Source organism: Typopeltis vanoorti, chromosome 12 (assembly GCF_054136105.1).
Source record: "Typopeltis vanoorti isolate ZY-2024b chromosome 12, IOZ_Tvanoo_1.0, whole genome shotgun sequence".
NCBI classification, from domain to species: Eukaryota; Metazoa; Arthropoda; class Arachnida; order Uropygi; family Thelyphonidae; genus Typopeltis; species Typopeltis vanoorti.
This window is the reverse complement of record NC_143560.1, coordinates 97922941-97995029: the sequence shown is the minus strand read 5'-3', so window position 1 is coordinate 97995029 and position 72089 is coordinate 97922941. Positions and strand designations below refer to the sequence as shown.

The 72089-nt window shown below is 35.9% G+C and overlaps 1 protein-coding gene across 1 annotated transcript; it reads left to right on the top strand.

The window, feature by feature from the left end:
* Positions 1-31695: 31695 nt before the first annotated feature.
* LOC150101044 (metabotropic glutamate receptor 7-like) lies at positions 31696-71209 on the top strand. The gene is made up of 7 exons (XM_090401437.1): positions 31696-31885; positions 41836-42116; positions 44688-44804; positions 48261-48373; positions 50136-50278; positions 64146-64776; positions 68103-71209. The coding sequence occupies exons 2-7, from the start codon at positions 41849-41851 to the stop codon at positions 69213-69215; spliced, it is 2385 nt and encodes a 794-aa protein (XP_090257563.1). The 5' UTR covers positions 31696-31885; positions 41836-41848; the 3' UTR covers positions 69216-71209.
* Positions 71210-72089: the final 880 nt, after the last annotated feature.

Genomic DNA, 72089 nt, shown 5'->3' with positions numbered 1-72089 from the left:
GCTAACTGCTGCTCATACCGCACTTTCGCTACCCTTACCTTACCACCTTTCTTGCTTGCTCTTTGTACTCCTCATGTAACTGATTATCTCCACTCATCACAATGCCTTTTTCTTTCAGATTGCACGCTTCACCTCTTCAGTCATCCATTTTACACCTACCTTATTTAACCCATTTTATATATATATATATTCTGGGCACATCTGAAAAAAATTAACCACGATGAATTTCAGCCAATAAGTCCAGATCAGTTTTATGGAAAGCGTTACAGAACACTTGGGTTAGCTGCGGACGACGTAGCATATTCCAATCACCAAGATATATCCGTAGTTATCATTCCTCCCCATGTTGATTATCAAACGGATAATGAGGATATTGATGACGATGATCTTCAGCCTGACCACCTTCCCAATGATGTTCCAGGGGAAATAGAGCTTCATTATGCGAGTGACGAATCGGACAGCGATGATGATGATCTTCCTCTAGCCACGATACGGCAACGTTGCTTGGCTGCACAAGGTAAAGTAATTATCAACGAGCCCATATGGACAGAAGATATCTTAGACATCAGTATGGCAGTAACTACAAGGTATATAGCCCGTCTGAGTAATGTGAAGGACCAAATCCAAAATAAAACTCCAGTTGAAATATTTGAAAGATTTATTGATAAAGAAATTATTACCATTATTATTGAACAGACCAATTTGTACACTATGCAGAACAATAATCATGTATTTCTAGTAACTGAAGAAGACATCAAGGCATTTATCGCAATTCTAACTTTTGAGTGGATACCACAGGTTGCCAAGAGAGCGTCACTATTGGTGTTCAGATGAGGATCTCCTGTTCCCCCCCCCCCAGTGGCCAACAGTATGTCAAGGAACAGTTTTCAAGAAATCAAGAAATATCTACATTTGGCCGATAATTCACAAATAGATAAAAAACGATAAAATGTATAAAATAAGACCTCTAATGGATAAACTAAATAAAAAATTTCAACAGTTTGGCATATTCAACAAACGTCTCTAAATCGATGAAGCCATTATCAAGTATTTTGGACATTACTCTGCAAAGCAGTTCGTTAATTTTGATACTTGATCTGCCCATTGTACTCATACGAGTACACATATTTTTTTAAAATTATGCTTCTTTTTTTTAACTATCAGTATAGTGTAGAGACCAAGCAGAACTTCGTCTTGACTCAGGAAGTATGCAGTTCAAATGCAATTCCTTATTCTATGATATCGCTGCACGCTGACTCCTGAGTTTGCCATAATCACCTGCCTTATAGTTCCACATATAACTCTTTCTCACGAAAGTCCTAATATGGCTGACCACCACCCATGTGATCACTTCATGGTGGCTTTCACCATTTGGAGGAAGATGTAACACTTCATTTGCAACAGTATCTTCTGATGAGATAATCACATCCAAGACCCTCGATCCGCGTGTGGTCTTCACCCCTGGATAGTCACAATTCCTCTGCCATCATCAATTACACTCCCCCTCCTTTTTTTTTTTTTAACTTTGTCTTCACGAAAGACTACATATCTCTCTATCTCTATTCCTGTCAGAATGTCATCCTCATTCAACCATACCAACAAACCAAGGGCAAAAATGAACTTTATCAAAAGAATGCTTATTGATCTATGTGGTATTGTCTTTATCTGCCAATAATTTCTGTGCCCTCTGGCAAGAGAAAAACAAAGGAAGAATGTGAATAAAGACCAAGTGAAGAAAAGGCCAAGGAAATCTCATTCTTTAGAGGTGAACATAGCATTGACATTTCAAGTTCTACGGGACTGAATGATTCTACAGTGAGAACCATTTGTGATAAATAATGCTGATACAATTCGCAAGAGTGCTCAATCGCCTGCGAATGTCAGCATGACCAGAATAATGAAACCTCGATCTCATGTAGTTCAGAAAAGGGAAAGGATGTTGGCTATAAGGATCAAGAATCAGAACCAGCGGAATATGCCTTTGTCTGGGGCGGTCATACGAGAGAGGCGAAAATTTTTCGTGAAGATCTGACAAAAGATGAAAAGCAACCGACACCTTTTCCTGCTCATTGACCACAATTTCAACATGACTAGTGAGGCTGCAGTTGCAGATCACGTTGCCAGTGAGTAATTTCATGAATTTCTCTTCAAAGCAAAGCTAGCAGAAGAAGGTACACGCAGAGGATCAAGACGTTACAATCAGAATTTGAAAACTGCAAGTCAGGTTTCCATTGAGAGATTCTTCAGAATGTCAGCTAAAGAAGATGTGATTACGATGTATTAATCGCAGCCTTGCTTTATACGCATGCGGTATTGTTTTATACGCACTGAATATTTTATTTACTACTCTTATGCTTTAATATGTATGAAAAAATAGGTGAATTTTTGATTAAATTAATCTTGAAAGATCGAAATTTCGCCCGTTTGGGAATGCAACCTCTATTATCCCATGTTGTAAGCCTCTATTTTTACCCATGTTCGATTTATGCGGTGATTCTCGAGAAAGCAACCCCTGCGTATAACGAGAGTTATCTGTAATGAAAAACAGAAACTATAGTTCTATAATCGTCAACATTCAGATGAATATTAAGTTAGCCTGTTAATAAAAGACGAACAACTTCCAGTTTACTATACTTTTAAGTTAGTCACCGGAAGTTGTACCCAGAGTATTGGAACTTAATTCCTGAGCATTCAGCCATTTGCAAAGGCTTAAGAGCTTACACAAGAATGGAGGAACGAGGATAATTATTTATAACAGGCCGCTTCAGCTAAAACTTTTAGAGCAACACTTTATATCTATTATAAGTTTAAGGTTGTCTCATTAGCTAATGCGGATGCTGGAAAAGTGTTCAGCGAACCCTTGTTATTTTAAGATTTGCAGTTCTTAAACATATCATGCATCTTTATTTAAAAAAAAAATCGCATACATCTACAAAACCCGATTAGCTAAATTACTAGGGGGATCTTACCAATTCCCCTGAACCAATATAGAAACAAGATGAAAAGCAACAGAGTACTAATGATGACTGCTACTACTCACTGTTCTTCAGAAGTTTGTCTCCGATTCTGCTTGCATATGTTACTTGGTATCGCGGAAGCATAATATCACCTTTGTCTCAGTCAAACAAGCAAAAACATTTTATTATATATAGATAAATCATTTCAGCGAAATATATACCTGTATAGTTTTTCTGGTCAATAATGATCAATAATTCAATTGGAGACTTAAAGTGTGACACCTTTCAAAGTATTGTGAACCGTTTCGCCAAAGGCTGAGTCTCAGACATTTGAAACATGTGTGATCAATCCGCATGACCCTAAGACAAGTGAGTGTCAAGAGCATGCGCAGTAGAAAGAAGTGGCATACTATTAAAACATTCATGTGCAACTTCTTTCTACTGCGCATGCCCTGGACACTCACTTGTCTTAGGGTCATGCGGATCCCTGTCAAGAATATGGCTATTTTACCACCAATTGGTGACAGTGATCATGCTGTTTCTTCTTGGGAAGTATCTACTTGTATTGAAGCCCCGATTAAAACAGGCTACATGCTGAACTACAAAGCTGGAAATTATGATCAACTTAGAAGAATACTATCTTTGGTTCCATGGTACCAGTTACTGAATTGAAAAAAAAAAAAAAATGTCAACAATGCATGAGAATCTTTGAAAAAGTGCATGAATGAGGCAGTATCTCAATGTATCCCTAGAGTTCGAAGAATAAATAGGCTGGGAGTGAAATGGAACCTTATTAAACAAGAGATCCACAAGAAGTTGCTGTGGAAAGAATATCGTGAGAATAAGAGTGAGAGGAGTTATGAAATATATAAAACTCAGGCCAGAAAAGTAACGAGTATTGTCAGGAAAGCTAAAACGGAGTATGAAAAGAAATTGGCCATGCAAGCTAAAGGCAATCCAAAAGAATTTTATCGTTATGCCGCAAACAAAAGAAAGAATGAATGTGGAAGAATAACTTTATTGAATGAAGATGGCACACGTGTCGGAAGCTAAGGAGATTGTTCAGTTAATGAGTGCTCACTTTGCTAAGATATATCAACCAGGTGTATGTAGTATGGTGCACAGTGCCACTGTTACATTGGATGAAGAGTTAGAGGTTCATGAAAATGAGGTTGAAGATCTCTTGCATAACCTGGATAAGAATTTGTCAATAGGGACAGATGGAATATAAGCCTGTTTGCTAAAGGAATGTTCAGCTGAATTGGCTGAATATACACACATTTGTATAACTTGAGTCTCAGCTCAGAAATTATATCACAGGAATGAAAGGAATGTATGATTGCACAAGGGTGGTGCAAAAACGGATGTGTCTAACTACCGACCTATTAGTATCTCTGGTGTGGTAGTGAAGATTTTAGAGAAGTTGGTAGGAACTCGCATACAGAAATGGGTAGACAAGCATTCTATGCTCTGCAGGGAACAGCATGGGTTTACTAAAGGAAGGTCATGTTTTAGCAATTTCCTCATATTTTATAACAATATTACTGCCGAGTTGGATAAAGGGAATGGATACACTATGATAATGTTGGATTTTTCTAAGGCATTTGATAGGATACCACACGATAGGCTGTTGTGTAAACTGGAGAATATGGGATTCGAATATAATCTATTGACGTGGATCAGGGGATGGTTGAGAGACAGATATCAAAAAGTGGTATACGGTGGGTGTGAATCGACCAGATTTAAGGTAACCAGTGGTGTACCTCAGGGTTCAGTCCTTGGGCCATTATTGTTCAATCTAAACATTAATGACATCAAGCAGGGTCTAGCATCAGATGTGCAATTGTTTGCCGATGATACGAAGATAGGCAGGGCAATCAGGGATGCTACTCATATTAAGCAATTACAAAATGATTTAAATAGACTGAAAATCTGGGCAAACGAAAATGGCTATCAGTTTAATATTAGCAAGTGTAAAGTTATGCACTTTGGCGTGATTAGAGTTCCAACGGCATATTATATTGGCGTGGTTATGGTACAACATAGCGAAAGTTGCAAACACAGCTCAGAAGATAATTGCTATGTTGAAGCGAACCTTGACATGTAAGGATAAGGAAGTAATTATGCGCGCAGATTTACAAAGATTATATCCGGATTATGGGATATAATCTTTAGATTAGGAAGACAGATTACGAGTATGTGGATTGCAGACTCTGGTTAATAGGAGAAAAAGTGGTGATATGATAGAAGTCTATAAACCTTTGAATGGGTATTATAGCAGCGCTTCCCAAACTGTGGGTCGCGATCCCCTTGGGGGTCGCAAGTTTTGTTGAGGAGGCCGTGAAATAATGAAAACAAATTTAAAATGTTTTAAGAATAAGTAGATTTTTTTTAATCTTAAAAGAAGCGTATTTAATTTTTATTATTTCTTTTTTGTTCTTTTTTTATATTTTAATGGTAAAATCACACATTGCTGTTGGTTCACAAATTTTGCTATTTCGGCGATTAATGAATATTAGTAAATATATGCTTATTCATATAAGTTTCATTTCAAAGGTATTGATAAGAAACACAAAAAAGATTACAAACGCAAAATCTTGAATATAAATTGTATCGAATATAAATAAAATAAATATTATAATAATATATGTCTATGATTTTTTTCGATGGGGGGGCGTGAAATATTTTAATTTTTCCAAAGGGGGCCTTGGCATCCATAAGTTTGGGAAGCACTGTGTTATAGCATTTTAACTGATGAAATTTTTCGTTATATGGAAGGCGGGGAGAGAGCACGGGGGCATCCATGGAAGTTAACATTGTTCACAGTCAAGAAAGAGGTAAGAGCTAGGTTTTATTGCAGAGAGCAATGGGTGAGTAGAATAATTTACCCTTAGGGGTAGTGAGTGCATCTAGTGTAAATGAATTTAAGGGAAGGTATGATAGCTGGTTTGGATGATTTATAGCCTCCCTCCCTGGAGGTCTCAGATTTTATTATTATTTATTAATAATAATAATAATAATAATAATAAAATATAATTCAGATAGAATATTGAATAACTGCACATAACGAGGATAACTAATCTGCGGTATGCATCCACGTACATTAGCTAACATACTTTCAAGGCTAGCTGTTCCTAAATACGTATTTTCTATTATTTTTCGTTGTTGAATATTAGTGAAGGATAGATTTTGACCGGTATGAAAAGAAAATCTGAAGAGTTGCAGACGTTAAGTAGTGGAACAAATTAAAGCAAAAAAATCGTACGATAAATCACACTTGACGTTCGGTTTCACAAGTTAAGGATACAGTGAGTATCTTTACTCAAAGTGTGTCGCATCCAGTAGAAAATTACCCTGGAAGCTGGATTTTAACTTTTCAGAATACTAATCATGTCAAGTGAACTTAACCTAGCATTTAAATTCTTTACTAATCTTAGCAGTGATCACCAGCAACTTCAGTGTGTTTGATATGAATTACTGTGTAATTCATATCAAACATTTCGAATTAAATATGAATCTTGATATTTTCGAGAAAATACTCAAAGAAAGTCGATTTCGGCAAAAATACTTAAAAAAAAATCCATTAACAGCTAATCTAGCATCGTATAAAGTAGCTGATTCTAATTGGAATTTTAATTATAATCGGCTACTTTATACGATATTAGATAAGCTGATAATGAATTTTTTAATTTTTGTCGGAATCAACTTTCCTATTGATCTGGCAACTGCTATTAATTCTGAGCCCCCCCCCCCTGTATATTTCATAATTCCTCAAAAAAACAAACAAAAAAAACTCTGTACTTTCAGATCTGCTCGCTGTACTATAAAAATGCTTTTATTTAATTTTTTTTCTTTTTCTGATGCTATATTCACTTCTTTGAATGAGAGAAGAAAATGAAAAGCTCCGAGAACGGAGGCAGCAAAACATTTTTGAGGGGGCGGGGACGCAATATTGAAACTATGACTGATGAGCAAGTAGGACATAGAAGGTAATATGTACAGTATATATAACTGAGAAAACGCCATATTTTAAGTATTTAAATGATACAAATATTCAGATTAATGTTGTGCAATATACTGTAGAAAATAATACTGTATATTGTTAATAAATTATCTTACAAAATAGGTAATATATTAGCACACTATATATGCCGATGTCATTTTATCAAAATAGAAATTTCATACCTTAAAAAAAAATAAACTTAACAATTTCATGTCTATTACATGATGGAAGCAAATACCATCATTGGCTCGACATAACCTTGCAGAGTAAATGAACTTTATTCTAAAAGAAAAAATCCTTGACAGGTTAAGTGTACCCAAGAATAACAAGTTTTCTGAAGCCACCAACTATGGCTAATATCAAAAAACTTCTCATAAACTTCTAAGCTCCATTTTTGTTCATAAGATTTCTTCGATCATGAAATCTGAATGCATTCTCAAGATTTAATCTCATCTACGACAGAAAATATCTGGACGGAGATGAACTATTCTCGTATGAAATTAAATATCTGAATACAAAACCAGAATGTTTATTTAGAAGGAACTATCTGTATCAGTCATACTTAGTTTAATTTATTTTAAACTGAAGTGAAAAATAATAGTAATAAATATTAATATAATATTTTATAACATAATTTAATCTTAATATTTTCACATATAGAGAAATAAAAGACAACAAAAGAAATTTAGTAAAACATCTGATCAGCCTAGCCGATCATAAAAGCAGATATCCATCTTACATCTTCGGAATACCTTGGGGAGGGGTTTTCGATTTTCTAATTAACTGGGGGGGGGGAATCTCTTTTTGTTCATCCGATCTTCCCTTCCCATTGAAATCAATGGCCTGTCACGGAGAAGCAAATTAACATCACAGAAACTTAATTAAAGCTATAATAGGACACTTAATGCTATCAAATCCTATATAAAGTTTTTTGCATTCTAGACGGGATTCAATCAAATCTTTCCAACCAAAGGTCCGTTTATTGATAGAAAGATAGACCCTGCGTTGTTCAATCTAATAAAATAGTTTAGAGCGGTCTTCAAACAAATATGACATAATAATTCCATTCCATGAAAGAGATTTCATTTTTAGTACTTCCGAGCATTCTGAAAGCGAATTCATAATATGTCAAATTTTTAGAAATAAAAAACTCATAATACGATATCTAAAGAAAAGTTAGAGATCTTACAAGGCAAAATATGGTACTTTTTCAAACTACCAATAAGCTCGAAGGTGAGTTCATACTGAGAATGAAAAAAAAAATAGCTACCGGTGGAGATTGAACTGTTCACTCAGTCTCCAAAAGTTAGATATGGCTAAAAACGGCACAGCCGCTTCTGATAAAATATAAATAAATAAATTCGCCTGACGTCCTTTATTTCCCAAAGGGAGTAGCCGAAGCCATTTAGCCCTAACTAATGTAGAGCACATCAGTGTAGTGTAGTGTGTGGTGTGCAAGTAAGAGAATCTGTTGACATTTTTCTTGAAGAGTTTAAGGTCGATGTTTTTGGGAAACACTTCATGAGGAAGGATGTTCCAGAGAACAGAGGTAGATGAAATAAAAGCGAAAGAGGAGAAGCAGATTCGGCGTGTTTGCAGTTGGACTGAAAAGGAATATTCTGCAGCTATTGCTCTTCTTTTTAACAAGTCCAACAGAAAGCAGAGGGATGTTGCCAATTCAGTGGAGCTGTGACCATGGAAGTATTTATAGAAAACACAAAGAGCTGAAACTGTGCGTCTGTGAGATGGCTAAAGTGAGTCAGTGAGATAGGAATCATTTATCAGCCGAATCCTCGTCTCTGGACAGTACCGGGAATTTTTAGGTACATTTTAGATGAATAGCCCTAACATGTGAGCAGTATTCTAAGGAATAGAGGAACGGCGGATCTGAGATTTGTACAGAGTTAGTCTGGATGGGACAAAAATGCGTTTTGAGCGGATAATAATTCCTAATCGGTACATAATAAATAACGGAAAAAACTCACGTAGAAAGATTATTTATTAGTATAATTTTTGCCTGTGTGTCACAGGCATCCTCAGTACATTAAGCTCAAAATTAAACACTAACTGACAATTCCAAAAAGCGCCACCTAAGTAGCTGGTGTAAGATAACTAAAAAGGTCAATAACTTTCCTAAAAAAAAAAAAAATTAATATAATAAAAAGTTAGGAAAGATTAGCTGATTTGTAAAGCACTATCTCCCATAAAGGGGACAGACGTAAGCCGTCGGATCTGTTTAAGTTAGGAGAATGAAGTAGAGTTTCACATATTCTTTATAAAGGCGTTCCATGAGAAACTGACTTTTGTGAAGAACTCTTGTCTTTCTCCAATGAACTCTGTGTCTAGTGAAGATGGCATGTTCAGAAAGTCCAGACTTTTCAGGTTTAAAGTATTCAGTATAAGATTGGTGTTCTTCTAGCCGAATAGAGGCAGATCTTCCCGTTTGTCCGAAATAAGATAATCCACAAGAGCACGGAATCTGGTAGACACCTGGATGATTAAGATGTGGAAGCTTGTCCTTAGGAGAAGTGAGAAAGGTGGAGATTTTTCGAAAGGCAACAAAAATATTCTGTGGTTTTAAAACTTTTGCTATACGTTCACTGATGCCTTGTACATAAGGGATAGTAATGCGCGTTATTTCCTCTGTGTTTGAAGAGGAAGACATATTAAAACTACTCAAAGAAACATGTGAAACTCTACTTCATTCTCCTAACTTAAACAGATCCGACGGCTTACGTCTGTCCCCTTTATGGGAGATAGTACTTTACAAATCAGCTAATCTTTCCTAACTTTTTATTATATTAATTTTTTTTTTTTTTTTAGGAAAGTTATTGACCTTTTTAGTTACCTTACACCAGCTACTTAGGTGGCGCTTTTTGGAATTGTCAGTTAGTGTTTAATTTTGAGCTTAATGTACTGAGGATGCCTGTGACACACAGGCGAAAATTATACTAATAAATAATCTTTCTACGTGAGTTTTTTCCGTTATTTATTGTGTACCGATATGTCTACTCACGGTTTACCTCTTTTAAAACTTAATAATTCCTAATATTTTAGAGGCGAATGAAGCTACTGATGTAGTGTTTACGCCATGAGAGGCGGGAGATGAATATCAGTGCAAGGAGCATGAGCTCTTTTCCTCGATCCACTGACAGCATGGAGATCAGTGTTTAAGGCACTGTTTGCACTATTTGTCGAACGAACAGGACGAATGATACGTATTATCATCAGAAAAGCTGTGAATAAGATAAGTGGTGATAAAGAGTAGGTCATTTACGTATAAGACAAAGAGGATAAGTGATAGAACAGAGTCCTAAATAACTCCTGAACTGGTGGCGATGCTGGAAGGGAGGAGCTACCTATCATGATATCAGTGAACGACCAAAGAGAAAACTTGCTACCCAATTACAGAAAATGACCGGTAGACCAAAGAATGGCAATTTACTGCCTATGCCTCGATGCTAGATAAAGTTAGATACTCTGGAAATGTCAAGAACCAGAGCATGTGCTTCTCCAAACCTTTCCTGGACTCGTCCATAGATAGGTGAATCTGTAGGTTGGAAGAGCAGAAACCACTTGGCTAAGCTTTTTATTTTTCTTGTTCGAAGGCGATTCTCATAGATTCTTTGCACCCCCCCCCAATCCCATTAATTATCACAATAAGTTTTTGTACAGAGCCTATGTTTGTGCATATATCCTCAGATCGGTTGGCTGTTTAAAGCAGAAAATCTGCATGAAAACACTCTGTCATGATCGTATGAGACTGGTTAATTTAACTTTGCTTGGAAAGACCCAGAAAGTTCGGGGGGGGGGGTCATAAGCGGCTAAGATACCTTCAAGAACGATATGGAATTCTGTTTTCTTAGCCAATAGCTTCATAATTAAATAAAAGCAGCCAATATTAATACTAAAATTTAAAATGAAAATTACAAAATAGGAAATCAGTTTATATTATTTCCTCGAAATCTTTGACCAGATGGTTGAATTTTAACTACACAAATAGCTTAGTCACATGATTATTAGAACTATCATCTATTATACTATATATTTTAGAAAATATGTCTATCTGTCTGTTTGATCAAGAATTTTAAACTTCTAAGAGCTAGGGCCATCAAATTCGTGTGTGTGTATATAGAGCTTCCTTTTATTATAACTTAAAGTAAAATAAAGATTTTGCTATGGCACTGAGTTTGAAGGCAATTTGTCTAGGTATATAAGTAAAGGATGGCATAGACCCCCCCCCCTCGATTTAAGCACACTTTAGCACATTTCCAATTAAAAAAAAAAAAAAAAAAACAGTTGTTTGATGTTTATCAGAGAAAACGTGACTTATCTCCCGGCGATAGCATACTTCCTACATCTTCTACAATATAAGTATTAGTGGACCTTATGAAAATTTTGGGTGGGCTTCCCTGTAGTTTTCATAAGGGCATTAAGCGTTTTAGTGTGCCCGCTATGCTGTTATATTGCTATATTTTGCAGGATGATATTCTACGCCACTGCTTTCTAGTTTATGGATCGCTCCGTCCACCGAAAAGCTCTCCCGGAAATTCTTAATCCCCTTCGGTTAGCTAGGTCTGGATTTAGTGCTGTGCAGTTGTTATCATCATGTCTCCAACTACCAACACACAAACAATCTTATAATTCTACAAGTACGCAAAAGACATTAGGGATGCTATCGTGATTACGAGACAATAGGTTTAGGAGAACGTGGCCTACATCAGAGTTTAGCGCACCACACCCGCGAAGAGTGAAATAACTGACTGAACTGCTCGATCACACCCAGAATGAAAGTCTATCGAAAGCTCTGCCATTCGGGAGAGGCGTCACTGCTTTGACGTCACTGACATTTGGTAAAGAGCAACTTGGGACTAATTATGGAAGAGATCCAGAAAAGTGGGAAGATTACAAAAGCGATTGAGATCGATTCATGAAATATTGATAATAATGTGTTCCTTAAAAATAACGTTTACTACAAAACATGTGGTTCCGCAAAATATCCACTTCTACTCTTCATTCTTTCCTTTTCTTCAAAAGGCAACTTTAGGTCTTGATCAATTCCAAATAGACACGAGTTGATCGTATCAATTTGGGCATAAGCTATTTATTATTAAAATATAACTAAATTCCAAATTTTGGACCAGGGAAGAATCTACACATTCAAAAATCTTATTCCAGCTAGAGTTTCTGAATGGATAACAAAGGAATGCAAGAAATATTCAGTTGGATATTCTTCGGACAATTTCTTCAGTCGCGGCATGTGCCAAAAAAAAAAAATGCTAATATTATTTATGAATCAAGAATAGTTAAACATAGCACATGCAGTAATTTCTCTTGCAATCCTGAACAAGATACACGGGAAGCAAAACATGTAGGTGTTATTTTATTCATATAAACTCTACAAACTTTAAAGATACGTTAAAAAAAAGTACTTATTGTATTTGTTTTAAGTGCAATATATTAACCTGTATTTTTTAAAAAAATTCATTTAATAACATTATCTGCTTATGACTTTTGGATCTTACTGTTTAAAAAAAAAAAAAGGTGGGCTTCAATGCGAGCTTTCCTCGCTCTGAGGCTGCATTAAATTTTGAAATAAAAACATTACAAATATGAAAATGTAAAATGTTTAGGTTGTTAATAAACATTTGAAGTTAACTCTATATTTTCATTACAGTGTGATTAACTGCCAGTAAACAGATGTTTGATGCACTTCTTTGTGAAGATTCCTGGAAGATTCCTGATAACTGTTTATAGAACGGATACACTGAAATCTCAAAATCCAAGGAATAAATGGATTTAGAAGAAATAGATCCGCTATTGAACTGGGGAAAAAAAAGACAGTGACCTTTATTACTGTTTTGCCGATTTCAAAATCATTTAAGCTCTGTTAACATAGAAATCGCTTCAAATTCTATATAATAAAGACTGTCTATATTCACATTCACTTGAAAAGTCCTGCAAATGTTCTTCGCCTCTCAGGCGGGATTGGAACTCACGTTTTTTCCAACTTAAAAAAGGCTTCGTTGAAATCGTCTGAGCTACGGAGGCTAAAACAAACTTAAAATACTAACTGTATACTATCTGTATACAGTATACTGATAGATAACTGTTACTATCATCCATATACGTTGGTTACTATACTAATGGTTACTATACGTTGATCAACCAACCCTTGTGTATGGGCTCAACATAAAAAAAAAAAAAAAAAAAAAAAAAAAAAAAAAAATTTGATACTGTATAGTGTTAGATAGCAAAATTAGAATAAACAACACAGAATGGGATGGTGGAGTGTTGCTGATGATAGATGACAAGTTGTGCCATCTTGGGAGAGAGAACCAGTGCAGACGAAGGTGGGCAGGATCAGATATTTAGTAGGATACAGCTATTGGTAAAAGAACATAGAGGGTAATAAGCAAGAAATGCTCAAGCAAATTAGCTTGGAAAAAGAAAAATAGGTAATCATTATGGTCACCCATTTTCTCAATTTCAATTTTGTAACTGAAATTGAAAAATATTTCACTTATATAATTTGATAATATTGACTGGATGGAGAAGAAGTACATGGTAATAAGGGAATTCAATTTTTGGGATTGATGAGGGACAGATGTCTTAGAGTATGCGGTTGAGGAAAAGTGAGATGAAGGTGGATTTGGTCTGAGCGTTAGAGGATTTGATTGTCACTCTGATATGTCTTTCTTACTTCCAGTTGGTGAGAGTGATTATGTAGTGCTGGCTTGGGGATTGTATAGGCATGCGAAAGTCTTCGTAGAATTACAAGGCATGTGACTAGAATAGGATTCGAAACCAGCTTGAAGCAGTACTACAGACGGATGAACTTGAAGGTAAAGAAGTAAACACATGAACGCTAGAAATATGAAAAGAAACGAACACTACAGTCTAAGGATTATCAAGGAATTCTTTCATATGTGGCCAGCAGGAGGTGAATGCTTGTATGCGAATGACCTTGCTATACGGCCGTGCAAGGATGTCTAGTGGTAGAATGACTAATGTAGATAACGTAGTAGAGGAGTTTTTTTTATTAAGTTATTTCATTCCGAAAAAAAAAAAAAAAAGAAAAAAAAACGGTTTTATTCATGGATGGAAGGAATTGAAGGACTCGAAGTGAATGTATTTAGAATACTAAGTACTCCTGGATGTCAGAGATTTTGCCACGCGTTTTAACGGAGCGTGGAATTAATTTAAAGGAATTATCATATACACTGATCTCAGCGCCGGCGCCTAGTCTTTTTCTTGTGTGTGCGATTAATGTTCAGCGCCTTTCCAAAAAAGTTTTTTTGAATAAAGTGTGAATAAAACGAACAGGAAATGAAAAACAAATGAAAACCGCTATACGGTATAATGTTACCTACGGATTACTCCTGCTTATACAATTTTTTTTTTTACACGGAACTCAACAATTAATCATAAGTTGATTTATGATACATCAAAAAATAAAGAACTATTTTAGGTATATTTTCGAAAATTCTAATAAAAAATTACAGTGATATAATCGGGTCCAGGATACAATTTTTGAATTTATTTGTTCGTTTCCGGGAAGATCTGAAGGGGCCCGAACGGAAGACGACGTACATTCATAATTATATGTACCATTCTGTACTAATCGTTGTTCGTTTAAACTCTTATCTCATATTTTTTGACATCTTTTAGGCGCCTTTTCTTCTGCAGCGCCTGTGTATATTGCACACTTCGCACACGCCACCAGCCGGAGCTGACGGATCTGTTTAAGATGCATTAGAAAATATGCTGGAAAAAAATTTCAGCCTTTGAAATGAAACACTTCTGGAAAATTAATAAAACACGTCGGAAAGAATTCAACACGAAGGAACAAATTAGATAATGACACACACACACACACACACACACATTATTACTGACAGCACTTTATTCAGTGACTTTTCGTCCGCGCGGTTAGCCTAATGGCTGTGCGCTTCGCAACCATATGACTGGGGAAGGAATGTTCCAGGTTCGATTCCCGTCGAAGACGTAAAGAATTTGAGGATCTTCTTCAACCATAGCCAAGTTAGCAGCTCTTGGGCACGGGCAGTAGGATTTTTTCCGTCAGTTTATCTGGCGTTTTTCACCCCGCAAGCAGGCAAATCGGCCCCGTGAACACACACGGATCTATAGCCACAAATACTTAACCCTAAATGAGGGGGCTCAACTCGTCCCAATAGGGACGGGGGAGAAAAAGGGAGGAAACTCCATTCGAATAAATAAATAAATTGACTTTTCAGACCTTTCGCACCTCTTGTCGTGTGACAAACATGAAATTAGTCTAGAGTCAATATCATTCACAAGCATTCTCCTGCCTTTTTATTTATTCATTTTATTTTTGTTTTCATGCCAGCTCATTGCAATTTGTACCAATACGATTTTCTGGGTAGAATAATAAATATCATCCGTAGTACTTTCCGGATCTTGTTAATACGACGTGCCACTTAGCTTACGTAACCATAATTTTAGGATAAGATGGTTAGCTTTAATTCGCTTCCTAATCCATGAATTATATACCCAAAATTATAAATTGAAACATGAATACCGAAATGCAATATCATTATTCTGTATGGCACAATAAACCTAATGGTGGCCAATTTATGTCAAATCACCCCCCCACACACACACAATTATGGATATCAATTAAATGGTTCAGTCACGTACTCTGTATCACGTACTAGTACAGCAGATACGAAATGGACAGATGAAAAGATAACGACCCAGAATTAGACGATTAACCTGGTTACGAATAATGCAAATGCAAGCTTTTTAAGCCATAAGATGATGGGAGAAAATGGAGAATTACTGTTCATGAAAGAGAGAGAGAGAGAGACGTGAAAAAAGAAATGGAAAGAAAAAGCAGAAATAAAAATTATCGTTATAACTGAGGTATCTCCTTGGCAGGTCGGGCATTCTAACATTAATTATATTAGCCACGAAGAAAACTATCAGAATAAAAGGATGACTTTAGCTAATTGAAATATTTAGACCTGAGGCCTGCTTAGGCATTCGTCACAAGTTTCTCTACTTTATTGAAATATCGCTACTTTTACCATTTTGTCTTTTTCTTTAATTTAGAAGAAACACACGTATAAACCACAGTGAAAATTATTTAATTGTAAATATTTCATCCTAAGTATCTTAGGACATCATCAGTACAGTATTTAAACAAAATTAGGAATAACATACAGTTAGGGCGCAAGATTACAATAGAATCTCATGAAAACGTGCATAACGTGTTAAAGTAGTACAAAAAAAAAAAAAAAAGAAAGAAAGAAAAAAAAAACGTTAATTATTTAACACAATTTTGTATGATAATTTCCCATACTTTAGGAATAGTAAGAACGTCGTTGCGGTTTAGGTTTGGTCTGTGTAGTAGGGCTTCAGAACTTTCTTTGTATAAACGTTCATGTTTAAATAAAGATCTATGTAAAAGTTTAGCCTTTTCCCAATGGATCCTATGGTTTGGATTTTCAATTCCGTGTTGAGAGAGGCCAAACCTAAACCGCAACGACGTTCTTACCATTCCTAAAGTATGCGAAATTATCATACAAAGTTGTGTTAAATAATTAACGTTTTTTTTTTGTTTTTTTTTATTACTTTAACACGTTATGCACGTTTTCATGAGATTCTATTGTAATCATGCGTCCTAACTGTATGTTTATTCCTAATTTTGTTTAAATACTGTACTGATGATGTCCTAAGATACTTAGGATGAAATATATACAATTTACAATAAAAAAAAATGTCTTTTTCTTTATCTTCTTCTTCTTCGGAATGTGTCATTTTCTTCTCATTTAGATAACAAATGTGGCTAATTTTTCTCGAGTCCTCTTGGAAGGTTTAAATAACATTTAATAAATGCTAACAGCCTCTCTCAATCAATAATTTCCTCAGCCAATAAGGTCCATTCCGTTGTAAATAAGATATTTTCTTAACATGCATTTTTAAATTTTTTAAATTTCAGTATTTATATAGAAGATATAAACTTTGAAATAGCAGTCGCGATTTGTCAATCCCTTTTATAAATGGAATACTTGAAATCTGATGTTGTGTATTTTAAATGCAAGGCGGTACTTGAACGTATAGGATAGAAATCCATGCTTGAATGAACATTTAGAGAAAACAATGATGTCAACATTTTTAACGTAGAACATTTATAAAGCAAATCAGTTTGACAATAATAATAATAAAAAAAAAGTTGGATTAATGTTTTACTGTTGTTCAATTAATTTGTTATAAATGTTCATCTCAACCAATACTCGCAATGTAACAATAAAGAAAAAATACATCACTCAGAAAATAATAAAACAAGTGCGAAATATAACTGACGTTACATTTTTAAGAAAGAGTTTTTTTTTTTTTTTTTTTTTTTAATGACCAGTCTGATTTATGAATGGTAACTATAGCACATCAATACTGTGGGCGGGTTAATATACATACATACATACGCGGTTAAGAAATCCTATTCTAGAGACTAACACATGGCACTGCATCGAGTCATTCTAGATCTCTAATAAGGAGGGTGATAACGTTAAACATTGCGATGAGAATAATCTCTCACATACCTGAACATCTGTACTACAGTTTTATTATTAATACTAAGGTAATTAAAAGACATAATGAGCTAACTATACATGTAAATAACGTATTTAATAAAGAGGAACTCTTATTTCGTAATGTTTTCAGTCAGAAACAGAGTTGACAAACAACAAATGGGTTACATGAAGCGAGAATATATATATATATATATATGTGTGTGTGTGTGTGTGTGTGTGTGTGTGTGTGTGTGTGTAGAAAGTATTTTAGCTTGGGTATAATAAATGTTAAAGATACCAAGCTATTTTAAACCTGGTTTTACTCCATTTCCCAAGTAAGCAAACAATTAAGTTTGCGCCTGCAAGTATTGCAAGTCAAGGTGATCCCACACGTAGTGCAAGACCAAGGCAACTCATGGTAAAAGGTGCATAAGCTCTGATCACTATTCTTAATATTTACCCTTAATGCAAAGCACATTTCCTGAAGGAGATGTATGATGCTATGCATTAAAAGCAAGGGGTCACTACCCAGACCGGTTTCGACCTTATCAGAGCTTATCCACCTTTTACCATGAGTTGCCTTGGTCTTGCACTACGTGTGGGATCACCTTGACTTGCAATACTTGCAGGCGCAAACTTAATTGTTTGCTTACTTGGGAAATGGAGTAAAACCAGGTTTAAAATAGCTTAGTATCTTTAACATATTTTTTTTAACTTTAACATAATATGTAGGAAGTATTTTTACCTTGGGTATAAATATGTTAAAGATACCAAGTAATTTTAAACCTGGTTTTACTCCATTTCCCAAGTAAGCAAACAGACTAAAAGTCAAGTTTGCGCCTGCAATTGATGCAAGTCTAACTGATCCCACCGGTAGTGCAGGACCAGGGCAACTCGTGGCAAAGGTGGAACAAGCTCCGATCACTAATCTTAATATTTACCCTTAATGCCAAAACACATCTCCAAGCAGGGGATGTATGATGTTTTGTATTAAAGGCAAGGGGCCACTACCCAGACCGGTTTCGACCTTTATTGAGGTCTCGTCAGTGGGAGCTAGGCTATACATTAATTGTATGCATTAACAAAATCGTAGAGACTCAAGGAATGATTATCACGTAACAAGGCTGGGAAACACTATACATGAAGAGAAGAAATTAAGAGGAACAGAGTTGAGTGCGGAGTGGAAAGTAGACAAGAAGTATGAAAATTAACCGCCTAATGTAAATCCAAAAATACAAGAATACAAGCTGCCTGCCATTTTATGAGCCAACTAATGAAGTATCATTTTTTTGCTTGAGTAATTGAAGAATAAAAAAACGAAATCATATGATGAAAAACAAAATCATAAGAATGACTGAAGGTTCGCCTGGTGGTTCCACAGTAAAATCACACACACACACACACACACACACACACACACACACACACACACACACACACACACACACACACACACACACACACACACACACACACACACACACACACACAAATTACATACTTCCTCTATATAGACCATATAGAGAAAGAATAAATCCAAATTTCTTTTTTCCCAAACAAATACAGTAGTATGCCTTATAACCCCAAGTAGCAGTTTTATTGAAATCAATGGCATAACTGTTCAACCCCGAAACCTTGCAGTGAACTGGGAGCAAAGAGTTCAGCATTCCCAGTGAAAGGCTTAATTAAGAGGTCATTAAAATCTTCTTTCGTGGCGAGCGTCCAAAAATCACAACTACGCCATAGGGCTGGTGATTAGTTATAATTTCTCAGTGAAGTGCAGACCATATGAGATGCACTGCAGCAAACATGCTGTTATTCCACTCTAATGGGTGCGGCGTAAGTAGATATCCTTGTGCTCTAACAGTTTTAGAAATCCCACACATGCACTCACTATAAACATCTTGTACATCTTTTTACATTTATGCAGTACTTACGCTCAAGGACACAAGTTGAGGCCAAACAAACAACAGCTTAATTATACTGAAATGAAATTAAATAAATAAAAGTTATCTATCACAGAAATTTACTAGGAGGAACAACTGAAGTAGTTGGGGTAATTGTAGAATAGACTTCTTTTTTTTTTTCCCCGGATTGTTCGACTGGTGTTTTTACTTGTTGGTGGTCTCTCTTGCTAGTAATGATGTCATTACAAATAATAAATTCGACCGCTTATGTAGATTAATATTAAGTGTTTTACTATCTGTTTTCAAAATCAATGACATAATTACAATACTACTCTATAAACGCATGTATTTAGTATGTGCGTGTATAGATTTCTGATCATCTCGGATTTTGTGAGCTTCCGGTTCCTGTATTATAAGCTGCGATTCCTTCGAAAACGTAATTGGCGATGTTCGTATTGGAAAACACTTTTTTTTAAGTAGAGGTAAGTTCCTTCTGGCAAGCGTCTAGAGGTTTTCCGCTCCTTTCTCAAAGTTTTCGTCCTTGGGGATTGTACATCGGATAAGATGGGACGTTCCGCTGCTTGGGCGTACTACTACCACTACTCTTCCGGGTAGTACGCCCATGTAGAGAAGTGCGGAGACAGTGTGACTCGGATTGACTGCGCAGGCATTTATTGGATGGTGTACTTTCGGGCAGTGCCATCCTCGAGAATTTTGAAAACCCCGGACCTATTATTATTTGTGAGTCTTCTACAATTTGGCTATACTCTAGCCAGACAGAAGCGAAAAGATGACCATATAGTCAAGTGTTTGTTTATTTATTTTATTATTATTAAATTTTTTTGTGGCAAAGTTGAAAGGGAATACACGATTCAGATGAAAATTTTTGTTTCAAAGCTAAAGATATGAAGTTCATGTTACGGAAGTATCGTCTTTTATATTGTTAAAAACGTCCCCATCGTACTTGCGATTAATTTAAAATTATTATGATAAAACAACATCCTCAGAACGGATCTGGATGATACCTTGTTTGGATAAGAAAGAAGTTTTGAGAAGAATAATAGGTGAGTGTTACTAAAAGAGGGAAAACAAAGATGTTACTAAAACGGGTACTGTATGAATGTCAACGAAACATAATGGGCATACTCTCTATTCTTAAACACCTTGAACACGAAAATATTCCTCCCTAACTAACAGGTTTGATAGCAGTAATTATATAGTAGTCGTGTGGAAAAATTAAATATTATTTTAATATTTTCAGAAAACTGGGAACTGTTTTGTTATTGTACACTACATAGAAGCGAAAGAAAATGGCAACATGGGAACCGCTTAACCCATCTAATAGGAACTTGTCTGAAATGTACCTGACAAGAATTGGCTAGGGGGAGAGTATGTCAGTAACAAATTACCAATATTTTTATGGTTACAGGAAACTTCTTTTTTTTTTTTATATGTCGTCACTACGTAACAATTAATTAAACATTAACTACCGGTCAGCGCATACATTGCACTGATAACCTGATTTCTCAATGATTATATATTGATTTGGGGGGGGGGGGTGAGTTATCATACCGATTTTATTTTATCGAACCGAAAACTTCCTGAAGAATTCATCATTGTTTTGGTAACAAAATGGAGAAAATTACCGCAATAGCACAGTTTACACTTAAATGTATCAGCACCAGAACAGTTAAGTACATCCTTAGTATACAAACGCATAAGTAGTCTATTGTGAATCCAAAAGCATTAGTGTATGTGAATACAAATATATACGTAGCACTGGTACTATTGAATACCAGCACTACTTATATTTTTGTATTCACACACACGCGTACCTCTGAAATTTTGTTCCGTTACCTAAATGTTGGGCAACATCCTAGCCAGATAAGTTGTACTGTGTCGCCTGGAGTACAACCCAGGAAACTAAGGCTATAATGCCCGTGGATTATGTTTGTAAATGCCATGTTCTCCGCCTAGTTCGCCTGTTTCGTGAGGTGAAGCTCGAGTTTCCTGGAGGGAAGACCCTGCTTTATCCAGATGCCGGGAGGAGACGAAATGACCACCAAAATGCATCATCTTTGTCTTTCCCAAGTAATGCCTTGAGACAACCGCCACTTCATTTTATCTCTCACACTGACCAGGATTTGGAAGGAGACGGGGGGGGGATGAATGCAATAAAATTAATCTTGTTCACGTGCTTGCTTTCTTAACATTTTTTTTTAACATGTAAGCAGGAAATGCATATTTATAGGCGTATAATTTATATATATTTGAATTTTGGTATACAATAAATGGTTTGGCTATATTTTGTGCAAATCATGCTGTTACATCTTACGAAACTCTACAAAACCAGTGAGTCACGCGATATCATTTCTTCAGTATATGAAAGATGCTTTCGCAGACTTTACAATCGATATTGTGTTGTTGAAAACAGCGGGATAAAGATAGGTTAGTAATAAATAATTACTGAAGCTATAATTAATTTTTGGATTATGGCTTCAATAACTATTAATTAATTATTAAATGGAAGGAAATGAATATTTCATATTTGGAGGTAAGATCAAGAAAAAACAATAATCACTAAAAATTTACGCAGTGGGATCTTACACTTCCAATGCATTTAAAATAACGTATGATGTATTATTATATGTTGTCATCTTCTTCAACAGTTCTTAAATGGGTCCTTTCAGCTCCCATAACCGTTTCCAAGATATCCTTGGATTTCGTAACAATGTAAGATAGGTTAGCTCTATGCTTATAAGTATACTTTACATGTAATTGCGTGTGTTACTCCTGGCCTGTTTGTGGGAAGAAAACTCCAAATTTCTTCCACCTCCGTATGAGACCGGCTAACTTCACCTTCACCTGAAAAGCTCTGATAAAGGTTCTTCGAGTCCTAGACTGTATTCGAACGCAGGTCTTTTCAACTGATAGGCAACGTCGAAACCTACGAAGCTACGAAGGCTCCTTATATGTTGTTATAGTAAGTATTATTATTCATGTAAGCTAAGAATTCTAAATTTAAGGTAACTTACTCTAATGCTTAACACTATCTAAAACGAACAACTATCTGCATTTCTGTATACGTTTTAATCGCTAGAAGACTTATTCATTTTGAAAAACAGGCCGAAATACATCCTTGTACTTCCATTTAATTGAAATTAATGAGAAACCGTGGTTTTTTTGGGGGTTGTGTTAATTGTGGGGTTGAGTTCTCTTAAGAGAACTCAACCCCACAATTGAATAAATACCCAATGGAGGGAACATGAATTCTTTGAAGAAAGTCTTTATAAACTTTACTAAATTTTACCAAAGCATATGACAGTGACGAAAGAGAATTATTGCTAACGATATCAGAAATACTTATACGTAATTAAGCGATATGTGTTATTCCAAAATTGTTCATGACTGACTTTTAAATAAGTAAAATTTCAGAATGAAAATGAATGAATTAAAAACTCGAAATATTCTACAACTTCTTTGGAAAAAGTCACTAGTAAAGTTCGGCAGTCTAAATAAAGGATACATCTACACGGATTGTGTCAAGTCGTCACGTACGATATGTCAAGTAAAAATCTAATAGAACTTAAAACCACCAACACTTATTCTTGAAGAGGTGCCCTAATAGAACTTATAACATGATAGAAAATCTAATAGAACTTAGAACTTACTCTTGAAGAGGGGGGGGGGCGCCCCGTGGTAGTCGGATGGATAACACACGTGCCATGGTTGAAATAGACCCAGGTTCAATAATAAAGCGACTTGTCAAAGTTAGCTGATCTCCTATGACGGTGTCAGGATTTTCCCTCCCGAGTAACCAGGGCCGACTGGGGGTTTTGCGGGACCTCGGGAAAAATTTATTAGTGGGGTCCCAAAATATTTGCAAAAAATACTTTTTTTTACAGAAAAATCATATAATTTTATTAAACATAATTTACAAACATTAAATACATATAGTTATATACTAAAATATTTTCCCTATCAACACATCTCTGAAACATCACAAATTCTATTATCAAATTTTCTTAGGAATTTGAAAGTGCGGGGTCCATCTGGGAGCGTGGCCTCGGTTTGAGGCCCGAAAAACCGACGTCTGAGCCGACCCTGCGAGGAACTCTGGTGTTTCATCTAGCAAATCAGGCAAACCGACTTAAGAATTCACGATGAATCAGACAGGAGATAGGAGGCCCGAATGTAGGGTCTTGGTAAAAGTGGTCTAAGGAACATCGACCGCAATCTGTGTTGACAGTTGCCAAGAAAGGATCTGAATTAAAGGCAAGGATATTAGAAACATGATCTTGAGGAGATGAAAGAGGACTACTTCAATTCTATCATCCCCCAACAATAACCAAAATAAAAAACTAACCGAAAACGGACCTAATATGCAGAAAAAGAAGACAGACAAATAAACTAATTATAATGGAATTTCAGATTCCTCAGCAATACCTCAAAGTTTCCTCAGCATATTTTTTCTTTTCTTTGAATTTTATTTTTATTTATTTATTTATTTTTCATACGTCCCTTACTTGAGTAGTGAGCAGAGCAAAGGAGAAATCAGTTACTATGGATATTAACAGTAACACGGCGCAAAAAATCATGGAATAAGTAGTAAGTCTCTTGGGTAAGTACTATAAGTGATGACGAACAGAATATCAGATGCTCGTGTGCATCTGATATTCTGTTCGCTCTCATCTTCAAAGCTGAGATTTTACTGAGAAAATCTCTCGCATCCGTCAATCGCTTGTATATGCGCAAATATCTCGCTTGCATTCGCGCACTTTGTTCATCCCTCAAAACAACAAATAGTGGAAGATATTTAACTCATTGCCACTCCATTAAAAACAGCCGCAACTTCCTCTACCCTAAAAAGCATGAATAATTAAAACAGGTATAAAAAGTATACTACTCAAATGTATGACGTTAATTATTGAAATAAAGAATAAATAATGAAATAATGCTGAATCTAATATCCACTTAGCTTATATAAGTATGACGTTAATTTAGAGGCCAGTTAGACACGCACGTGAGTGAACTGAATCAGTTGTATTCACTTCACTTATTACGAATATATTCGTAACACACATATACGGTTAGCTGAAATGTCGAATAACTTCTAGACAGAATGGTGTGCGTACTGTAGTGGTTAATTAATACGTACTGTATTAGTTAATAGTCGAAATCCTAGGAAAATTATTGCTTGGCCGGCTTAAAATAAATGAGTTGTGGCGTGCAGTGGCGCACTCAGGATTTAATCTTAGAGGGGGAGAGCACTCAAGATTTAATCTTGGGGAGAGGCGAGTTGAGTAGATGATTTGAGAATACACACTACACATTGCATACGACCTATGACTGAGCATCTGCAGTAAACGCCAATACATGATGCCCGTGATTTCCTCTGGCCTGGCCTCGGGCAAACGAAGTAGCGGTCCGTCCGCCAGAGCACTACTTCGTTCGCCTTGCGTTCACAGCGACCGTGATTCCCGAGTGTTATCGGGTATTCCCACATTATATGACCGCTAATTCATAAGTAGTATAGAAATAGAAGACACGACACAACGTAAATAAAAAAATGAATTTTAATTAGGAAAATATTTTTGCAAAATTTTCTAGTGTTTTTTTCCTTTTTCTTTTTTTTTTTTTTTGAGGGGGGAGCAAGGCCCCTTGTTCCCTCCTGGGTGGGCCATTGGTGGCGTGTGTACTTTTTTCTGTGGAATAGCTGCATTGTTCAAAGGATTACGACTATATCAGGAATGCACCTATTTCTTATGTCGCTTAAGATCTTTAGAAATTTCAGTCAGCTAGCACACATCCAATTCTGACCCGTTTCGGAATGTGTACGAGCACATTAATCGAAAACCAAAATTAAATTACAGTTTGTAAAGGATGGAGAGGAATGAAAAATTAAAACATGGAAAAAATAAGTATGATAAAAAAAAAAGCAACACATCCACCAAATAAAACTATCTACGAGTTTTTTTTTTTTTTTTTTTTCCTAGGTTTAGGTTTTATGTGCACATCTCGCCTCCTCTCAGACAGAACAGTTTGCAAGAATTTCTTAATTGAAATTAAAAGAAATATAAGACATAAAGCTGGACAACGCCTTCGTAATACATTTGGTAACGACGATGTCGTTTTCGAAAAACCTGGTTCAAATATTTGCATTTTAGACTTATTTTTCTACTTTTCTGCTATCATTCATCCTACCACTAACTTACGGTATATTTCATTCATTCATTTTTTTTTTTTTGCAATTATTTTCTTCTGTAATACGAAACATGACTTTCATCCCCACATAGATTTAACTAATAAAGTCGAGCCCGTTGGTGCATACTAATAAGCATCAAGCGTTTCTAATCGATCGCCAAGTTAAACTGCTTCTAACACAATCAAAGCGGTCAACCTTCGTGCAAATTTAACATGGGTCACTGACTTCGGTACATTCGGAAGCGTAAATACAACATGAATGTGTGATTATGAACAGCATACAAACTAGTGATAACAATAGGAGTGAGGTGATTTTCGAACTATAACAAAATTGAAATTCTCATGCTAATCATATGACAATGCAGCGTGCGATGTAGTAGAACGTGCGTTTGCCTGTCTGATAAAATAAATTCGCAATAGGATAAAAGAAAAAGTTAAGAAGGAAAACATGATAGTGAAGTGAGTACTTGGAAGGCGAGATTTTTCAAACTTACAACAGCTTTGCGTGTTTTCTACTTCAAAATTTTAGTTAATGTTTCAGTTTTAATTCAATTTTATTAATTTATTATTTCCTTGTTCCTAAAATGATTTCTTTGCATGAAAACCCGGATATATCTTGTTGACAGATAAAGAGAATGACTCTTTTGTTTTATTCGCGGAACTGCTTTTCCTGGTCTATTGAACTGCATAGCCGCTACTTTGGATGATTATTCCAGATGTATTCGCAGATCACAGCCAGGCCTCAGATATAGAATTCCTTTACCGCAGTGATAATCCAAAACAGAAAAATGGCCTTTATAATATTTCTTCTTATTAAGAGTTACAGCAATTACTCTAACCAAGTAATGTGGCGAGTCACTAACTACTCCAATTACGAGAATAGGAAAAATTCGACCAACTATAACTTTGTAAGTTGAGTACCGTTTTCATTTCATTTGAAAGTGTTCAAGAAGATATATCACTAAATATTTGATGTCTTAAACCCAATAATAAAAAGATAAAATTCCAATTAAAAAAATAGCTAAAAACGCCCTCAGAGCGTCTTTCTTTCTCGTTCATCCGATTTCGACCTTCCCCTTTGGACCGAACTTCCCAGATCTTAAGAAATGCGAAACATGACTACAGAGAAAAAGCTGAGGGATCGCTTCTAACTCGGGCACTTCTATAGTCACATTGTTCATCAGTTTTCGATCAAATTTGGAATATATTTGTTTATTACATTCTTTTAGGTCTTCCCCACTCAGAATTTCTGAACAGAACCAAAATTGAAGGTTGGGGGTAATAAAGGAACGAGAAGAAAGAAAAATACAGTGAAGCATCGCTACATGTCACATTGTTCAACTGATTTCATCCAGTTAGTCCTTAATTGCCTAGCTTACTTCTGAAAGAACAAAATAAGCGATATGCCATATGCAAAGCAACTAAACTAAGGAAGCAGGAGATAATCTGCCATTTAGAAGTAGCTACTTGGCTAACTAACATTCTCGTTTTTAATAGTTGAGAATAATAAGTTCCCCTTAGAAATTCAAGCAATTATTATAAATATGTCAGTGAATTAACCTAAACACCTTCAGACATTTACATGATACATTTCATATTTTATATTTAATTAATCAAATTTAGTTTTTAAATTTATTTGCAATTTCATTTTATCAGCAAAACTTCGTTCAATTTCTTCAGAGCCAGCAACAAGTCCGCAGGAGGCAGTCAATCGAATCCAGAAGTCGCGTCTAGGACAGACTTTATATAAGGATAAAGTATGTCCTGGACGAACTGTCTTGGTGAACTGTAAATTGTAAGAGATTCTATGTATGTGAGCAAGAGAGAGAGAGAGAGAGAGAGAGAGAGAAAGAGAGAGCACATGCAACAAGATACAGTGTGATAGAGAGAAAGAGAAATATGTATCGCCAATATTATTTGATTTACTGTAATTCGGTTGAGAGTATTTTATTTATTTCACTGTATTTTGAAATAGGTTATTATATCCATGTTTTATGGGTCTTTGAATCAATCTGTTTATCTTAAAGCGGAGTTTCTTTGAATTATCATCACAGCAAAGAGGAAAATATGGCAAGAAGAGCAAAAAAAAAAAAAAAAAAACTAAAATAAATTAAGAAAAAAAAATGTAATAGGCCATTATGATAAGAACTATTCAGAACGCTGCTTCTCTCATGTGCACGAACTCCGTCACCTGGCAGAGCTTCCGCAACCATAGGAGGGGAAGAATACGCTGGCAGGGAACAACTTGAGGGAGGTTAAAAGCGCGCGCGCGCGTTTGTGTGTGTGTGTTATTTTTCGTGATAAAATTGTAAGAGAACACTGTTTTATTGATAATTACCACCACAAAATTTAGATACAACACAGATGGAATTTAACCCATCAGAGAAACAATAATTACAATTTTCAGTAATAATCTAACAACATACTTCGCGGTACTTAAAATTCGCAGTGCATGAATAAAGTTTGAATTAACCGACGTAAAGAGGACTGAAGGCGAGTTTTGTCGGATGCCGATGGTTTAGGTCAGTATTTACAACAAATATCTCAGCATCTCTTCCAACTCTGTCCGTGGAATTAGAAAGCGAGTCAGTTGGAGTTTGACATTAAAGTCACCAAGTCACTGTTAGGATCATTAGAGTGCAGGAAATCAAGCTTCGTGAATAAAAATTCAAAGAAGTCAGAATAATTTTCCGAACTGGGTAGAGCCAGTTAGTGATTGCTACATAATGAGACAAAAAAAAAAAAGTCTTAAGTCGGAGAAGATCAAAACAAAGGAGATACAAGATTAGGCATCCTCTAGCAAGGAATATCAGATCGCACAAAATGACATATATCATCTCTGTGGCGGAAGGAATCAAGGTATAGTTTGAACAGTTAAGGTGGACTGGGTATTTGCTGCGGCAGTAATTTGGGGTTCGGTCAAATACAGAAGAGTTTATGTCTGTAAGTGATGATGTCCATAATTTAAATTCGTGTTTATGCTACTAACGTTGGTAAAGAGAATGACCTGAATGAGATATTTTGTAAAGTTTGGGGGGGAGGGGTAATTTTTTTTTGAAATTGTTTGAAAGTTTTTTTCTTTCGTGTTAACCGCAGAGACGATATATCTGTGTTTATTATCATAATGGTGTTTAAGATAAGAGAAAAAGAGAAGGGAAACAGCAATGACAGAGATAAATTCTTAGATATGTTGCCCATAAGTCTCCATGCCATAACGAGGCCTCGATAGTGCACTCCGCGAATCCTTCTATACGGCCTCCTTGAAGGCACGATTTGGTAGTGTAAATGGCAGTGGGATTATGCACCAGCTGATCGAAACCTAGCTAAACACGTCATCACTAGTTTCAGTCTGTACTTCGATGGTACTGCAGTAAGTAATTCCGCAGCTAACCTGCGGAATTACTTACTGCAGTACCTTCGAAGATGGAGGAGATCACTTTATGATCTTGAAGGATGTCGTTCGCAATGCATGTTCAAGTCTCCTAGTAGGTCTAGTTGGCAGTTTCTCCAACGAGAAAAGTATCTTTCGACAATTCCACAGCCCTTTTGGTGGAAATGGGCCACATCTCGAGAAGACGGTATATTGTGTATCATTAGCGATCCAAAGTAGTGTTTTTATTCTTGCTACATTTATTAAATAATTTCGTAAGGAAGTATTTAGCTAAAATCCTATAATTGGAAAGAATTTCAACTACGTACAGCTACTTTTTTATTTATTATTCATATTTTTATAAAAGAAATGGAAAGATATTTAGCTCTCCAATCTAAGTTGTTCTGGATGTTTTATAAATACTAAGTTATAACAGAACGACATCAAAAATTGTTTCAAAAAATTGTTGGAATCACAAGAAGGATCAGCAGTCTCCATTCCCCATGAGTCACACGAAAATGACACTAAAAAGAACGTTCATGTTTGAATTCCGTTCGAATTTCTTCATAAGATTAAGATCTTGCAAGTTATCCTTTTCAAATGTTCATGCAGTGTTAAAAATATTACTCTGAAAAAAAAAGGGAAAAAAACCACCCACCTCTCTTTTCTATAATCTGTAATTCTTCTTCTCTTAAAAGTTTCCTAAAAAATGCTTAGTACACAGATAGTGTGTGTGTGTGTGTGTGTGTGTGTGTGTGTGTGTGTGTGTGTGTGTGTGTGTGTGTGTGTGTGTGTGTGTGTGTGTGTGAGAGAGAGAGAGAGAGAGAGAGAGAGAGTTATTAGCAATTCGAAAGTCACTGTTATGGATTCAACCACCTTCTACTGTATAGTTCTGAGGTCTTTTGAATAATTTGCTTAGCAGTAGCTAGTAAATACGCTACGGAAAATAAGTTATGCGTGTTCACACTTTTTTTTTTTGACAGTTGTTTTTTTAAAGTGTGCACGATTTCTGTCATTTGGTGAAGTGTGTATACAGTTTTTTTACTTGAGTTGATCGTTGATGACTCTCAACAACCAACCTCTTTAAACACCTGGAAAACTTTCAACTAATCAGTGATCACCAATATGGATTCCGCTAGTCAAGGTACACAGATCTCATCGCTTACATCACCCACTTCTGGACACGTGCAGTGGAAAGGTCTGGAAAAACTTGTGTCAAATGTTAAAAAACTTGACATCTTTGTTCGCACAAATGTTACTTTTCATCCATCTACTAATCATACAAATCGCAAATCCTCCCAACCTTGGAATACTGTTTTTATATTTTTGGTAGTATACCTCAGACTTCTCTAAAAATTCTTCATGCCATTCAGAACAGGGCAGTTAGGCTAAATGGCGCGCCTTCCCCCCCCCCCCCCCACACACACTTCGACCACTGTCTCGCAGAAGGTCAGTTTTCACATTGCGTCTCTTTCACAGATATTTCATGAGCGCTGTTCGGCAGGGCTAGTATCCCTCGTTCCCCCATTTCTGCTAAACCTACAGTAACACGAGCAACATCTGCTGTTCAATATCCTTGTACTTTTGGCCGCTGCCTTACCGATCCTGCTACTCCCATTCATTGTATACAGTGTGTATATATATACTGCCAAGTTAAAGTGTTAAGTGTTTTATTTAATGATTTTCAAAACATAACTGAAATTTCACGAAAGCTTTTTTTTTTTTGTGATTTATGTGCTGTTGTATATAAAGCATTACTTTCTTGTTTCTGAATTTTAATTGAAGCCAACCTATCTTCCCTGACATGTTCTGATTAAAAACGCATATTATTATTATTATTATTATTTTATTTTTGTATGCTCATCGATGTGTAAGAGTTCTGGTTAATGAAAGATATGGCTGACATTGGATTTCAGATTTAATGTCCTTTCAAATCGTAAGAAAATTTCTGACAGGCAGCCAACACTGATAGTTTTTTTATATGTTCCTAGTTAATAAAATTAAATAAATAAATCAACTTAAAAGTGATATCTAATATAGCTTGAAGATTCTTTTAAATAGCATTTCCTATTCGTAACATAACGTAACGTAACGTGGCATAACGCATTTTCTACAAATAATTAAGCTTAAAAATCCATTTAGTACCGAGATGTGTGGACGATTAGGAAAATAGTTTCATGGATGAAACTATTTTCCTAATCGTCTATCGTAACTATTTTCCTAATTTCATGAAAGAGCTTTAAAACCATCACATAAACTTCTAAATAATTTCGCTGTGGGGGAATCAAAAGTATTTTTGTGAGATTAGAGGAAGTCTCCGTATATCTCATTAGAAGAACATTTAGGGATTCTGATTCATCGTATTTCAGGAAATAGCACATTCCTACTCCACTTCCTACATCCAAGGATGATTATATAACCATAATGATGATGGAATTATGAATCCCTCTGTGTGAAATCGTGTTTCAATTATGAATTCACACTTTGAAACAGATGCGCAGTTTATTTGCTACATCGCCTAATACGAAAGATCATCAGCTTATTTTATCCTAACGGTTCCGGAGGATAAAGCCAGTCAACAATCACCTTGATGCGTGACGTCATACATACACAAATTGAAGCACATGTATCCGTTCGCTAGCCACGCGACTGCACGTGCCCGAACCCCACAAACGTAGCAGCTGCAAGGAGAAGCAGATGTTCAACGGGAATTTCTATTGTGCCGTGTTACTGTATGAAAAGTAGTCCTAACTGACAGCTAGTCGGGCGTGCGGTTTTCCTCTACTCGAGTAGTTGCACAGAAACCTTGGAAGAAGCGGAAAATGAGGTGGCTCTTTGGAGTTTTGTAAAAGCATTGCCCAGACAGAGAAACCAGTAGACTTGTCCTAGTGAGTATTTTCATTACGTATTACTTTATTTTACGGAATCAATTTAGCATTAAAGACATAATCATATTGATTTATATCTATTTTTTCATTATTTTTATGGCAATTATTATTATGCTTTAACCACGAAATTTTTATTGGAGACGCGAATATTTCACAAGAACTAACAAATATGAAAGAAATGTTTAAAGTGTTTGTTTTCTTTATTTTTTAAGAAAAGTCTGCAAAAGCAAATTAAGTTTACTATAACGTAAAATTTGAAATTGGGATAGTGTGTTTAACTTTTTATTTGAGAAACAAAAACAAAACTCAACCTTCCACAATGAAGAGAACTGTCAAAATTCTCAAGTGAATTTCGGTTGAGATTCGGCTATCAATATTTCAACGTTACTAAATGTTGAACTTCGGATTGTGCAAGCGGAAAACCCTTCATGCGCTTCTTCGTTCTATTAAGCACTGTGAGTAGAATGAATTTAGAGATGAAGTGATTGATTGGGAAATCTTATGACAACTTAGTATGATTTAATACGCTTGTGGAGAAACAATACACGAATGGAAACGAATAATTTAATATTATTCAAAATCAATCATGCAATTAATTAGACAGTATATGATATGTTGCGTAACTCACAAATATGTTAGTACTTCACATTACTTTTGAGACTTTGGTTAAAAACAAATGAATATATTAAATACGAACGGCAAAATGAAAATTTTCGGATTCAAGAAAGTGTAACGTTTTCTAATAGCCAATTCTAAAGGGGGGGAAAAAAAGCGTTTAAAGTTATTAGTTGTGCTGATAAGCTGAAAATTCGACATTTTCAGTGAACTTGTTCAGTAGTGATTTTCACTGTCAGTAGATGTTCATATAAAAAGTCTAATGCCTATTGTTTAATTGATCATTTTTTGTGATTATAAATGGCTACAAAAATGACGATCACTTTTTTTACAAAAATTTAGTAAAGGACCTATCCTAGAAAGGAAACTTGAGAACGTAAGGAAAAAATCTTAGCTACCCACTGTACTAATATCTAATGCCTTTCGTGGACCGAGTCACATTAAAAAAAAAAAAAAGTAAAAGAAATTTAGGCGATCTCATATGCTGTAGTAGTGGAGAGAGAGGGGTATTTTCCTTCCTTAAGGCAAGCAAAACTGCCAAGAGATCAAACACACACAGATAAATAATATCCACTGCTCGGCCAACTGAGTGCTTATTTATGGATACAGATCTAAAATACCACATACAAAAATGAGAAAGAAGATAACGTATTTGGCCTGGTTGGCCGAGTGGGTAGCTTAGCGTATTCACCTCCCATCGACGACTGCGGGTTCGAATCTCGCTTTTGTACATAGATGTTTTTGATTGTCCTTAGATAGGAAATGAATTTCATTGCCTGGTGTGAGACTACAGCTCGCTTATCAGAAGCCTAAACTGGCTTGAAAACGTTTCGTGTTTGGTCTCTAGAGCAGGGTTTGCAGATTATGTAAAAATAGAAAAAATATCCTTACCCACCCACTGTACGCATATATTTAAGGTTGACCTTTCATGGAAGGAAGTCAAAAAATATATAAGTAGAGTAGTGAGGAATCCTCACTGCAGAATTATAAATCCCCTCCTCCCCTAATATCGCAAGTTCATTTTAATTATCCATATTTTTAACACTTCCGAGACAATGATAATATTTTGCAATACCTGATTCATCAATCAAATTTCTGCTACATTTATCCATCCATAATAAGTAAACAAACTACAGAGTTTACGGCAATTCATTTAGCTCTTTTTTGAAGAGCAGTTTTAATATTTTCATAAATGGAATAGAAAAGAAAGTTGCTACTTTCTTTTCTATACCATTTATTGGTAGTTGTTAATTATTGCATCTTATGGGATCTGTGTCCCTCCCTCAGTAATGTTAATGCAGAACAAAGAAATTATTTTCCTAGCTTCCTGTGATCAAAACATCATCGTAAAATCAAGTACATTTCTGCAATTACTTGATTTGCAGTAATATAACGTTCTGAAAATATTGGTTGAGTCAATCCATGTCAGTTTGAACAGTCTGACTGTTGCCAATGAAAAGCAAGTTTGTCACAATAAAGTACTTTGCATGTCACACGTGCATTTGAGATCTCTGTTTAGAAAATGAATCTGTACGCATCTATATCGAAACTTTATCTTTGATCTTGATATTTTTCACTTGAACCGATGCTTATTCCAGTTTGCGTAACATGAGCATCTCACCGCTGGTCAATTTGATCTAAGAACTATTTGAAAATTCCGGACTTTATGATGACTGTCCACACTGTTGTGACCTAGATATCTGGATCAAGTTACTTTGTTAGAAGATCTCCAGTGTCGTTTTAGACTTCACTGGGAAATGCGCTTTTAGCATATCATGTCACTTTCTCTTATCTACTAGTGTGTGTGTGTGTGTGTGTGTGTGTCACTATCGTCTCATTAAGAACGTTGAAGGCTATAAAAGAATCACACACACATGACAGATTTCGCCTTCTGTTTCTCTTCTTCCGTTTCTATTTATTTTGATCTTATTTGACTTGAACTTGGTTTTGTAAATATGTCACCCAAATGCGCTCCTCTAAATTGCCATTTCAACTTTTCTATGAATGATTTTATTGCTTTTAAAATTAATTTTCGATAATTTAATTAAAACAATGTTAAAATTATTACCTTCTCATCATTAAGAAATATTTGGAGTATGAACAATAATAATCAGAATTATAACTTTTGACCTAATATTTAACCTTTCTTTATCATTACAACTAATTACAAAAACTGTAATTAGTGGTAAATTTTTATATTGAAAATAATTTAATGCATTTTCTATTTCTAGTCTGTACAATTCTGTCCATTGATAAATATGAAAAATGATATGGTGTGATGAGCATATAACCAATTTTTAACTTGATAATTTCTTAGTCTTTTTTTTTTTTAAATTTAATCTTACTTTTCATTTCGATTTACAAAATCAGTTCAATCCTTCCTTTCTCAATGACTTAAATGAATAAAAAATCCAGCCGTTTTTAAAATAAAATTTTGCAAATTGATAGGAAAATAACTCCTCATAGAAGTAACCTTCATGGATACGTATGTTTTTTGCTGAGTTTATGACACTTCGAACTTTCTTTTTATAAAGGAGGATATCAAGAGTATCCTAAAAGGCATACAAATAAAAACAATAAATTTCAGAGTGATTGCAATATACATTGACATGCCGCAGTAAATTTATTTAAAGAGTAATAAACAGAAGTATGATTGGTTTGAACAGGATTTCGAACTGCTTGATAAATTCACAAATATGGAGACAGCAAAATCGGAGAATATGCAGATAACGTGGTCGTCATTCCAACTGCAGCACAATATAAGATAGGATAATTTGTGCGGAATAAACGATCATGATATATCGCATTTATGATAGAACAATCTTTCGGGAATAATCTAACTTGTGCTTGGCGAATGTCGCACTCTTCGAGGTGTGTGTGTCTTTTAAGTAGTGCATTACCAAGAACTTAAAGCCTTCATTCCGAAGGCTTTAAGCGCTTCGCGAACACCATATCGGATTGTTATTACTGCTATAACATGTGATATTTCTTCGTTCAAGGAGAAAGTTGGATACATTTACAGACGATCTTTGAATTCAAATATAATATATAATGATACAATAATTAAGAATAATGGTACAAGATATACACATACCGGCCAATGAAATAGAAACCTTTATGCAGATGTACATAAACATTACTTAAGCAGCGTATATGCAAAACACTTGGTCACGTCCGTCACCAAGTGTTTTCATTGTCATCGCGTGTTCTAGGCAACTATTTAAGAATGTTACTGGTAAATGATCGTTAGTAGTGTTGACCACAATGGGAAAAGCAAAGGATCTTTCTGAATTCGATAAAGGGTTTATTGTGGGTGCCCGTCTTGCTGTAGCCATGATAACGAAATTGGCAGAGCTGACTGGTTTCTCAAAACGTGATCTCGTGTGTTTAATCAGTGAAAAAATAATCCACATTACTTGTCTAAGAGGTGTAACTGTAGCCCTAAGAGATCACCGTCGTCTGAGAATGCTTGCACGGAAAACAGAGCTGCAATTGACCGAAGCATTTAATGAAGGTTCCCAACCCATATCTCACCAATCGCACCAATAACCTTTTGAAGACAACGTATGGATTTAGACAGAGAAACCAGACTAGCTCTCCGATTTCATCCTCTTCCTCCACGTCTATACGGAACTCCCAAAATTCATAAAATAGACACACTTCTATTTTATGGGAAAGAGTAATTGAAGGAAGGATACGGCAGGAAACAAAAATGGTGAGGAGCAGTTTGGATTTATGCCAGGAAGAGGGACAACGGATGCAATATTTGCGCTAAGGCGATTGATGGAGAAATATAGGGAGATGCAGGCGGAGCTACATATGGTGTTTATAGCCCTGGAAAAGGCGTACGACAGAGTGGCCAGACAGGAGGTATGGAGGTGTATGAGGAAGAAGGGGGTGTCGGAAAAGTACGTGGGGTTGGTGAAGGAGATGTATGAGGGAGCAAAAACTCAGGTCAGGTACGGTATAGTGTTGGCATGACAGAGGGGTTCCCCATTGTCGTAGGGCTCCATCAGGGATCAGCTCTGATGGAGCCCCACCTCTTTGATTTGGTCATGGATGTACTAGTGGAGGACGTCAAGAAGGTAGCGCCATGGAGCATGATGTTTGCCGATGATATTGTTCTCTGCGAATCATCTCGAGAGAAGCTTGAAAAGACCCCGGAAGAGTGGAGAAAGGTATTGGAGGAGAGAGGCGTGAAAATTAACCGGGTAAAGACCGAATATATGTCAACGGGGAGTGACGAGGATATGATCATACGACTCCAGGGTGAAAGGTTAACTTCAGGGAAGAAATTCAAGTACCTCGGGTCGGTCATCGAGAGGAATGGTGACCTGGATGAGGAAATACAGCACCAAATAACATGCGGCTGGAGGAAGATGAGCGGGGTCCTGTGCGACAACAGAATGAGTTGTAAGATGAAAGGAAAGCTGTATAAGATGGTGGTGAGGCCGGCGATGCTCCATGGCGCGGAGACGTGGCCTATAACAAAGGCACAGGAGAGGAAGATGGATGTGGCGGAGATGCGGATGTTGAGATGGATGAGTGGTGTGACAAAGAAGGATAGGGTAAGGAATGACTACATCAGAGGGACGATCAAGGTGGGACTGATCGGTAAGAAGGTACAAGAAATCAGGCTGAGGTGGTTCGGTCATGTAGAGAGAAGGAGTGAGGAGTATGTTGGTAAACGAGTGGAGCGTATGGAGGTGGAGGAAAAGAGGCAGGCCCAAACTCAGATGGAGGGATGGAGTGGCAGAGGATCTTAGAGAGAAAGGATGGAGTCGGGAAGATGCTCTGGACCGGAGAATCTGGAAGAAGAAGATTAAAGATGGGAATGCCGACCCCGTTTAACACGGGATAAGGCATAGCGAAAGAAGAAGAAGACGCACTTCTATGTCCACTAGTAGAATGGACAGATTCTCCTACATATCTTCTTGCCAAACATTTAGCTAAACTACTTAAGGGCCTGACAGGAGAATCATCATCCTTTGTTTAAAACTTCGAGCATTTTGTTTCAAGCATCAGCAATGTCATCCTTGATGGTCACGACATTTTAGAGCTTTGATATAGTTAATCTGCTTACCAGTGTTCTATTGATGATCTACTTGCACTGCTACAAGATAAATTCTCTGAGAAAGTTATGGAACTCCTCGAACACTGTATTTCATCTGGATATTTCAAATATAAAAACACAATAAACAAACAGAACTGTGGTCTAGCAATGGACAGTCCTCTTTCACCAGTTTTAGCAAATCTTTATATGGAAACATTCGAAAACAAGGTCCTAGAAGAATACAATCATAAACCAAAATTATGGGGAAGGTACGTTGATATATTCTTAGTCTATAACCATGGACTACCTTCACTTTTGTTTTTTCATGAGTACCTGCATCGTGAACATCCTAACATAAAATTCACCTATGAATTCGAAATTCATAGGTGAATGGGAGTGAACTAATGGTTCACTCCCATTTTTGGACCTTCTACTAACTAAGAACTCGCAAAAATTAAAAGTTTCTATGTTTCGAAAGCCTGCGCATACTGACAGATATCTACATGCCTCTTTACACCATTATAGACCTCAAAAATTGGGTATTATTTCCACACTAGGAGCAAGAGCCTACCGACTCATTACTGACAAGAATGAATTAGACAAAGAACTTCAATATTTAAAAAAAAAAAAAAAAAAAAACACTTTCCTTCAAACTAGCTACTAGTCAACCGACATGAGACCAGAGAAATTTCTAATGAAAAAGAAAAGAGAAGATTCATCACGCTTCCATATGTTAGTTCTATTTCCATAAATAAAAAAATATATATATATATATATATATATATTAAAACTGACATATATATATATATGCCCGTTTTAAGGATTAAAACCAAGTATAAAATTTCTTGGTATCTTTAACGTATATTACACCCACGTGTATATATATATATTAAAGATATCAAGAAATTTTATACTTGGTTTTAATCCTTTTTCCAAAGTAAGCAAAACTTTGTTTTGTTTACTTAGGAAAATGTTATCTCTCCCGGGTCTGGCTCCCACTGAAGAGACCTCAATAAAGGTCGAAATAGGTCTGGGTAGTGGCCCTTCCCATTATGCATTGCATTATACACGCCCGAAAGAGCGTATGCTTTGCATTATGGGATACATACTAAGGCAAGTGATATGAAGTCATCAGCCTCTATATATAAGTAGCTCAGACGTGAATATATTTCACGCACAGAACTTTGTTTTGCTTACTTGGGAAAAAGGATTAAAACCAAATATAAAATTTCTTGGTATCTTTAACATATACAGGGTGTTCGGGATAAATTTGACAGTTTCGTAAGGAAAAAGAAAATCTTCTTTGTATCTATTAAATTTAATGAATTGACAAAAAAACATTACAGGCAGAGTTAATTACAATACTATCAACAAGATTTACTCAAAATAACCACCATTAGCATCGATCACAGCTTCAATTCTGCTTCGGAACCTCGAACAAGCTGATGCTACAGTCTCCCTGGGAAGGGCCGCAAAAACTGTTTTAATTTTATCCATTAACTGGGCTTTTGTATTACTGGAAGTGCGATTGGTGTCTTTTTCAACTGCGCCCCATACAAAATAATCCATGGGGTTAAGGTCTGGGGAGTTTGGAGGCCAAACATTTGGACTGGTGAAGTCGTAGAAATTTTCAGACAACCATTTTTGACTTTTCCCAGAGGTGTGGCAAGGGGTCGAATCCTGCTGCCATACATACGGCCTACCATTGGCTACCCTTGTTATCCAGGGCTTGACTACAGTTAGCAACTCCACGAACAAAGCCCGAATTCCAATGCCAGGGTTCTTCAACACCTGTTCCTGCAGATTTGCGAGGAATTCTGCTGTACGAACGCAATCAGATCGTCTGCTAGGGATCTTTCTTCTTGCTACATCCTCGTAGTCACCATTGCAAGTCTCTAGTTCATGCCTGACTGTTTTTACTGTATTCAGGGAGCATTGGGCAGCAGTCGTAATATCCTTATTTTGATGGCGGGCACGAATCATCATGATACAAGTTATTCTCTTCCATGATTCAGGTGGGTTCCAGCTATCCATCCTTTCTGACATCTTGTATATGAATGAAGAAGGGTCCAAACTTTTAAATGAAGAGAAGTGTGTGTTAATACATGTAACTTACGGAAAAATATAATTAATTATAAATATGTCAAATTTATCCCGAACACCCTGTATATATATATATATATATATATATATATATATGCAGTTGTCACAAAAACCTATATATATATATTGCAACCCCACAGCTCCATCTGCTCGTGTGCACGAATATTGTTGTTATCTGTTGACTTTACGGCAGAGGATGTCGTCTTCGATTTATTATTTCGTACTTGGTAGATCTCAAAGTAAGTTAAAGTAGTACAAGTCGTTCACGCTGTGAACAGTCCTGGAAGAAAGCTGATTTATAATCTTCAGTGGGATACCCTGACGTTCAGAAAAACTCTTAAGACTAAGGTTTTGAAGAGGTATTCTCGCAACCGCATACATAATATTGGTTTAAATATTTTTTTTGAACCGGAACCTTTGGTTGCAAAATATTTTCCACTACACTGCAACACAATTGAAGAGATTTTAAAGCATGATAATGTATTTGCTAATTGCATGTCAAAATTCGATATTATTTAGTAATTTCAAATTTTGGTAATGGCGTAAAGACTTCTACTTTGGCGAATTTGCATATTCAGTTTTGAACGTGATTTGAGTCATATGCGTTTTCATTTATTCTATCAATTATCATCTGACAAATGAATAGGAAACTATGCCTTCAAAGACGGCAGGATTTGCAACAGCATAAAGCACTGAAAATCGTAAAATGTTAACAAACTCCGCGAAAGCTGAACTATTTCCCAACACAGCGATACTTGCTATATACTCGTCCAACGTCACGCTTCTGTCGTATACATCATCCAGTTGTAATCAGTAATGCACAACTGAATGAAAACATGGTACACAATCCTTAAATTATGAGGAAAATGCTGTGATATAAATTGCAATTTATATTATCAAGGTGAAGTTCTGTGCATTCAAAATTCTGATGAGAAGGATTTCAATAATTCTGTTATCCTTTTTACTAACAGAAAATTTTGCAAACATACAATGCACAACACCGATAAGTTTTCGGGATATACATCGCCGTTATTAACAGTGGTTGACACGTGATAGAAGTGGAGAGAATATGTGTATGTGTTGAGCTATATAGACTAACAGACAAAGAAACTTCACATTGAGATGCAAAAGATAGAATGTTTCGTGGGTTAGTGAACAAGGCTGAAATCTAATGATTTGGAAGTTAATATATACTTTTATTATTTCATGGCATATAAGTCTGTATCACCTTCACCTCTACTTAATGTATCCATGAGGTAGAAGTAGAGATGGCATCTTTATCCAAGACTGGCTTACTCAGACTTCTTTGATTCATATGCAGGCTTTTCCGATCAATAGTAGGGACGAAACCATTAAGCTGTTAGACATATTTGAATACTCATTCAAAGAAGGCTAATTACAATGCCTTATTTGAAATAAATTCTCGGTTGTGCTGTTGAAATATCAGGTGTCTCTGCATGTACAAAGCTAATAAAATTTCTCTAGCAATAAGTAATTTGCTAGATATTCATAAACATGAAAGAGCTTTGCACAACTATCCAAATGAAATTTGATGCACTGATGGAATAATGTTCTAAGTGCTAAAGTTGGTGAAAATCGATATAAAGAAGTGAAGAAAAAGCTGGCAAATAAGATATATGATACAACAGATACTGAACAAGGTAGTAGATTTCTGAAATGTTTTAGTACTAATTTTCCATTTATTTTTTAACGAATTGACATTTAGATTTGACTTTTGGTCTATTTCTGTCAGCAATAGCTGCATCCAATTTAAAATGGATTCTCTTGAGGACGCGTCCTTTACAGCTTAGACATTGGTATAACTGAGTGTGATATAACCGGAAACTATTTTTCAATATATGTAAATTGTTCCGCTTAGATAGGTAATTTCAGTTAAACCATTTTTGATATATATTTCTCTTCTTATATGATACATGAGAGGAGAAATGTATGTCAAATCTTTAAAGATAGACTATGTTAAATGATTAATATTGGTTGTCATTGAATTCGGATGGCAAGTAACATCGCTGTTTCTTCATTCCTTCTCTCCTCCCTCCTCTTTCCCCTTTTTGTTTAAAACGTTATATCCTCTCTATATTTTTCTTTTATAATTTTACCATCTCACTGAATACAAATTATGCAACTATTTCCAAAATAATTCATTTACTGTCATTTTCAGATCACTACATATAATGGCCACACTTCTGCATTGGTCCAGTGAAGTTTGGATCATCGCGTCTGTTTACGTGGTTGCCATGTCAACGAGTGAGCGGTGCGCTTCTTCCGTTAGTCAGGCATACATTTCTATACCAGGAGACGTAATGTTAATTGGTTTATTCGACTTACATGAGGGAAGTCACTGTGACGTCATCCGGCCTAGCGGTGTGGAGCAAATGCACGTGGCTGCTTCGACTCTACAACGACTGCATAAGGAAAACTACACCAATAGTATCACAATGGGTGAGTAAACATAGCATTAGTCACGTTTCTATAGCAACAGGTTAGTGTTTTGAACTCACACAAAAGTATACAAATTGCTAACGTTTGAAGAGATAACATGAAACTCTCTGATTCCAATCTTTGAGTTTCTTATTCGGTTTTAAAACAATGTGGATTTTATATCCCCTTAATTTAAAAAAAAAAATCACGTAAGCCTAATTTCGGCCGGCCTAGATGGGATGTTTGTGCCTAATACAGCGCACCAAGTTATACTTGCTTCACGAAACCCTATTCCAAGAAATAGTTCAAATAGTTCTGAATTTCTTTACAAAAGCGTATTGCGGCCTTATAAATTATATATTCTAATTTAAGTTTTTCACCATTTTTAATGTACAGTATAAACTTTCGGAAAAATACTTTATATATACAAACTTAATTTTGAGAAGAGAAACTAAACTAAGAGAGTTCGGTTCCACAAAAATTTTGGCAATGAGAGAGAGAGAGAGATAGGCTTTTCCGATAACTTTTGTTTTCTACTGACCGACATAAAAATTTAATATCGGATACAAGGAGGTGAAGAACATATACGTGTATAAACTCAATTAAAGTGATGAATCCCTCATTACAAAGAAAAAAATAACGCTACGGATTATGTAGTGTGACGTCCCAATAGTTTTCCTTCGCCTGTTGGCCTCGGTATCTAGATATTTACATTTACGAAACTATCATTTTTGAGTGTGACGTATATACTGTATATGAGTAGCATTTCTGCCTTCAGTATTCTCCTTTCGTATCACCTTCTCCAATACTTTTCTCATGCACCGTCATCTCTGAAATTACTTTATATTCATAGATACTTTTCTACAACCATCTTCTCAGTTTTTCTTACCACACATGCCACCTGTTTTACTACTTTATCTTCGCATAACTCTCAGATAGTCTCTTTATATAGTGAGCCATCGGTAATACCATTTCTTCCATCTTCTCAACATTCTACACACTTTTAAACTTTGCCTGATGTTTCACTGCTTATCTGATTCTTCTCCTACTTACCCAACATTCAAAGCATGCACATCCGGCCATATGTTCCGATGACTGATGCCTCCTTTTCACTCTCCAATCTGCTGACCCATATTGACAGTACAGATTTTATTACCTTTTTATAAAACTTTCCTTCTAACAATATTCTTAAACGTCTATCACGCCACACATCACTTACTTCCATATAATATTTTTGTCCAAATCAGCATTCTTGGCACACTTGCAGCTTTACTTTTACCTCAAACCATCTATCCATTTTCTGCCTTTTAATCTTCAAGTCTACACCTCCACTCGATTTTCAGTAATCACTACAAAATCAGTAGGGGAGGGGGTATATACCATGATTTATTTACTCTGACATCTAATACCTAAGGCGAAAGTACTTAGAAAGAATCCTGATGCACACTTCACCTGGAATCATCTGTTTCTGAACACACTGTTCTCATACATATGATTTATAACTGTAATATGTGATTTTTGGAATAGCACATTATAAAGAAGTCATGCATTGTAATACATATATTATCATTTCAGCTTTATAGTTTATAAATTGAGTAATAATCAACAGGTCCCTCATTTTTTAAGTAAGAAATGATCTTCATCTTAAATAGTACGCTACATAGTTTGGATTTTCTGCAATGACAACAGTACTCTAAGCACTCCTCTAACATTTCTTTCTCCTACCTTACTTTCTTTAAGAAAGCTCTTTTTAAAAAAAAAAATCAGTGAAGAATTACCTAAACACACTTAGTTTTTCAAGCATAAATGTTTGCGTAGAGGATCGAGTTTTGTTTTCATTTTACTACCTTTTATAGATTCAATGAAAAGGATTAATTTCTACCGGATATCATCATTAATTTTACCTGCATCCGGTCTAACACTTCCAGACACGTATAAGGTATCAAGTCACGCCTTGTTATTTTCATCGGAATAAAAATCTAGCCTTTAACATATTGACCATCTGTCACTGATTTCTGAACCGAAACCACACACAACCTCGATTTCCCTTTTTTTACCTACTTTTTCCCCCGAGTCCCTCCCCCCCCCCCCGACGGCAGATAAACGGGATTTTGAACACTATTTGTACTAGCACCTGGATCTTCCGTCGACCGCTTGCATTTCCGCAGCCGCCAGTGCGAATGATACCAGGAATAAGAGTTCCTCTAACGGATTCTGTAATGCCGGCCTCACTGAGATGGAGGTGTTATATTTGAAAGCCTGTTATCCTCCTTGTAGGCCGTTGTAATGAGGGATTTCACACCGGAAACAGATTACTCATATAAAGAATGTCTTCCACACTTCCTTTCTGAATAATGGGCGCGTGCCGTTAGTGATATCGACTCCAGTTTTATACCCGTAAGTTCATTTCTCCCACTGCTCAGTTTTTCATGCACGTCATTTGCTTAAATTGTTAGTAACAGTAGTAGTTGCTAGAACTTAAAATGGATAAAAATTTGTTTACAATGTCTAAGTTGAACAGATTGCATAAGGATAAAAAAAAATGCCAATTGAATTTCGTGGTATAATAGTTGTTGCTATTGTTTTCTGCAGGCTTTCAGGCTTATGACACTTGTTCATCTGTCGAAGGGGCTTTGAAGAGAACAGTACAAAGTCTTCTGAGGACTGATCATTGCTTTGAGGGAGAGTGTAATGGATCTCAGCCAATAGGTAGGTAAAGAACTCTTTCTTCTTCGTATTTCGAAACTGTGAAGTTTTGAAAGGCATGTTGCTCTTGTATTCTGTGAATCTATATGAAAGATGCGAATATATATGTGTGTGTGTGTGTGTGTGTGTATTTTGCGACTTTCTCTTTTGAATCGATTAACACTTTTTGATGAAGTCGACATTTTTAAGCTGTGCATTCTGTTGATTAGAAAATCAAATTTTGACAGATCAACAAATTCGGTTGTTTGATAATACGTTTCCCTCATACCCAAAGGCTATGTGAGGAAGAGTACAATGCACTGCATCTGTAAATGTCGTTATGTTCCCTATTTTGTTACGCGGAATTTTTTTTTTTATATAAGTACTAGAGGGAATTATTACTATTATTATTATTATTACGTGACACCTCTAAGGAGCCATCGCGAAACGGCACTCTACTCCGCTACAGACATCTCACCATCTCTCCTCCTACACACAACTGCTATCAACCGCCCCATCACCACCACCTTCTTCTTCTTTCTTCTTCTTCTTCTTCTTCTTTCTCATCCGTCAGATGACGGGTTGAGTCTCTTATGTGCAAATCTTTGCCATCTGGCTCTATCTGAAACTAACTGTTACCTTTTCTTCAAAGACCGTAACCAAGTTCTTTTGATCAACCTCTTGATCATCTTCCTCCAATAGTTTCATTCAAGACTATATTTAGTAATCTTTGAAAGGACATTCTCTGCAAGGGTCCAAACCATCTTAATTGTTGTTTAAGAATTATAGCTATGATAACTTCTCTACAGTTTAATTCGTGTTTGACTTGCTCATTTGTTTTGTGTTGTGACCAGTGAGTCTTATTTATTTTTCTTAATCATTTCATTTCGAACGCTCCAATTTTCTGTATTTCTTGCTGATTGAGTGTCCAAATCGCGGCTCCATACGTTGCTGTAGGTATAATAATGGTTTTATAGAGTTTTAGTTTGAGGCTTTTTGATATGCTGTTATTTTTCCAAATTTATTTAATTTATTCGACAGTATTTCTTTTCTGTAAACCACATGTGTTTTCATGACCAATTTGCATGCACGCGGGATGAAAAACCCAAGTTTTCGAGGGGAAAAAAACCTGCTACCTCTGTATGAAATCGGCTAACTCATCTTTAACTGAAAAAGCCCAAAGAATTCCTCTCGTCACGACGAGGATCGAACTCAGGCCTTTTCCAATCGAAGAGCGGGCGCAATGTACCGTCGTTCTTCCAATTGCTTGAAACGTTCTTCCATCTTCGTATGAAATTAAACCACTCACTTTTAACTGAAACAAAAAGGTTAAATTTCTCTCGTACTATGATGCACATTATTAACTTGGATTTATCAAAAAAAAAAAAAGAAAAAAAAAACATTAATGATTACATAACCAACTGCCCATCCATGGTACCAGTGTATTATAGGTTGCTCAACTCTCATAGATAGGTTTCCCCATTTATATATATATATATATATCAAAAAAAAAAATCAGCTAACGCCTTTTTATTCCCGTATACGGGGAGTAGGCGAGGCCATTTAGCCCTGTCTAACTTTTTGGAGACTGAGTGGGCAGTTCAATCTCCACTGGTACCAATCAGAGATAGATGGCCCAAGGCTATCACTAATTAAGCGGTACACAGTGAAGAGAGACGGCTCAAATGTGCCGCCATCTCTTGGTCCCTAACCCTAACACAATATATTTAATGTCTAAAATAATGTGGGTTCTACGGTCGATTTTCTTGAGTTTACAGGACGAAAAACCCGAGTTTCAGGGAGGAAAACCCACTTGCCCGTGCCAGAGATTTACCCTCAGTCAAGGTTAACTCAAGGCCAACAATGGAATCGGAAATAAATGCAAAATAGGTGTTCTACTATAGTCACGTCGTCTAATTTCGTTTAATATCGCACACCGACAGTGCGATATTAAACGCAATATAATACTATATTATTTTAAATGATTATGATTTTTTAAAAAAATATGCAGTACAATGAAGTTTTATTATATAAAAATTTAAGTAATGACTTCCTGAAGTTTTTTTGATGACTTTTTTTTTTATGATTTATTTTTCGTACACTTTAGGCCGATTTAGCCGCTCCCAAAAACTTGTCGCCCCATGCAAATGCACGTGTTGTACCGTCGGTAGAGCCGGCCCAGCACGTAGTGCAAGTACCACGAGTTACCTCAGATTTGCACTACGTGCAGACGCAAACTTGACTTACTTGTCTGTTTGCTTACTTGGGAAAAAGGATTAAAAACCTAGCTTATAAAATTGCTTGGTATCTTTAACATAGTATACCCAAGTTAAAAAACTTTTTACATCTTTTTACTCTCATCTGGAGAATTTTTATTTAATAAGGTCAAAGCACCTCGTGGCAACTTGTTTAGGTAAAATTTATAAGCCTGCATCACTTCACCCTTGGCATTTTTATGGTCTGGCTCCCACTGATGAGACCTCAATAAAAGTCGAAACCGGTCTGGGTAGTGGCCCTTGCCTTTAATGCATAGCATCATACATCTCCGTGAAGGGATGTGCTTTGCATTAGGGGAAAATACTAAGGAAAGTGATCGGAGCTTACTCCACCTTTACCGCGAGTTGCCTCAGACTTGCATTACGTGCAGGTGCAAACTTGACTTACTTGTCTGTTTGCTTGCTTGGGGAAAAAAAGGATTAAAACCTATATAAAATTGCTTGGTATCTTTAACATAGTATACTCAAGTTAAAAAACTTTCTATATATATATATATATAATCGACCGTAGAACCTACATTATTTCAGACAGTAACATATCCTGTTAGAGTTAGGTACCAAGAGATAACAGCACTTGTTTGTCCGTCTCTTCATCAGTTGCAGCTTATAATTAGTGATACTCATGGGCCAGCTATCTCTGATTGTCTACCGGTGGAGATTGAACAGCCCACTCAGTCTTGAAAAGCTAGATAGGTTTAAAAGGCCTCGCCCACTTCCTAGTCGAAAACACACACACACGCACACGCACACGCACGCACGCACGCACACACACACACACACACACACACACACACACACACACACACACACACACACACACACACACACACACACACACACACACATTTATTTATTTATTACAAAAAAAAATTCCGAGAAGTTGACCCCTGATTACAAGTATATAGCATTTGCACTCATAATATCCAAACTAAAAAAATTTAAGAATTCTATTAATTTCCTCCAGTATTATTCAAAACGTTTTATGGTAAAGAGCTAAATAAAATCAAAATGCCATTTGGTATTGCATATCATAAGATTCCTGAATATATATAAAAAAAAATTTTAAAATATATGAACGTAGTTAGCTCTAATTAAGCTATTAATGGGCTTGATTACTTTTTATGTTTTAAGTAATTAGTAACGCACGATATGCATATTATGTAATACAGACAAAATACATGCCTATGGTTTTAACGTTTGACAGGTTACTTTGGTCCCACCCAAAGAAAGAGCAGCTATCAAGTATCCTTGCTGTTAAGGCATCTGGCAATTCCTTACTTTGAGATGGAAACGATGTCGTATAAGGAAGAAATTAAGGTTAGTATAACTTAATATTTCTATAGAAGATACAATGTTAGTTTCATCCAGGTACCTAGGTACCTATATTAATGATCAAAAATATGAATAGTTTTGATTTTGTTTTCCATTAAGGGCACTTTTAAGAATAATATGAATGTGATATTCACATAAAAAGTTTATTTTACAGGAAATTTTGTTCTGAATCTAATGAAGAAAATCTTGTAAATTTATTTTTTGAAGTTGATAATTCAAGCGATTCAGAAACTGTTGTAGAAGTGTCCAAGCAATTATATGAGAAGGATATTAAGATACATCCCGAGTCATTTTGACATTTTCATGACTGAATAAAGCACATTTTGCTTGAATAACTTTATATATAAAATTCGGCCCGCAGTCCTTTGGCCGAATGGATAGTATACCTGCTCTTAAAACAGACTATAAGTTCAAATCTCACTGTCAAGTAAGTTTGAAGGTCTTTTAGATGGCAGACATTTACGTCACCGGTGTGAGGTTCAATGCCCTGCTTATCGGATGCCAGGTAGAGCAAGCCTATCTCAAAGAACAAGTAGACAGATTTATATATCTGGGAAGTCTAATCACTAATGATGGATAATGTGAACAAGAAATAAAAAACAAAAAATGCAAATAGTTAAAACAGCCTTTCTGAACATGAAATAAATACTAACAGAAAAGTTAATATAAATGCAAGAATACGACTGATAACTTCCTGTGTATGTTCAACATTAATGTACATTAATGTATACCTCAGAAACATGGACTATTGGGGAAAAAAATGGGGAAAATGACTCGTAGATCTGGATAATACTAAGAATGATGCGGATTAACTGGATATAAATTGCTACAAACAAACAAGTACTCGAAAAAGCAAACCGAAAAAAATAATAATAAAATAAAATACTCAACGAAAAGAGGAAAATGAACTTCTTAGGACATGCTTTAAGAGAAGAACTGATTCACATGATCATCACAGGAAACCACAAGGGAGAAGAACAGGAAGAGCAGAACAGAACACTAGACAGTCGAAAGTACCAAGAAAATTTTGGCCGCAAACTTCGGATCGAAGTCGGCCGGCACTTGAACGAATGAAACTAATTCCTTGTTAGGCATTTCGTATGAAATACCTAACAAGGAATTTCATTTCATTTGGTTCAGACCAAATGAACAGCCGTGTCGGCTATTCATTTGGTCTGAACCAGTTTTCAAAGTTTTCTTAAACAAAACGAAAAACACACTTCCCGCGATAAGAGCCGAGCTTCCATGGAGGTGCTAAGTAACAATATGTCATACGTCTGCATATGCAGTGCCCAACAGGTTCGAAGGAACCTGTTCGAGCCTAGTGCTCACACCTGAAAATTCCCATAAAGAAATTTGCGAACGCTGTTAATAGCGAAGAGCAGTCTCTTTCTTGTTGAATGTTGATCTGCGAGATCTCATTAATGACGAACAAGAACTAGATATTCATTTAGTTAATATTTTTTATTGAGCATTTGCATGACGAGCTGTAGAAACTGTGAAAAACCGTTAATGGAGGCAATCTTCTTCTTCATATGTAGTTAAAAATCTTATGCATTAAAAGAGTTCCAGATGAGAAATAACTAATTCTTCTGAAGTTCGCAAATCGGTGAAAAGAATGTAACAGATTACGGTTTTGGTCCAGGTGAGATTAAAAATATGAATGTAGTCATTTAGCTAAAAAAATTTCTATCATAATGCGTTTGGAATTATATATAACTGATATACGTTAATTTAACTTTAACAGGCCATTGTTGCAGTTCTGAGTCAATTAAAATGGAGGAAGGTGGCACTGATTTCAATGAGCAAAAGTACAGAAGCAGAATTCTTTCAAATTGCGGCAAATGAAGATATATGCGTGTCGTTATCTGTGGTGTTGTCACCTGAAAGGTAAATATGTACGAAAGAGTCACCCATTACTTTTATTCAGAATGATTTAAACTTAGTGGGCGAGGTTATTCTCTGTCATTCACTTAAAACAACGAGTGACAAACTCTTTTGTTATGCCAGCTTTGTTATGATAGCTTCTTGCCACTATTTAATGGATTAGGCCTTGTTCGTCATTGGACAACCCTGACTTATAGGTACTTCCTTACTGTAATCTTTTATCTGTCGTCAAATGTTCTATTCAACTATTCTTACAGGTCAATGGGCGTTGAGGAGTACATCAAAAACATGTGAAGTATGTTATATGGTTTGGTTAAAATTATGGTCGCAATTAACTGACAACACGGAGGTCGGTGTGTTATGTTACTTAATTGTGTCCATTCTCTGGCTGGTTTATTTATTTTGTGAGATGAAAAACTGGAGTTTCTGGGGGTAAAACCTTGTCACCTCCATACGAACTCCGGTAACTTACCTTCAGTTGCAGAAAGTTCTTCGTGTCCTAGACGGAATCCGAACCCAGTTTTTTTCGATTGAAGGGTAAATACACTACGGAAGTACGCTACTATTTTATCAGAGATATATTGAAACTATAACAAAATAAAATCCGGTTTGATTGACTCCGATGTGAGTACAATTTCCTGTTTCTATGACAGTAATATGCTATTGCAATACATACGTTGGCAAGCTCACACTTCAGTGGTAAGATGCTCGCTGTCCGGCTTCACGTACAACTTACTCTAGAAATATGCTGACTGCGATTTCAACAAGTAGGTACGTTATAAGTGGGAGTTATAAGACAGTAGAAACACAGGGTCATCACCCGATTTCAATTCCTTTGAAGTGGGAAGGAGAGAGAGAGAGAGAGAGAGAGAGAAACGAAATAGATGATATTGTAATAAGCAAAGTGCAACGTTATAGTTCGAGTCAGAAATACACGGATCGCACTTTTCAGAACAAAAGAGGAAATGTTTTAACTCGCTATGCTTGTTGAAGCTCAAGTTTAAAATAAAATTGTTATAATGACTTTATTTTTCAGTTTTACTACCCTCCTCGCATATATATTTTTAATCAATCCCATCTGCAAAAGGTAAATTTATAACACATTTAGAGCAGTGAGCGCACTAAGGATTAGATAATCCGGAAATGCTGATCTAGAGAACATGATACTCTTTAAGTCGCTGCAGTAAGCGGGGTAATGGTCTCGTTACCCTGGTTATCCCGCCAAGAAATCGTCTACGAACTAAAAATTAATTGAAAATGAACGACGCACATGTGCGTCATTGAGTAATTCACTACAAAGTCACACTTTATATTTTTGCTCAATTTTGTCGAAAAACACTTGTTATTTATTTATTTATTTCCATATAATAAACACTTGTTATTTATTTCCATAACTCAAAGCATACTTGCAGCCAAGACAGTCGCCAGGTTAGATCGCGCCCTGAGGCAAAGAATGAAATATCGCCCCTGATAGATTATAAGACAAAAATATAAGAAAATCTCAAATTGCTATTTAGTTTTTATTACAAGAAAAACATTAATGCAAAACAATTGCATAATAATAGTAATTAAATGTTTGCTCTAAAGGGATATCGCACAACAAAACTGTTTTTAAGCTCTTCTAAATTTAAATTATAAGCTATGGCCGCCTCTATCGATATAGTCGCTAGACCAACCAATCTTTCTTGGGTCATTGCTGTTCGCAAATAATTTTTAATCAGTTTAAGCTTGGAAAAATTTTTTTCCGCACTTTCTACGCTAACAGGAATTGCTAACATTATCCTTAGGGCGGTGGTTACGTTGGGATAAATTTCTACAAGATTTTAGTTATATATATATATATATATATATATGCTTTGCATTAAGGGTAAATATTAAGAATAGTGATCAGAGCTTATTCTAACATTACCACGAGTTGCCTTGACTTGCACTACCTGCAGGGTCAGCTAGACTTGCAACACTTGCAGCCACAAACTTGACTGACTTGTCTGTTTGCTTACTTGGGAAATGGAGTAAAAAACCAGGTTTATATTTAAAATAGCTTGGTATCTTTAACATATATTATACCCAAGGTAAAAAATTCTCTACACACACACACACACACACACACATATATATATATATATACTAGGGGAATCCACCACCACCCTGTGTTCCGGACTGGTAGGCCGGTTCACCTTGAATTCTGCTGACTCGAATTGCTAAGACTCGACATTCAGGGTAGCCCCTGAGTGTCGAGTCTTCAGAAAAAAAGAAAAAAAAAAAGGAGGGGGGGGTCTGGAGCCTAACCCCCCGACTTCCGGACTGGTAGGCCAGCTCTCCTTGAATTCTGTTGATTCGACACTCAGGATAGCCCCTGAGTTTCAAAACGTTTCAAATAACTTCAAAAAAGTTATAAAAAGGCTTATCATTTTATATATATATATAGGGTAGATATATATAATAAAATTTGGTGAGGACTACTTTTCCCTTGTATTATTTTTGAGAGAATTTTTAATTATTCAAGTAAATCTATTGCATCTACATCAGATGTAAACTATCTTGTTGCCCTAATACGGCGCTTACCGCAATATGGCTGAACGAGCGCCCTTATTAAGCGGTGCCCTGAGGCAGGCTATGCTACACCCTGTCGACGGCACTGCTTGCAGCCCTCATTGAAACACTGATTTATAACTTTTTTTTTTTTTAGATCACAAGATTAGGATGAGTTTATCATCATCATCAAATTCCTGCCATGTACCCTCAAGGGGTGTACAGTGCTGTCACGATTACAGCAGGATTCGATACAACAGCAATGATGTCACGATTGTAAGAACCGTCTCAGTGACTGCACTGTTCAAATCTGCAAAATCATTTCTCACGAAGCTGTCATGAGAAAGAAAGAAGGGGTGGATAAAAGAAAGAAAGAAACTCGATATTTGCAGCTGTCATCTGTTGTTTCTGGCTAAACGGGTCTCGGAGCAAAACCCACACACACACTAAGTCAAAAATACAGATTCGAATGTAACTGCGTTTCATAAGCAGCTTCTACAAGGGAACGAACCGGTATACTTTTACCACGGGCACCCTGAGAAAGTTTCGTTCGCGCGCTTGTGCTGCTGATTACAGTAATAACGTTCAATGCAATGCTAATGGATTGTGCATTACTGTAATCAGCAGGACAGGCTCAGATTTAGGTGCATATGCATATTAACAAGATCAGCTACTCGATTTTTTTTTTTTGTAACTGTCGATATTGCTTTGATTATGGAGGCTCAATAACGATAGTGCCATTCATAGCTCCTATGTCTATTCTAATGTTCTCGTGTTTACATTATACACCAACCGATTTTGAACTCTTGCAAGTGCACCTCAGCAGCTCAGTTAGTTGACATTTGACTATCTGATTTCGTCAAAACATGTTATGGCTGAAATAAATTGATTGATAGCGAACGGCAAGAAATCCTATGATAACCGAGAGTCGTTGTAACCACGGTAGGTATAAAAGAGGCAGTTACTGTGTATAGTAAAGAAAAAAAAAAAAGTCCGTTACTTACGACCTTACTGAAAGACTAATACTAAAGAAAAATATTTCCATCACATCAAAAAGACTGAAATGATAATTTTAATTATTTTGCTCATTTTACTTTTTCAATGTCATGAATGAATGGTGTTATAAATCTTCTCCTGAATTCCGTGAATATCACAATTACATTCCACGTTATCCCATGAATAATCTAACCAAATGAACTTCTGAAATACTCATTAGATTTAACGAAGATATAATAACGAAGCTCGAAGATAGGAAGAAAGAGAGAGAGTTCATTCTATTTCTATATCTACAGTCGGTCGGGTGGGGATGGGGGGGGGAGCTGACATAATGATATGATCAAAACATTGATTCCACCTGCTTGCCTTTTGAAATAGAAACAGCGGTGTAGCCAATGGATACTGCGGTTTATGCAGATGTATCAAAGGATAAATTCACCAATTCCTCGTTGTGCAAGAGATTTCGTTAAAAGACTTATGCAAAAATTAGGGCAGATTTCCGAAATGCTTGTGTCCACAACTTCGCTAGAACTTCTAAAAATGTGGAAAATTCGTTATTAATTTTATCTAACAAACATTTTTCGAAACTTTTGTTTATTATTAGAGGCATCACTAATAAGGGGTAAAAAATGATCGCTTAAGAACTGTTATGAAAACTGTAAAGCTTTCTTGCTAATGCTAAATATTATATATAAATAAAAAAAAAAAGAGGTCAATTCTGAACTGATTACCGCTGCTGTGATTTTACGCCTTATGAGAAACACTAGCAGATAGTTTATATAAATTTGGTATATATTTGACAACGTTGCCAAAAACTATAAAGGCTATTACTTCTAAAATACATGTATTGAATATATAACGAGGTCTTGTGACCTCCTAATAACAGTTATTCCTCCAAGTTGCTAATGCAACACTGAAGGGGCTGCAATAAAATGTCATTATTATATTAACAAACACCTCACGGAGTCAAGACTCATCCAGAGACCAAATATTACACAAATGAATATTCTCCAAGCTTGATGTTTCCGTACAGAATTCTACAACGTTATTCTTTGCAGCTGTACCAACAGCAGGGAATATTACGTCATCTTACGTCAATAAGACAGAAAAATGATGTCGAAATGTCCGCTCTAACCGAGCCACACATCTCTCTCTTTCTCTCGTCGTTAGCTCTTCTGTACTCACATGACTTGTGCCGATTTCTACAGATCATAAGCAAGCCATACAATGACGGCTATGCTATGATGCTACGCATCAACTATTTTTATTTGATATCTACAGTGAATTAAAGATCACAATGTTTTCTAAATACCGAAAAGCAACAATTTATGTAGGACATACCTCACCTCACTTCGAAGAAAGATGGAAAGAGGAAAGAAAATAACATGTTATTAATAAAATAAAATATTGGCAATATCAGATACAAATACCGAACTTATTGGATTGGTAAGATAAGCGGGAACTTGTCAGACAGACATCAAAGAGTAGTGTGTGGTGTTGCGAAGTCAAAGATCAGAAAGTGACCAGTGATGTGCCACAGTGCTCTGTTCTTGGCATATTGCTGTTTGATATGTATATTAATGATAATGGAAATAATCTGACGAGTGATATCCAGTTGTTTGCTGATGATATTAAGTTCAAAAGTAAATGAAAGAGATGTAGCGATTCTACAAGATGACTTGAACAAGCTCACATTGAGGGCAAAAGGGATGTTTTTTCTTTTAATGCAGTAAAATGTGAAAATCTTTGAACTACTGAAAAAGTTTCAATCTGTACATTCTATAGATGAGTTTTCACTGTAAATTGATGAGACTGGGGATCTAGAAGTAATAGTTGATAGGGAATTGAAGTTCAGGAGCCATATTGCAAATATTGACAAAACAGAGCAGATCATTTGGATGCTTAAAAATACGCTGACTAGTAGGAAAAAAGAAGTCATTATTCGTCCTTATAAGGCTCTGATATGTCTACATCTGGACTATTGTGTTCAAATTTGGTTGTTTGAGTTTCTTGGGAATGTGGAGGTGGTTGAGAGGATTTCGGAGGGAGGGGGGTAAAACCAAGACGGATTTCAGGACTGTGGAATGTTCCATATGAGGAGAGAGAGAGAGAGAGTGAAGATTTATGGGTCACAAAAGTTGCCACATAGCTGGAAGAGAGGAGATAGAATAGAAGCATACAAGCTACTAAAAGAGTTTTATAGAATACAGGTAGGGAAATTTGTCCAGTATATGGTGGGGTTGGGAAGAACAAGTAATCATCAATGGAAAATGAGTAAAGCTACAAATAAGGATGTAAGGTTTAGATAGTTTTTGCTACGAGGGCGGTGAGTGAGTGAAATGTGTTGCCTGAAGTATTGGTCAGTGCTTCGTGGTGAATCAGTTTAAGGAGAGGTATCATAGGCATTGTGTGAATAATGGTTCTAAGCTTCGTGTGGTCAGATTTTTGACTCATTGTGGGAGGTATGATAATAACATGTGAATAATATTTGTTATCCATTTAGCAGCAACAACAATAATAATCAAAGAATGGAAAAAGAAAAATAATAAATCAAGAAAGAATAGACTATATTAACTTATTCGTAAACAGAATACAAGTGATGTGACTGCGCAGTGATGATTACGCCTATACTTAGGCACATAACGTTTAGAAATATTTAACTTTACCGCAAGTAATGACACCATAATAGTTAGACAATCCAGGAAGAGCTAAGTAATCATATCTTGTATTACATTTGAAGCCGTTAAGCTCTGCTCGGCTTATCATTTTAGGACAGCATCCCCATCACTTGCATCATGGCATTTCTGCACGTAACATTTGGCGTGTACATGTTACAGGACACTTCGATCACACGAATTAGCCTGGCGCTAGCTCTGATCTACTTCAAGGCCGTGACGTCATACTGCCTCCCCACTTTCGTATCTCTTTGTAACTGAAGAGTGCATAGGAGGACAGGAGTCGCTGAATATTGTCGCCCAGTAAGAAAATTTATGCGAATAGCTAGCTGGCTTAGTAACATGCAGTTTCATATCTCTGCTGTGCTCTATGGCAGTGTTTCTCAAAGTGTGGTACGCGTACCCCCGAGGGTACGTGGCAATTTTCGGTTATGCATTATTAACGCATGGAATCATTATTAAGAAAAAAAGAATTACTTTAAACGTACATATTTCTCAATAAATTATATATTATGTATGAATTCTCTTATTCTGTGAGTTACTATCGCCACGATTCACGTCCCGGCGATAGTAACTCTCTTCTGTGTTAAACAACATGCCCTCCCCAAAAGCGTCACTGAAGACACAAGAAAAATAAGTAGTTTTATTCACTGAATAAGGTAGAGACATTTGCAGTCTGTGTAATATATTTCTCAACAAATAGTGCAATTAGACACAACTGGGATAAAAACGGCACTAACCAATGAATCTCCCCTCCAACAGAAACTGCTGTATAAACTCAAGCAAAACCATATGTTACGGGTGCACCATATGTATTTGCTTGACACCACCTACGTCGTGAACGTGTTAAAACTTAGAAATATATAGTGAATGTGTTTCAGATATCATGGAATTGGGTTGAAGAGAAATAGCATTTCAACTTGACTGTTGGCTTGCCTTTGGTTCGCGCGATCTTTTGTTAATACTGCACCAATCATATGAACTTCTTCACAGGTGCTCTATCTCTACTGGCTTACCATTGCTGTCTGCTTTTACTTCTCATTAGTCATTTGTGAAGGATTGTTCGTTACGCATCTCAAGTCTTCTAAATTACTGGTAATTTTTGCTTGAAATAATGGGAAAGAAGATGAAGCTATTTGGGTAGATGACTTTGACGATGCACACAAGAAAACTGTTCTGGGTGCCAAAAGTAGCGATAGCGAATAGGAGCTTCTTGGTAAGTCACACCATTTTCAATTTTTTTTTTCTTAAAGTTTCGGAAACTTTAGTTTCCGAAAATCCCCGCATATATCTCGACCACGACTTTTTAGTTTTAATTTTGGGAAAAAACTTCGAGTTATATTCAATAAATACTGTAGTCTTTTTAGCTTTCAAATTCTTAAGTATGGATCACTGGTTTAAGACTGGATTTATAAAACGCACAAAAGAGAGCAATATAGCAAATACAAGTATACAAGTAGCTGTAAGCAACAAGAAAACGCTGATATTGTATCTAGATCAAATGAAATTGATAAGGGTGTGTTGTCTGACATCTCTAGAGAACCAACTACGAAGAGGATGAAAATCTTTGTAAGTATGATATGAATTACTTGAAATGTGGATTTTCATGGACGGGAAATGAAGAGGAGCCTATTCGAAATTTTGTACTATTAAAAATAAATCATATTTTTTTTTTTACATGAACATATAAATTCAAATAAAATAGACATTTACAATGAAATATGCTTTATTTATTATTATTATTTTGATAAGTGGGTACTTAGTAATAATGAAAATTTAAGAAGGGGTACGCGGATATCTGAAGCTTTAGAAACACTGCTCTATGGTGACTAGACACTAGGTGGGGGAGGGGAACGAAACTGCACAAGATGCAAAATGGGCGACAAATTTCGTATCAGCATAGAAAATATCTAACTCTGTGTAACCCACGTTACCGGTATATGGAATATACAGACATACCAGTGAACAATATCGCAGTTTCATAGCCACTAAGTTGGCCAACTGCTTTTTTACCATGTAAGAGATTATTCGACACAAACAAATTTTGTGAAATATATAATACAGGGTGATTGGGGGGGGGGGGGGTTCATAACTTCAAGAGCTTATAACAGAAGCCTTTTTGGATTTTTTTAAAGAAAAAAAAAAAGAGAAAACCGTTTCACTTGAAAATGGTCGGATATCTGAACGGTTTCTGAAGCCATGATTGTTAGAAGATTTGAAAAACAGCTATGGAGTTTTCAATGGCAAAAACATAATAACACGTCCTGTTTACAACAGATTCTCAAAAATACCAGCCTCGAACTGCTTCATAGCATAGTGGCGAGAATATCGCGAAGTTTACCCTTTGACTAAAACGGAGATTCGAACCCCGTCTAGGAATGCGAGGGACTTTCCTAAAGGCTGTTCATCTAAGGGGGTCCACCCTCCGATGTTCTGTGAACCCCTCAGATTCTGTCTCTAAATACAGCAAACTGGTATTCAGCGATAGAAGTGTTCCTGCTGTCGCTGAACGTATTTTTTAAAGCTTTTGAGGTTGAATCGGTACCGACCAGTGGCGAATTCTCTATGCTTGCTGCGCAAGCTCATTAATTGAGAAAGAAGTACACGTGGTCGTCGACTTACGACCGACTTCCGTTCTGGCTGACAGGTCGTAAGTCGATATGGTCGTATGTCGGCCATATATTTATTAACAGTTTTCTTTAACCTTTCTAATCTTTTTATCATCTTTATAATTTATTTTTATAATCTTTTAAATTTATAATTATGTATACTGTACAAAATGTGAAAAATAATACTGTACTGTAAACACAAAAATACAATCTAAAATTAATGTAAAAATTAATACAAATGAAATTTACAAAATCAATTTTTAATCTTTGCTTGTGCTTGGTTGTGAATTGTCAGGGTCATGTTCTTGGGTTGAGGTAGGAGATGTTCTCTTGACGAGGAACACGCTGAGCTTTGTTTGAACAGTTTGTTTCTTTTTTTTTCTTCATATATCTCACGATAACAACGCACAGCATCTTGAATGATAAGTTCAACCTTTGTGAATCGTTCGACATTAGGGTCCATTGCTTCGAAACTGGCGAGAGCTTTATTCAGTTGCGAAAAAGAATCTGATAAACTCTTTACAGTGAATTTCTTTTCTGGCTCCTCTTCTTCCTCTCTCGCTTTTTCTTCTGACACTCTCTGTGCTTCCAATCCAATCAACTCTTCATCCGAAAGTTCTTTTATTTCACAATCTAGCAACTCCTCTACGTCTTCTATTTCACATTCTAATTTAAGTATTTTGGCAAGGTTAACTATTTTTTCTGTAATCACTTCCAGTTTCTCTCCTTTTTCAAATCCTTCAAATGTATTCGCATAACATTTTAGACACTTTTTTCCAAATTCTCGACATACAATTCTTTGTTACACATTCCCATGAGGTCGAAATATTCTTGATACACTGAAGAATGTTATACTGTTTCCAAAAGTCTCGCAAAGATACATCAGCATCAGAATCTATCACTTCGATGGCTTGTGCGAATGTCGTTCTGAGGTAGTGAGCCTTGAATGATGAAATAGCACCCTGATCCATGGGTTGAATGAGAGCGGTTGTGTTAGGTGGCATAAAAACCACTCTGGCATCATGTTGAAGGTCGTCCAGATGAGGAGGATGGCCAGGGGCATTGTCCATAATCAATAAAATCTTGAAAGGAATACCTCTTTCCGCACAATATTCACGAGCCTGGGGAATAAAGCAGTTCATGAACCAGTCTTCGAACATTGCTTGAGTACTCCAAGCTTTAGGGTTTGAATAGTAAACGGGCAATGTGTGCTTGTTGATGTGCTTAAATGCACGAGGGTTTTCTGAACGATAAATGAGAAAAGGCTTCAGCTTAAAACCTGCGGCATTCCCACCAAGCAACAAAGTCAACCGATCCTTAAAAGCTTTGAATCCTGGCATCCTTTTTTGCTTCTTGGTGTATGAACGTACGATTAGGCATGCGTTTCCATTGCAAGCCGGTTTCATCTACGTTAAATATGTGTCCTGGTAGATAACCTTCTTCTTTGATTAAAGAGTCGAAACTATAAACGAATTTTTGGGCTTCATCTGCACTTCCTGCTTCTCCTGTGACACGTACATTATGCAAAGCAAATATTTTTTTAAAACGCTTAAACCATCTAGTACTAGCCTGAAAATCTGCGTAATCGTCTCCGGCGCGTAATTTTAAACTCTGAAACAAACTTCTAGCCTTCGCTTGCACTGTGCAAAGGCTCATGGGCGAATTTTTCTGTATTAAATCTTCCATCCATATAAACAACAATTTCTCCATTTCATGGATAAGCCCCTGTCGTTGTTTGGTTAAAATTGTAGACTTCATAGGTACGGAACCTTTCACAGCTTCCCGAATTCTTTCTTTGTCCTTAAGTATCGTCGATACCGTGGAATGTGATAACTTCAAGTCACGTGCTATCGTATTCACTTTCTTTCCGCCTTCATACTTCTGGATAACTTTCATTTTACACTCTAAATCAATAGTTTTCCTTGACTTCTTAGCTGGCGTATCTGTAGACGAAGGCATTTTCCTTTTACTAGACATTTTATGGGTAGTATTTCAGTAGAATTTTAATTAATACACCACACACAACAGATGCTTGAAAGCGACCAAGTGTATGTGAGAGATAGTTATCGCACGCGCAGCTACCTGATTTATTATTAATTTATTCATTATTTTTTATTTATTTATTTTTTTGTGGTCGTAAGTCGACGACCAGGTATAATATTTATTTGTTAATAAATGCATGCATTTATAAGCATTCCATTTAAGCTTTTATTTTTGTAGACAGAAACTCTTGTAGTCTTAAGCTTGCGCGGCAATAATTGAGCTTTGCGTTGTGTATCGAAGGCCGATGCTTCCTCGTTTAGTCAAAGCTAACTTGGCTTGCTCGGTTGCATGAGCTTCCAGGTCCTCGCTGCGGCACTGTTATTTCATGCGCGCGCATAACCATTTCCGCTCCCTTCAAGTCGCCTTAAACACAAGGCCATATGCAGTCAAAGTAGCTCTAGTCAGTGAGCTTCAGCCAGCCTTTACAACAAGTGTGTGTGTTGCTTGGGAAAATTAAGTTACAACCAACTTTATATGACGACGTTATTGACCAGTTCATAAAGAAGAACCGTAGGGTAGAATTTGTATTCAAGTAGCTAAATTGAAAAAGATAGAATATCATTTGTAAAATAAATGTTGTATTTGTATAATTAAATGTACATAAATTTCTAAATATATACTTTTAAATGGTCAGTAATTGATTATTCCGCTAATCAGACTTCAATCACACCTCTCACTCACTGAATCATAACAAGGGCAAGCGTGAATTTCAAGACCAGCATTCTCCTCTGGTACCGACATTAGGTTGGAAAATCTGGGTTCACATCCTTTTCAACTAAAACTGAATTCGCCGGTCTCATTCTGACATGACAATGAGGTTTATATAAAGCTAAATTATTTACAAATCTCTCTGTGTATATACACCAATTAACCAATTAATTAGGTGCGCTCTCATCGTCTATGGAAGCTACTCCTTCGTTACAAGTCTCACGCGTTCATTTTTATTAAAAAAAGAAAAAGAAAGAAAGATTGTATGTGCCGCACAGACATACAGATTTCGCTTTCACTATCTGTACACAAGTACAATAAAATAACCATGGTATGTGCGTGTAAACTGCGGAACGTAACTTCTCTGGGGGGGGGGGGGGCAAATGCTCGAATCATATCTTCTGAGTACATAAAATATGCATATCATAGTCTCCGTTTCAGCTTTTCATTTAGCCAGGATAACTTAAAATTCCTGCGGAAACTTAAAACTATTTTCTTAATGACATCGTGATTGTTTGTGCTGAGGTTTGCACTGTAGGCTTTGACATCTTGGGAGGGTCAAACTTACATTTAAAAATCACTCACTACTAACCTAATACTGCGTTAATACTACGATAACAAAAACACACTTCGTTGGTGCGTCTTTGGCAGTTAGAGGGAGACCGTGTCTCGTGGGAGGGCAGCTTAGAGGGAACATTGCTGGAGAATTTCACATGGCATATTCCGGTAATTGGACCACCTTTTTTTAAATAATAAGCTATATAGAACACAATGAATTAATAAAAGACCCGACAAGTTTCGTAAGTCGTTTGACTTACATCTTCAGGGGTAAAAGGTAACTTAAAGTTTAAAACACAAAGAAAAGATAAATTATTAGTAATAGTTCATACTATACAGTTGTAGCCATCTGACTATTCATTCATGAATATAGATGAAAATAGTCAGGCGGCTACAACTGTATCGTATGAACTATTACTAATAATTTCTCTTTTTTTGTGTGTTTTAAACTTTAAGTTACCTTTTACCCCTGAAGTTGTAAGTCAAACGACTTACGAAACTTGTCGGGTCTTTTATTAATTCATTGTGTTCTATATAGCTTATTTAAAAAAATGTGGTTCAGTTACCGGAATATGCCATGTGAACTTCTAAACCACAGAAACCTCCACTTACAATTGCTGGAGAACTTGCTGCAATCCATCGCAATAATATACGATCAAATCGAATGTCATACAGGATCAAAGAGCTTAAGTAAATTGTGCAACAAATATATTTCTTACACATTTGTTATACGTATCACAATAGTGTTACTAATATTGTCGGAATTACTACACAAATCATCATTTAAACGCTAGTTTTTGAGCATTCTTTATCATAACAGGGATCAGTCTACCTACCCAGCAGAATCCGATTCGTTTTAGGATTGATTGAATATTATTTAAACAGAAATTTCAATTAGTCATTACCGTAGCCAGTGCCAACAAGATCGTTTATACAAGCTTAACCTATGTTCAAATCCAAATGTATTTGAAGATCATTAATTGCATTTTTTTTAATGCAAGATGTGCTTGGTAAACAAATAACTGCATTCAGCCAGATGCAGCACAGTGTTAATAATAATAGTCAAAATAATTTGCTGAAATTAAAATGACTGTTTTGTTCATTTCTTAATTGTTCATTAACACCTGGCATTAAATTATGTACAACTGAGAACCTTATGACCTGTATCTTTTCACCAACGAGCTGGTTTACATTGAAAGAAATAAAATACGAATAACTTAAATTGCGAAATTAATTCAGTTAGTGGTTTCTTAACGTAGTGGATAAAAACATTATGTAGAATAGGTGTTGTCCAGTTCTGTGAATGATTTTTTTCAGTATTTAACTATGAAATAAAATCCAATAGCTGTCAGATGTAAGCACTGGGTCTCCGCTTTTTACAGTGGAAAATTATAATAATATGCTTTTATTTCTGGAAGTGACACTGAATACATTTATTTAATAAATATTTCTACTGTTTTGATAAATAAGCGCATAATATAATAAATTAAATATAATATATTTAATTTCGTGGGTCTCCTTATTTTTCTTATACCGTACTGTGTTCATACTTAATCGGTCACATCTATCGATTATTAAACGGAACTTCTTGATTAGCTTAATGTATATAAATTAATAATTAAAACTTATGTGATTAATATAAAAATTCTGCATTTTATATGCATTTTCAATTTATAAGCGTTTATACATTTTAAATGTTTCATATTTCTGTGTTTTACAATATATAAAATACTTACCTATTTTTTTCAGCAATAAAGCAATCTATGATGGAGTTCTTCGTAAAATTGAAAATTTGGATACCCGTGTCGTGATAGTCATTGCTTCGGATTTTGAACTTTATGAAGTGCTGAAATCATCTCAACAGATGAACTTGACTAAATTATACTGGTTAGCAGCTGGAATGGGAAAAAATATAGCAGGAAAATTGCAAGAACTTAAAACTGTTGCCACTGGATTATTATTGGCACAAACAACAAAAAGCAGATTCCCAGATGTAATAGAAAATTTTCTGCAGTCCGCTGAAGCAGACGAAAATCCTATATTAGCAGAAGAATATTTGACAGCGATTAGTCAGTGCGATAAAAACATTACTTCGGTGCCCAGAGATGGCAGCACATGCCGTGGACTTGGAGAGCACGTTGTTGATCAAAATGTGAAAGCGGTAATGGATGCAGTATTAAATTTTGCCGAAAATGTACGCGCATTCATAGACCTTAACTGTTCGAATGATACCGAAAATTGCAGCTTCACGAGCAGAAAATCGGAATTAACCTCGCTGGAAGGGAGGAGTTCAAACCATAAGCAGAAACAAAATAAAAATCTAGATATTACTCTATGGTCGTATCAGCCAAAGAAAAGGGAAACTTCTCAATTTGTTCAGGTATTTATATAATTTATTACTAGTATACTGTAGTTCGGTACAGTATTTAACAAGAGCATTTACTACGTCAACGTATATATAATTTAAAAGTGTTAATACTTTAAATTAATTGGTTTAATTATTACAGATATATAGTAAATGCTAAAAAAAAATGTTTCTTAATGTTGATGCCCAAATAATGCATTATTATTATACGAGCATCTCCATGGAGTCAGTAAACTCATCGTGGGAGACCCAAACTATCCACGCAATATCTAACATACCTCTTCTTGAACTCATTGACAGCCGAAGTACTCACAACTGTTTGGCAACGCATTCCATTCGTTCACCACTATCCAAATGAAAAATCTAGTCTTCACTCTCTTACTTAATTTCCAGGTATGACCTATTGTTCTTCCAGCACTAGCCCACTGCTGAAATATTTTCCCTTCATCAATCCCATAAACATTTAGTAACTTAAATGTTTTTATCATATTCCCTCTTCTCCGCCTATCAACCAACTTCCGTAACCCACAAGCTCTCAATGTAGGGAACATTGCTTACACCACTCACCAGTTATAATTATAATAGTTATAAATAGGGGGGGGGGGAGACGCATCGAACAGTGAACTGACAAAAACCATTTATTGTCCTGATTATACTAAATAAACAAGTTATTTACTTTTACTGCGACATTTTTAAACTTGTCAACTCTTATTAAGGAAATACAGAGCTATTTTAATGAAACGTAAGTTTTCTATATTTAATAAATATTTTTCCAAAAAGTTTTTTTTTTTTTTTTTTACACAACATGAATCCAATAGGAACCCCATGACTGGCGGGAAAGAGATGTGTGTGGGGGGAGGGGGGGGGGAAGAATTTGCTTGTTATCTCTGACATCAGGGCTGGATCGCAATTTACTTTAACAACTGGAATCAGAGTGGGAATTGCTCCTTTTCCGCAGGAATCGCTGGAAAAGGATCATTCCTTCTTCGAAGAAGAAAACAATTATTTTGTTCTGAAGACTTATTCCTAGTTGATACGAGAAAATTGCATGCTCGAGAATATTGGATACTTCTTGCAAGTTGATTTAATTAATTTCTCGCCTATTGATAGTTTGAGTTTAAACAATTCTAATACTGTTTACAGATTACTTATTTTTTACACAGGCATTACGTGTTCATTAAGTAACACTGAGTTCATTTGGACCTAATTGCAACAAATGCCAAAACATTGGCACTTGCAGGAGAATACAACTGGAAAATACTGTATTATTATCTTAACAGTCTAGCAAATAGTGTACCGACACTAAATGAAACATTTTCTAAGGAATTTCTTCGCATCTCAAGACATTATCAATATGTCTTGAGATGCGAAGAAATTCCTTAGAAAATGTTTCATTTAGTACACCTCAAGATTATCTCAAGACATATTGATAATGTCTTGAGGTGCGATACCTGCTCCCTCATCTTTTCTTTTTCACCTCGCCCCATTTGTAACTCATAAACAAAACACGATAATGCCAGCTAATTCATACTTCACCTTAAAAAAAATTCCTTAAACGTTTTTCATACTTAATAATACATCTCATACTTATGATAAACACTTTACATAATATAATATCAGAAACAGTTTAGTGCCCAGAGCACAGTGCCCACTTTAATCATCCTGAAGTAATCTTACATCACAGTTATTTTCATGATTTTTCCCAATATTACATCATCTGTAAGCAATGGAATGTTTCCCTTTAAACCTTATGTAGTAGTGGTCCCAATACCGAGCCTTGTGGCATCCCACTTGTCACATTCCCTTTGTGGGCCACCCCCCCCCCCCCGTATGTAACACGATTATATCTGTTACTTAGCCAGTCTTTAATCAACGTCACTAGTCTGCTATTCAACCCTATCGTCCGCGATTTTAAAATTAATATATCTTAGGATACTTTCATGAAATGCCTTCACAAAATCAAGAAATCGTACAGTATAATCTTCACCCTTGTTCTGTACTGTCGTCACATTATTGTAAAATGTAATCAAATTACTAAAGCAAAACCTTCCTTTTCGAAATCCATGTTGACTATCCGGGAGATTCTTCTCTCGTCAGTCGAATTTTGTGTTCTAACTATTACTCCGGAAGATAGACTGGTTTGATACTTGTGTTGTGGACTCACTTTGGTGTAGCAGTGTTACCGTATTATCTTTCCACTCATATAATATAATACAACAGGTAAATTTTATTTGTTTCCTTAGAGCGAACTGTAATGATTTATAAATATACAACGCTAATATCATTTGGCAAACAAGATGAGATTTTTTTTTTTTAATTGTACAGTTTAACAAAAGTCACTAAAAATGTAAAAAAAGTAAAAAAAAAAAGTTTTTTAAATGTAATATTTAAATAAAAATGTAATGTAATTATTAAACTATCTTTACTAACGAAGTGAGAGTAAGCAAAACACTATGAACATTAAGTTAAGGGGATAAAAATTCTTTATTATTTTCAAGCCGGTATACGAAACTCGGAGATCGAAATTTAAGTTTCATACCGAAGAACTATCGGCGAGTCCAGGCGAAAGTCATCACCTGGGTAGTACAACACTAAGGCAATTCGTTGCAAAGGTGGAGCAAATCACGCCGCCAGAAAAGTAGCCTCTTGGCTACTTTTCTGGCGGCGTGATCTATCGTAGTAATATTAATATATGACTATCGTAGTAATAATAATATAATAATATATGGGTACACCGGTCTGGGTAGTGACCTCTCCTCATAATGTGAAACAGTAATACATCTCCTAGGAGCTGCGTTTTACATTATGAGAAAATATTAAGGATAGTGGCGGATCTTGCTCCACCTTTGCAACGAGTTGCCCTAGTGTTGTACTACCCAGGTGATGACTTTCGCCTGGACTCGCCGATAGTTCTTCGGCATGAAACTCTTAAATTTCGATCTCCGAGTTTCGTATACCGGCTTGAAAATAATGAGGGATTTTTATTCCCTTAACTTAATTTACGCCGCTGGAAAAATAGCCTCTTGGCTCTTTACACTATGAACATGTTGTTTATCAATCGTGCCTTTGCGTTCTTAAAACACTTCATCAATCTAGTTGAATGTTAACTAGAGCCATGCCTATACTCTGTTTACCAGACAATGAAACAGGTATTTATTAAGTAAAAATCCGTATACAGTATTTAAAAATATGTCGCTATACTTTTGAATGCTTTGTATATGTTAAAAAAGAGAGAGCTAAAATAACAACAACAATGATATAACTGAAAATCGTTTCAATTAACTTGTGCTGTTATTTCCTTCTCGTTCGCAGTATTAATTAATTTTTCTTTGCTTTTGTAGGTTGGCTTCTATTCCCAAGATCATCTCTTGCTGGACATAAAAAACCTTAATTTTCTCCAAGCAGTTGGAGCGGGATGGTTTAAAATCCCAGAATTCCAGTGCTTTCACAACTGTACCTGCGTTAACAAGTGTAACGTCACTAGTCAACTTCTGATAGAGCCCAAATGGCGAAGAGAAACATGGGTGACTGTGAGTGTGACTGTATCGTTTATCGGCATATTAGTGTCACTTTCGATAATAGGTTATATCTCCAGCCGTATGTGTCGCACAAGTGCTACAGAAGGCAACCAAGGTTTCACCCTCGTGATGATGGCTGGTGTTCTTTTTGCCTATCTCTCCGTGCTCCCGTTTGCCCTGAGTGACACAGAAGCTACTTGCACTCTAAGGATTATTTTAGTGGGAGTAGCTTACGCCGCCCTTTTCTGTCCAATTGTTGCCAGATGTCTGATGCTAGTCACAGCTGACACCGAAGGTCTTCCAGGACACATTAGTGGAGGCATTCAGTTCGCACTCTACTGCTTTATGGTAGTAGTGCAGATCGCCATGGCTGTGGAATATTTGTGGCTCAACACCAGTGACCATCTCATCGTTCGAGATTCCCGAACAACATGCGACGTTAGCAAAAAACGACTTCTTCTATCTTTATCATATATCATAGTTCTGGTAGCCCTTTGGGTAATCGTGTCGCCTTTTTGTATTAAAAGCAGACGCAACTACCGTGAAGGATTTTTATATCAACTTGCTAGTCTTGGAATTTTAATTTCCTGGATTATATGGGTAGTCATGCTGTGTTTATTTCCCTCTTCGTGGCAAGAACCCATCGTATGCTTCAGTTTAGTTGTCAGTGCCTCCGTTGTGCTAATTGCCATCTTTGTGCCTCGAGTATATAAGATTGCCACCACCCTCACCCTTGATCCTGCTCAGATCAGTTTGAGACCATTAAGTCAACCTGAATCATCCAGTCTATCAAATATGAACGTCAAAGGACTAGCAACTATATACGAAAGTGTGAATCATGCTTATGCACCAGAACCAACAATATTTCTGAGGAAAACGTTAGAAACGAAAGACTGCGAGAGTATCATCTCTCAACCGAGAACTACCCGATTGTAGTTTCAGCAACATTCGTGTTTGTTCGGAATCGAGTTTCGTTGTATTTTATTATTGTCGGCTACTTATAAAACGAAAAAAATGAAACGTTTATGTCATACTTTCTCAATGTCACAAACATTGTAATTCCCATACTACATGGGATTTTAATTATCCCACGAGAGTAGTAAAAAGACTGTTTGGTCCTGTTTAGTGCCATAAATGATTTCCACTAGTGCGTACCAAATGTGGGGAATTAGTAATTGTCACATTCGGTACATATTCTTCCAAGTATTTGAGAATGTGATAGCGTTACGTCTTTGTTTGTCGTCACAATCATATATTTCTTATTTCAAATACATTTATGGTCCAAATGGATTCGATACGCTTTGACGCAAGTTATATATATACACTGTATATAGAAATATAAATGGCTGCTGATTATGATTTATATTAATTAGCAGTTCCTATTTATTATTTTAAACAAATCTACATTATGGTATTATACATATAATTTACTGTGGGTAAGACGAGTATAAGCTATTGGTATTTATTAGTAAAAAATTTTATGTTTCAAGTGTAATTTTAAGTGTTATTGATTTCATATATTTTCGCTGAAGTGTAAACAAAAGTTCAGTCTTCTGCTCAACTGCCATTTCAAAAACTGTTTACAACAAAGATTTCGGATATTGATATTTAGCTGTTCGGGTCTTCGTTATTAAAACTCTAAACCATTTTATTTGCATATTTATAACCATTTTAGTTTTTTTTTTTTTTTTGCGATTTTCGATTCGGGTTATTAATTATAATAGTGAGTCAATTTTAATTTGTATCGTATTAGCATGCGATTGCCTACATCAGCAAATGTTTTCCTTTTAAACGAAATATAAGCCTTTTTAATTCTTACAGCGATCATAAATAATCTTTAAAAAATTGGTAGTTAAAAAAAACTGCTATTGTATTTGAATAATAACTTTACTTTTAGTTAAAATAAAACAGCTACTTGTCGTTTACCTTTTATATTACGATCACCAGGAATAATACCTATACGCAGGGTCACAAGCTACATAACCAATAACTACTGTGGTCTACAGCATTACTACTTTGGTCAACCGGTTACATAGCCAGACGCCTGGCGACAGAAAAAGAAAAGAATAGCAAGATTTGAAGTATTGAAATCCTGTCAGTCTTACCTGGAATTTTTAAAAGTTGTGCAGAAAAAAAAATTTTAAATATACGTTTAATTTTTTTATATAAATATATAACTTTGCAGCGTTAGTTATATAAATCAGAAATAACCAAAAGAACAGTGAAGCATGAATTTCTGTGTGTGTGTGTGTGTGCGCGCGCGCGCGCGCGTGTGTAAGTATGCATATACGTCCATTTTGCTAATCTAAGTCATTAACATTTGTAACATTCATATAGCACAAGGCACTATTATATGAATATGTAATATTTATCTCCATGTTTTATGATGTAAGGTAATCAAATGAAAACAAAAAAAAAATAAATAAAAAACGAACCGGTTGTGTGGGCTAGTGTATTTTCTAAACAAGTAACGAAAACAGGGCATCTAACCCAGGTGCAATGAAGTGACTACAGGACTCGAATCTCCACTTAAAAAAAAAAAAAAAATCTAAGAAATCGGAATACGTGTGTTTGTGTAGTAAATGTGTTCCTTACTCCTTACCCTATCTTCCCCCCCCCCCCTCATAAAATTCCTACGTAAATCAGTATTGTTTAATATAAATGTTATGAAACATTGAGGATATAATAAATATTAATATATTAAATTTTGTATTTAATGATACGAATTACAAATAAATTATGAAAAGTGGTGAGTATATTAATATATTAAATTATTTAATTATGTTAATTACAAAGTATACAATTGTTGGAGTAATAGTATTGCCTAAATATGCAACTGAATCCTGTTATTATATGAAACAAAGATTTAACGTCTAGCAATTGTATTGTCTGTAATGTTTATTTATTGAAATAAATGTTGTGCCAAAGTATTTTTGTTGTTTCTGACAATGAACTTTGAATTCCATGTGGGAGCACATAATTTTGAATAACTAAAAAGAACGCGTAATAATATTATACTAGCAGGCTACCCGGCATGCATTTCTCAAGCATTTTTTTATTATTATTATTATTAACCTCAAGGAGCAATATCACCCACTCTGTTCGACATACACATAAATGAAATTATGAGACACCTTACCTTATCTTGAATGGCTCGGCAAAAAGTGCTTGGCAATTCACAGACAAATCTGTGCCGCCATTTCCGGTCTTAATTTTTTTTTTTTTGGCGGGGGGGGGGTTCGGCTCTATATCAATCAATTCATATTATAAATACATTGATTGTATACGCAATCACTTGTTATCCACCGCTTGCAAAAACTTTGTCTGAATGTACTGTCATTAGTAACTGGCTAACAAATAAACGCCTATCCAAATTTTCACGAGTGTCTGTATTCTAATACTAGCTTTATTAAATCAACCTAAATGTTTAAATAAGACATAAAATAACAAAAGAATATATATCCGATTAGTAATTTTAAGGGTTTCAGCTTTTATCGTCATGTAAGCTTGCTTTACCTTGGGCTCTTCCTGGTTCTCAGAGGCACATGCATGCTAACTGGTATCATGTGATAAAGGTTCAGCATTTTTAGGAAGGATAGACAACATAGGAGAGAAGAATATGCTCCACAGAAGAATGAAGCCGAATTTATTGAGCTATTACTAGACAACTTCTTCAAGCAGCATGTGACAAAAATAACTCGAGGTGAAACGGCGTTAAACTTGATTCTGCGTTTGGTGACAGTGATTATGCTGTACTGACCTGGGCTAAGTATATGAAGGTTACATTCAGGAAAGGTTACGTGCTGAACT

What these genes read in the sequence shown, in the direction of transcription:
- LOC150101044 (XM_090401437.1), top strand. Translation starts at nt 41,849, where the DNA reads ATGGCCACACTTCTGCATTGGTCCAGTGAAGTTTGGATCATCGCGTCT. An exon ending in CACCAATAGTATCACAATGG is followed by an intron (nt 42,117 to 44,687) that starts GTGAGTAAACAT and finishes TGTTTTCTGCAG; the next exon opens with GCTTTCAGGCTTATGACACT. An exon ending in GTGGTGTTGTCACCTGAAAG is followed by an intron (nt 50,279 to 64,145) that starts GTAAATATGTAC and finishes TATTTTTTTCAG; the next exon opens with CAATAAAGCAATCTATGATG.